The sequence below is a fragment of the Tympanuchus pallidicinctus genome, unplaced genomic scaffold (assembly GCF_026119805.1).
Source record: "Tympanuchus pallidicinctus isolate F22 unplaced genomic scaffold, pur_lepc_1.0 scaffold14, whole genome shotgun sequence".
In the NCBI taxonomy this organism is placed as follows: Eukaryota; Metazoa; Chordata; class Aves; order Galliformes; family Phasianidae; genus Tympanuchus; species Tympanuchus pallidicinctus.
The window spans coordinates 201,242-273,330 of record NW_026294659.1 but is presented as its reverse complement, the minus strand read 5'-3'; the positions used below and the strand labels follow the sequence as shown (position 1 = coordinate 273,330).

The 72,089-nt window shown below is 38.8% G+C and overlaps 1 protein-coding gene and 2 long non-coding RNA genes across 4 annotated transcripts; 2 read left to right on the top strand and 1 right to left on the bottom strand.

Annotated features, from left to right (window-relative positions):
- Nucleotides 1-15,998: 15,998 nt before the first annotated feature.
- Nucleotides 15,999-25,932, top strand: LOC128076562 (uncharacterized). Its single transcript, XR_008204444.1, has 3 exons — nucleotides 15,999-16,299; nucleotides 23,858-23,984; nucleotides 25,733-25,932. It is a non-coding gene; the product is annotated as an uncharacterized LOC128076562 (long non-coding RNA).
- LOC128076560 (uncharacterized) lies at nucleotides 21,459-29,514 on the bottom strand. Of its 2 annotated transcripts, none has more exons than XR_008204442.1 (5): nucleotides 29,462-29,514; nucleotides 29,007-29,126; nucleotides 25,255-25,325; nucleotides 24,011-24,058; nucleotides 21,459-23,383 (listed from the first exon to the last, which is right to left on the bottom strand). It is a non-coding gene; the product is annotated as an uncharacterized LOC128076560 (long non-coding RNA). The 2 variants fall into 2 exon arrangements; XR_008204441.1 differs by having other exon boundaries at nucleotides 29,366-29,502.
- Nucleotides 29,515-38,829: 9,315 nt separating this feature from the next.
- VEGFD (vascular endothelial growth factor D) lies at nucleotides 38,830-71,050 on the top strand. Its single transcript, XM_052674116.1, has 7 exons — nucleotides 38,830-39,466; nucleotides 56,797-57,007; nucleotides 62,881-63,071; nucleotides 65,207-65,355; nucleotides 66,361-66,458; nucleotides 68,858-69,053; nucleotides 70,385-71,050. The coding sequence occupies exons 1-7, from the start codon at nucleotides 39,377-39,379 to the stop codon at nucleotides 70,509-70,511; spliced, it is 1,062 nt and encodes a 353-aa protein (XP_052530076.1). The 5' UTR covers nucleotides 38,830-39,376; the 3' UTR covers nucleotides 70,512-71,050.
- The last annotated feature ends 1,039 nt before the right edge of the window (nucleotides 71,051-72,089 follow it).

Below are 72,089 nucleotides of genomic sequence, written 5' to 3'. Positions count from 1 at the left end.
CAAGAGATCCACAGCCGTCTGTACAGAGGCATGATACTTTTCTGCACTACTGGTAGCTTTCATACTCAGATGGGAGGTCGCTCTGTCAGTGGCAGCTCTTTGAATGTCACCTGAAAGAGCTGATGTTAGGTCTTCCCATAGCTGAGACACCTGACGGTTGCTTTCTTTCAGATTTATGCACGGTATCTGTGAATGGATGCCTAGGTTTAGCAAAATCCAGGCTAGGTCTTTTAAAGAAAAGGCTATGTGAAGGTTTTATAAAACAGTCTGAAGCAGCTTGTAATGTATTGGGTTTTTTCATAATGTAATGGAATGAGAGGATAAAACAACCTGTACGAAAGAACTCAGTGCGTATTTATCTGTAAAACTTTTATAGGTTTCAGTTCAATGGCTTGATACAATAACAGTTTTGTAGCCCTGCTGACTTTTACTCTCTGTGAAGTTTCAGTGGAATAAAACTAAGCATGGCAGTATTTGTTCTGCTTTTCTTTATAAAATAGCAACTCTTCTCATGTCTTAAAGGAAATAAGTAGATGTAGGCATTAGCTACTGATAATTAAGCCGTCCAAACATCAGAGGAAGAATATATTAACTTAAAGTGGCAGGAAATTTAAGGGCAGACAGGTTTTTTATGGAGGGAAGTAGACAAGGCATCTAAAGTTGTCTGAATGAAGAGTTGGAATATACTGGAGAAATGCTGCCATTAGATTACTAGGATAACACTGAAGTGTTTCAGATTATAATTCCTGTTGGAAATCATTGTTATTCGAAGTTTTAACTGGAAAATGATAACCATACATTTTTGTTTTATAATACTTTTAGGTCTTAATATGTAATTCCAGAAGTTCAAAATGAAGGACTGCAGTGTATGGAAAACAGCAGGAGGATTAGATGTAAATCACCAGGTTCTCTGTAAAATAACAAATGTACTCCAGAAGCTGCACTTCATTTGACACATTGCTTAGTACAAACATCATAAACCACAAAAATCTAACTTTAGAAAGATATAAATGTTAGCAGAGCTCCTGTAATTGAGTTATACATCCAAGTAGCTTGTTATATATCTAGGATAAATGTTAGAAGTAATGCAATTTGAAGCTCTTTGATGAAAAAGGAAGAGCTTTTAACTTCATACATGAGTTGAGTTAGAATATTAATGTGGGTATAATTCTGGAGATTGATTAGCTGTCCTTACAATTTGATTTTCAGCAATCTTTTTATGCAAATCTTGGAATGAAGTCATAGGTTTATAAAATACTGTCTCACTGTAGCATGTAAAGGAATCCATGGCTGCAAAGTAATAGAGATATTTTTGTCAAAGTGGTGCTAATTTGTGCAGAAATCCTGAAAAAAAAAAAAAAAAAAGAAAAAGAAAAAAAAAAAAGGCTTTTTAACATTTTGAAAACCTTTTTTTTCTTCATCTCCATAGATATAAAAAGTGAACCAAATTCACTCACAGCATAAGTGAGCATATCAATAATATCAATATTTTTTGTAATGTTTGGCTGTGAATTTCATCTTGTGATACTGAGATTCATCCCCAACTTTCATTTTGTTTCCTTATTCCCGCTGTCCATCTCCTGGGATTTTAATCCGTCATTCTGCTTTCTGTCTGTAGAGCCAGAAGGGAGCAAAATGATTGCCATCTTATTTTCTCTCTTACAGACAATTTCAACTTGTATTCTTAAAATAAAATAAAATAAAATAAAACAAAATAAAATATAAAGAAGTTTTCTGTAGTTATGATGGGCCTGGATGAGTGCAACGTGACTGTGTAGACAGAATGAAGAAACAAAGGAGATGGTCTAGGAAGAGGCATATAGGGATAGACAGTACAGAAGAGACCAGCTAGGAGCTGGTGGCTAACACATCCACCTGTCTTGTGCAGGGAACTTTAATACTATGAATGGTTGGATCCTCCTTCATATAGAGAGAAAGAAGATGCTATTTGCTGCCTCCTTTCCATAATAAGTCTTGAAGGTTTGCTTACATACTGAATTTAGGAGGCGTCTTTGCTGGGTGAGGGAACAGATGTAGTAGACAATCTTTAAAAATACCTATATATTTATAAAGCAACATGTTTATGGAGGCCTGAGTTATCATTTCTAAATGCTTAAAAAAGGGAGCTGTATTTGGACCTTCATGGAGAATAGGGTGATAGACACTTCTGGGTAGTGACTGTCTCAGTCAGTCCCTGTGTGGGAGATATTTATGATTTAATTGGCTGTTTATTCTAGATACCCACACATTGGTTTCTATTTGACTTCTAGCCCTCTCTCATGTAATTAGCTTGGCTGAAGCTCTGCTCAAACTGCAATTCTTTTTGGCGATGCTAAGCAACAGCATCATGGTAAGCAAAAGCAGGTAGGGAAGCATTTTAGCCTACACCCTGCTGGCAGCTGACAGTAGTTGAGACACAGAGGTGCTGAGCCAGTGGAAGATATTCCTTCTGGCCTCAGCAGTTACATGCAGCCAGCCAGGCAGTTCAGCAGCTGCTTCACTCAGATTTAATTTGCAGTTCTTTGAAAACCTCAAAGCAAGCATTATGGGCTTACAGAAATAGCCGGGTCTGCACAAGACATCTGCAGGATTCCTGGCAATGCTTTCTTTCATGTGTTGTTGTTGTAGAAAAAATTGTTTGCACTGTGGTGTTTTCTTCTGATTTCCTCATTTATGGTAGTCTTAGTGAAATGTGTTTATTTGCATTAACCACTGCAGCAAAACTTGTGGTGTATAGCTTTAAGTCTAAGTTTATTTCTTCTGGTCTTTTTGCTGCTTTAGAAAAAGAAGAAACAAACAAGCAAAAAAATTGTAGGAGGCAGGAAAAGTAGAAAGATTCAATAAAAAGAAAAATGAGGCAAGGAGAGGAATAAATAAAACAAAGAAAAAGATGTGTAAGTTTCACAGCAGGTGTGGAAGCCACACATCAGTTGTTTGCTGGAGTGTATTCTCTTATTAGAGTGTGTATTTTTATTTTTAGTGTAAAGATTTTAGGTTTGTATTTACTTCAAATGTAGCTAGCATTTGTTGCATTATTCTGTATCCCCTGTTCTTCGTGATAAAATATCCAGGAAATAGAAGTTTTGTGATTCATAATGATTTCTTGATCATGTAAGTAAATCGAAGCCAGGCTATTTACAGCTAAGACAATCTTCACAGACAGGAGTACTTCATATCTAGGAATCTCTTTCTACCTGCTTGTGTGAACTGGGGAAGACTGCATCCCAGAATTACTGCATTATTGCTCCATCTCTTGGTTATGTTGCAACCAGCTGTTGAAGTCAGCCAAAGTGTTGTACTCTGCCTTTACAAATGTAGCACGTTTACATTCCGGATAAATTCTCAACATGCCATGCTTTACTGAGAATCTTTAGATTTGTGCTGCTTAAGTTTCCACCAGCAGTGAATGGTCGTGCTTTCGTGATCTGCTAAAGCTGATTAACATTTGAGTGGCATTTTTCCATGCAACATTTCAACATAGGAAAATCAACAGATAGAACAGATGCTAAGTGGTGGTTTACCTAATTTATCTTCAGATCAGATGAAAGCTTCTGCCATATTAGTTCATCCTTTAGATTACAATTCTGCCATTTATTTTTCCCTATCCATGCTTTCTCTAACATGATCTCTCCCGTTGAAGGAGCACAGGGTATTTAAGATGTCCTTCACACTGTATGTATTCCATCTCTGTCACTCTGTACTTTGTCTTTTAGACTTTTGCTGTGATTCTTTCTTACACTTGGAAATGTTTTGTGGGATTACTCTGCTTCTATGATCCTGGGTTTGAAAATTCTGTGGCTGACTTCTGATTTTTCTTTCATGCCATCTGTCAGATTTCTTTCCTGGATGAGATGGACAGGTCTTCAAGCAGAGGTTTCTTTCTTAGAGAAACTAGACTACAGCCTGCAAATCTAAATCAATTTGAGAAAACTAAAGAAAACAGTAAGGCCTAACATCATGAAATGAAACCAAAACAATGTCAAAGCCCTGCAAGAACAACGGAGTCCCATCCATCACTTAGGAGAGAAGCTGAGAGCGAAGTAAAGCCTTCAGAACACTGGAACAGCTGGTAAGTACACGCATGTAACTTGTGTGCTGTGGAGCTTTATCTTTAGATAAGTCCTGACATAACTCTTTTCTCAGCTTCCTTATACTTTAAGAATCAAGATTCTCTGAATTTTATAAACAAATTCTGTTGTTTGCATGTGTGCAGTAAATGTTCCCTCTTGTCACTTCTAATTAGCAAGATATATTTCTTGTAATGTTTCATTTCATTGCAATCATTCCTTCATATGATACACAATAAATCATGTTTGTGACACAGTTCTCCACTCGGAATGAAAATAAGCGTTATGTGTATATGTGTTGTTATGGGAAGAATATCATCAATGTTTCATTGTACAGGGCTTGTCTGTACAACTGTGACTTCCATGAATCTGTAGATGTCTGTCTGTGGTCTAGTTAATATCAGATTGGAGATCCTAATAATAATATTTTATTATTAAAAAGACTACCAGCACGTCTTTGAAACAACCCATACTGTTGAGGGGTCCAACCTTGCTGATAAAGGGTCCTGCTTCTGTAGCTTTCTATGGGATGGGCTTTGCAGTTTGGGGGAAGAGCAGTAGGGACGACCAAGTCAGGGTAGTAGGCTGTATGAAAAAGCTTCAATCTGCCATTGTTCCTAGAAACCTAATTTCTCCACCACGTAGTTTTGTTCCTAGAGTGTCTGTGCTTTATTTGTCTGTTGTTTATACTTTTTTATCTTTGCTTTGTTGTCACTGTTGTGGCTTAACCCACCAGATGGCTGAGCACCACTGAGTTGTTTATTCACTCCCCCATTTTCTAGTGGGATGGGGGAGAGAACTGAAAAAAAAACCCACAAAGTAGATCTTGTGGATTGAGATAAAACTATTTACTAAGATAGAGAAAAGAAAAAAGATGGACTATCCCTTTGGCCAGTTTAAGTCAGCTGTCTTAATTCTGTTCCCTCTCAGCTCCTTGGGCCCTTCACTGATAGTGTCCTTGGCTCTGTACAACACTTCATAGTGTCACAATATGTATATATAAATACATACGAATGTACATAGCAAGTGATGCACAAGCAATTTCTCACCACCCTCTGACCAATGCCCATCTAGTCCCCAGGAAATGGAAGAGAGTGAAATGACCTCATACACCTTTCAAAACAACATCTGCATGATGTCATATGGTATGGAATATCCCTTTGGCCAGTTTATAAACATCAGTGTGTTATCAGCATTTTTTGTTCTCCTAGAAACAAAACACAGCATCATACCAGATGCTCTGAAGAAAATCCCAGATAAAACTAAGACACTTAGACCTAAGCAAAAGAGGGCAGAATTATGGCCTTTTGGTCCTTTTCCATGTGTGAGACCTGATGGCACAGGCCATAAGGAGGGACTGAGGAAACTTGCTGGTAGTGTCACAGTGGTTTCTGGCCCACTGGCAAAGATGTGTAAAGAGAAATATTGTGGTCAATCTGCTATAAGGCATGCTGCCCTTAATTACTTCAGCTTGGCACATGTATTTTTTTCCCTCTGCTAGGCAAATTACTCCTACTGCCTGTGAAGACAAAATTGATCACCTCACTTTTACGCTAATGAAAATCCAGTGGTGTGTGACTTCGTATTTGATATTTTGTGGCATGGTATTCTGCTCCTTACAGAATTAGAGAATGGTTCATGTAGGAAGGCTCCACTAGAGAGGCACTGTTCAGCCAACCCACTGCTCAGAGCAGGGTCATGTTCAGCACTCTGCTTGGGCTGTGCTTGGTCAAGGCACCCAAGGGCACATTAATATCTCACAGTCAGCCTAGCATCCACTAGGATCCACACATCTGCCTCTGCAAAGCTACCTTCCTTCCTAGGGAAGATGTTCATGAGCTTCATGAGATTCCTGCCAGCACGTTGACGGTTGGACTTGATAGTCTTAGAGGTCTTTTCCAACCTTAATAATTATATGGTTCTTTGATTTTTTCCAGTCTGTCCAGGTCCCTATGAATAGCAGTGTGACCCTCTGCTGTCCAATATTTTCTCGCATTTCTTTATGTGGCTTCCCTTTCCTTAGAAAGTATAAAGGTATTCTGTAGACAGTCTGAAGATTCATATTAGTAAAAATAGAAAAGAAAAGAAAAAAAAACCCAGCACATATTTTTCCAAATGTCTAGTCAAATAAGATCTTGTTTTGGAACAATTTATATGAAGTACTAGTTTAGTATGAAGTGGTAAAATTCAAGTGGCAGAAAAATAATACTCCATAACTTCTCCCACATGTAATTTCCTATCCTACTAATTCTTTTATAGCAAAGTGTGCCTTGCTTTCAAAGAAAGAAAAGAAAATGAAAACTGTTTTGTGTTTAACATTCTGTTTCAATACTATTGAAACTGAGAAATAATTCAATCTTTTCCTGTCTTTGTAGCAACTGAACATGTATGAGAAGAGCTGCTTCTTTTCACTCATAATTTTGGTGTTGTAATGTAAATTTTTATTAGGATTTGATTGCAAACAGGTGGAAGAAGTGGTCAGTTTTTTTCAGATGCCATGTTTAGGTAAGAGTGCCTTTGTGATCTATAGGAATGTGGTTTGTCAGAGAAAATTGAGCTTTTGTCTGTGCTGTGAACCAACAGGATGTTTTCATCAGAGAAGATTAGAAAGGAAAAACAAGCAGCACAGCAAGCGAGACAGGTTCCCAGCATCCACACAAGGATCTGGGGAGACCACTACCCTGTTCTCAGCTTCAGCTTTACCTCTACATCCACCTCCTCCTTCCAGCCTAACAGCCCTCTCTGTAGCAAATTAAGAGCCCGTAAGTGTCTCTGTTAGAAGTGCATGACTATTTGGCTGTCCTCAATGCAGAGTGGGTTCAGCCACCTTTCCAGTCAAGGAATGGCTTTAGAGGAAAGAGCCTGCAGGGTAACAATGATAAATGATGTCTCCAGGCTGTGCCTTTTTTTAGTCAGAAAGTATTTTTGTACTTTCAGTTTTATACATTTCCTGTGAAGCATGTAGGGATCTGTAGAAATTAGCTGAACATCTGGGGACTGAAGGAAATCAGTGGAAAAAGAAGCACCACCCTCTGCTTTATGCATGTTCTTCAGGGAGAATAAACTAATCATCCAGATGCTTTTTTTCACTGCCTTTTCAGAAATGTAGGCAGCAAAACTAAATTAAAAGCAAGCTTTAGATCTGACATGTAGTTTTAGGAAGCTCATGGCGAGCTGGATGGATTCCATTGTAAACAATGCAGTGTCAAAGGAAGTAAACTATGCACATATAAGTAACATGGCCATGTAACCATCTCTTCTAGCAAGTTTCTGCTTACAAGTGAATGATACAGAGGGCAAGGTCTATACAGTAGTATCCAGGATAGATGAAACAGGTCTGGAGCAGAGTAGCCTCTCTGTGCAGCACGGTGCTGTGCTGAGACTCAGGTAAGCTGCTTTTCACCAGTCTTACTTGCTGGTATTCATGACTTTGTCCATACAGTATCTGGTCCCTCGTTTGCTTGCTTCCTTGCAGTGGGGACAGAATTCATTTGTTGCTGACTGTGTAAGTGTGCCCAGAGTGTCTGAGCAGCAGTACAACACGTACAGGAGAACCATTTCCTAACTGAGGAAGTAGAAGATAATGGATTCCATCTGGAATTGAGGAAAGATAGATGAAGAGAATAAAAAACATCAACAGTTTCAAGCATGTTTATTTTTATTTTTTTTTTTATGTTTTGGCTGTTTTAATCTGTTTCTGATAGACGGATATGAAAAAGAATGCTGGAGACTGCAGATCAGAAGGAATCCAAGCCTTGCAAGCTGTAGCATGGCACAGGAAATCTTTCCAAGCTGTCCATGAGGCATAATAAGAAGATACACAAAATAAAAACAAAACAAAACTAAGAAATCCCAATCTTAATACAAAGCAAGCAAAGCAATATAAAACAAGTAAATTAAAACCCACAGGCTTTTGGGTTTTATTTCCAAAATGGGTTGTTTTGGAATAGCTTTAAAGAAGTGCTAGGAATCCCATCAGAGGCATTCATCTTATGAATGAGATGTCTCCTGGGCTGTCCCTCACAAATTTATGTATTTTTTTCTTTTATTTCTTTGTTCTGTAGTCTTCTTTCTATTTGCTAGTGGAAGCTGTCCCAACAGCACACCTTTATCTTGAAGTTCAGTTGTTACATACCAACTGAACAACATGTAAGTACAATCACTAAAAACAGAAACTCAGAATTATAAAGCATTGCTTCAGAGCACAGAGCTCATGTTATTCAACAGCCTCCACCTGTAGCAAGGCTGGCCTAATCTGAGAAAATTATTCTTAAGACTGATGTGCATCATTCTACAACTATAAAAACAATGAAGCTAGAAATTCCCCCAGGTGCAGAATTGCTAGATACAGAAGTACTTGTGATATAATTTCCAGACAAAATTTGTTTTACCAGGACTAGATTTTTTTCTTTTTTCTTTTTTTTTTTTTTTTTTCAGTTCCAGACAGAATATTTACCTGACTGGAACATATTCAGAAATACTAGGGATAACAAAAATAGTCTGGTATCTGCTTCAAATTTGGACACGTTTGCACCTAGTAGTATAACAAAAATGATCTTGTAAGATTAGTCCATCAAAATAGCAGAATAAGGTCTTTGGACTGGTGCTCTTTAACATCCTTAAGTCTGTAACTTGCATGTATGCAAGCTGTATGAAATGCTGTAATTGATTTTTTTTTTTTTTTTTCCAAAAATGATTCTTTTGGAAATAAGTAAGCTAAATTAGGGAACTATTTTATGTCTTCTGTTCTGCTGGTAGGTAATTGGAGTGGAGTCATTTATCCACAGACGATTCAATCAGAGAAATATTTAAAACATTCAGAAAGGATTGAGATTTTTAGAATAGACAGTCGCCAAAGAAATGCTGCCAAACCACATCTATATTTTTTCTGCAAAACAAGCATTGCTGTTGATGGCATCATACTTAATGACACATATTTAATTACACCCTTTCTGAAGCAGCAGTTTCAGTGGAAGAGGTATTGAATAGACTGGGCAGGTAAATGATACAAGCAGTTGGTGATATCCAAAGCAGGGCAAATGCGTAGCACATTTTTTGCTGACATAATGTGTGAAAGTATTTTTAAGTTCTAAAGCTATGTAAGAAAAGCTGAAGAGACCATTGTATGAGGGCTGCTCCGAAAGTAATGCCTCCTATTTTATTATGGTGGCCCATGATGTTAGAGATGGATGTTCATGGCATGGCAGTAGACATCGAGTCTTACCACCAGTATAAATGCTTTGGTAAACCTTGGTGTCTCGACTGTTTGAACTGCATAATCATTGTACCAAATAATCAGTAAGTCCAGCAGACTGCTGTTGTTACCTTGTAGAAGGATGTGAATCAAAGGGCTGGTAGTATTAAAGCTCATAAATGGTAGCCTTCAAATGTAGTTTACAAAATATAACCTATTGATTTTCATAATGACATCTCTCTTTAAAAGAACAGTAACAAGTTGTCAGACTTAAAATTCTTAGCAGTTAAATGAATTTTACAGAGATGCAGAGAGTATGTAAAGGACATTAAAGTAGTTGAGACAGTAGAAAAATGATAGCTAAAAAGGCAAATTACAGGATCTAGGTCTATTGCTACATTCAGAGTGCTGGACAGAGAGATGATTGCTTTTGACAAAAGAGAAATTCCAGCTGTTGGGCATGTCCCTGATTGAGAGCAGCATCTTGGGACACAAAAACCCACTGTGTTTAAACTGTAATTTAACTTATGGTGATTTTTAAGGTTTTTTTTTGTTTTTTTGGTTTTTTTGTTTGTTTGTTTTGTTTTGTTTTGTTTTTTGTAAAGGGAATAGCTCAGGTGCAGTTTTGGTTGTTGTTTAATACCAGTGGCATGTCCCAGTTATCACACTACATGTCTTATTCCATTTCAACAAAAAGGAGTTAGTGAAAGATAAAATGAATTTTGAATTTTATTTTATTTTATTTAACTTTTTCATATACAGAGACTTAATAAACCATGTACGGAACTATTCAAAGAGGGCAAACTTTTGTTTTCCAAAACAGAATAGAGGCACTTGAACAGATTCAGGAGCAATTGCTTTTCTGATGTTAAGAGACAAGAAGGGGACACTCAAGTGCAAATGAAAAGTTTGTAGTTCGATGAAAGCTGATGCTTTCTCTACCAAAAATATAGTTAGTCTTTGGAACTCATTGCCACTGGCAGTTGTTGTTGCTGGGAATATAATAAGATTCATAAGTCATATGACAGAATTACAAAGTTAATAAGAATATTCAGGGTTGTAGTGCTATTGGTTTAAAATGCCGTGGTTCAGAATGCTATTAAAATGCATTATTCTGTGTATCAGACAGTCTCTGTTATAAAGCAGAAAGACAATTCCTCTGTCTGATGTGGGATTTCTCACTCTTCCTCTGCAGTAGATAAAGCTTGTTGCTGCTTGTAAAAAAAAAAAAAAAAAAGATACTGTTCAGTTGGATAGATGCTGGACTGATTTATTTAATAATTGTTTTTCCCTGTGTCGCAATACCTTGTATAATTACCACATGTGTCTATTTAAAATGATTCTCAAAACAGTTCAAGGCAAAAGCTTCAAGTCCTTTTCCTTTAGTGGACACGTATGTAATGTCTAGCATGTCATGTTCCTGTTAGCATGCTGATCTTTGCCATATGCTGACAGGAAAAGAAAAAGCAGAGCTTATCCCAAATTCAAAGCCTAGAGCAGTGCAAAATCAAGATGTCTGCCTGAATTTTCTTCCGCCTCTTATTTTTTCCTCACAAATTCCCGAGGAGTGTTTGACTGTATGCATTTGGTTATCTCATAGATCTCCAACTGCCTTTTTGAAGCAGTTTCTTAGTAATAATAATAAAGATGAGAACAATTTAATGTGGAGCATAAAAGGCTTTAATAATTAACTTGATCTCTCAGACCGCAGATTTCAGATAGTAGATTCAGGTGCTAACTTACTCTTGAAGCTGTTCTTAGCATTTTTGTGGCTTTAAAATCCTATGAATTGCAGTGTATGCATTCATGCGGTTGAAACAGGCTTCCCTTCTGTTGACTCTAATAACCCATCTCTGTCTCCACATCAGCTGTGTCTGTGGGCAGTTAATTGCATCCTCTGTAGCTGTGAACCATTACAGCCTGTGTCCTGTATCTCTCAGAAGAGCAAAGGCCTGTAAGGCTGTGATAGACCTGCCAGTATCTGCACAGCCACCCTCCCGTTTCAGGAGACCAGAGATGGAAAATTAGGCTGACGAGCCCAGGCAGTGTGGGATATACTGCAACATGTTTTCATGTCTTCTGTGCTATGGAATCTCTAATGTTGCACGATTCCCATCTTTGTGCATGATTCCATCTTCTTAGAGGCTACAGATTCCAAGTTGGCCTTTTCCAAAGCTGTGCCTCCAGTTTCTTAATGGCCCATCAATTAACAACTAGACACTTCTGGTCTTTGGCATTGCTTTTGTTATCCCATCCCTATCACCTTTTTTTTTTTTTTTTTTTTTTGGAACTTAAATAACAGCATTTCCAAAAGGAATTTAGCAGCAGGTCTTCAGGAAGATTTTTTAAAAGTTAATAAATGTTATGATTTGCATACAAACATTTCTCCAGAAGTGTGTTGAAAGTTACTTAAAGAAAACAAAGCAAAGCAACACAGATTGTATGATCTCCATAGTGTGGTTTCACCAAGCTCTCATCCTTTGCTTTTGATCAGAGGCAAATCGCATGAATCTTATATCCTCCTACTTTCCCTGATCCTAAATGTGTACTTTAAATAAAACCAGATTTACATTAATCCCTAAAGCCTCCATTATCTGTCTCCCATGGCCTCTTTACTTAGCCATTTATCACTGTCCTAAGTTTGTGTTCATGTCGTTTTTCAGACTCTGTGACATTTTTAATGCTCACCAGTTCACATTAATTTCGCAAGTGAGATTTTGTAAGATAGAGGATGAAGGATTTTCTATAACTCAAGGGTGGTATTAGCTGCATTCTTTTCATCCATGCATCCTGCACTTCTGACAGAAAGCAGTCAAGAAGAAACAATGTGCATAGTGCTGGAGGATAGACGGTGCAGCCAAGTTCAAGATGTACAGAATCAGGAACTCAGAGTAATACAGTGGAAACGCTATTCATAGCTGATGCTTCCACTTAATGCATCCACAACTGTTTTTCTTCTGCCATTGGTATAAATTTGCTGTCTGTGTGAGCAAATATACCAAAATATCTGGGAGAATCTGAGGTGATTTATGGTTCCTCATGCCAGATGTAGCATGTATATGTTCACATAAAGAAGAAGAATGTTTCAAGGATCACAGATGGGTGTTTTCTAGGATAGTTATGGGCTTGATGCTATATGAAAGGTTTTTGGAAATTTTCACTCCATTTTAAAGGTCTCAGTTGTCAGTCAAGCTGAATTAGATCTGTCAACCTCAGGAAGCAGCTTGGATGCAGATGTCTGCTTTTGATCAAGTGAAGCTGGTTTCTGGTGCCATTAGAGAGGAGAGGTTTAGTTGCCTTTTTTTACCCTATGATATGACAGAACAGGCTGAGAGAACAGGCAGGCTCTCAGTTCTTAGGACCAAGACCTAGTTTTCCACAGATCACTTTCCACAATTGTATTTCTGCTGATGCTGTTATTGAAGCTACTTCAAAGTACTGTCCAAACCAATTCATCCTGTCACATTTCACATGAGAGATGAACTACAGCCAAATGTATCTTCCTGTGCTAAGGAGCAGTGCCTGGCCTGGGGGGGCATGTGCCATCCTCCTTCACATCTAAGTGTCAGATAAGGCTGGAGCCTATTTTCCACACACTTTCAGAGGCACTGGCATGGAACTGGAGCTGCAGTTGCCCCTACAATGAATATAGTTAAAAATATTTCCCATGAGGATTACACATAAGCTTAAGAGCTCCCATTCTTTACGTTAATTTGGAGGATGCTACTAAAAATGTGTTTGAGGACAGCATCATCATGAAGAAGAAGATTGCTGCCTTCTTCACCTCCTTCCCTTCTGAAAACAGTAGGTCTTGTAGGCTTAGCAGAACATGAAAACTACCTGATTTTTCCTTTAAAGCCAAACTTCTGATACCATTTTTTTTCCACTTATGGTTTTCTGACTATCTGCCAATTTTAGTGAGGACCACAGAGAAGTGTTCTAGAGCTTATATAAACTTAAGCAAGTCGAGAGTCCACTATTTGTTTCCAACTTAAGGCAGCCACTACTTTCAGCTCAAGTGTCATGGGAGTGCCAGAAAGTAATTGTTTCTTTGACTTTATAAAACGCACATGGCTTTTTGCATTTTTCATACTTGATAAGGCCATTGCAATTTGTTCTGCCAATTCAGTAGGAGTACTGAATTAATGTTTATTAACTTGTCATCAATAGTTAATAACTCCCTAAAATTGAGCATTGCATTGCCACTGATGTAAACCCTTTCCCAGCACCATTGCTGCATGACAAAAGGTAGTTATAGACAGTTCCTTCATATTCACCTTGTTTATTTACTTTGCAGAGATACACAACTTTGTGGCTTCATTCTCTTTATTAAGAATAACCTCTATGGAGGGAGGGAGGGAGGGGAAGATGAATGCATACTGAAATAACATGTTTACCACTAACGTTAATTAAGTGACTACCACTTTTCTGTGAGTTCTCTTACATGCGACAGTTAAACACAAAGCTTCTCATTGCACTGCAGCTGTGATGCTTCCCTTGCCTATGGGGAAAACATATAATGTATGGGAAGAGCTGAGGCCTCTTAATGTTTTTGTTCAAGCTAGCACTCCCAGATTTGATGGTGGCTAAATGATAATGGTAACTTTTCTGCTGCAACTGAGAGTTTTGACTACCCATAATGTTCTATTATATGAACTACTTGAAACATTTTATGACCAAGGTGATAGATTGTTGGCAGTTATTCTCTATTATTTTTAAATGGATTTCTGCAGAGAAACCTCAGAGAGATTTTGCTATTTGTAAGACAAGTATTATATAAAAAGAGTTTCCTGCTCTTTAAAGATTTCTGTAAAGAATTCTTTAAAAACATTCAATATTTTAGAATATTTAAAAAATATGTTATTCAGAAGCTGTGCAACAAAGGTAACATGAATTTGTTTGCATCACATTTGCCATAGCTATTATTTATAGCCCTTTATTTCTTGTCAAGATAGGGATAAGGTACATTTTGTCTTAGCAGATGAAAGCCCCTATGTGCAGATTCAGTATGTTGAACCCTTGGTGACTGTCTTCTGTACTCTTTATTAGGTTGCTTTAACATAGGTGAAGAGCATTTTGGCTGCCTACCTCTCTAGGCAGACATGATCTATCCAACTTCATCTATTTCTTTATATAATACATTAGAGAATAAGACCATGCTTTTGCACCAAGTTCTTATATAGATGACTCTCTGCTGTCTTGTTTCCTGGATATTGATGAGCAGGGTACAATAGAAAGTAGGAGCCTTCACTAATATCTTAATTCATGTGTTTGTTGAATAAAAGTTTTAGTGGTTGGCAGCTGTAGCTACAAATATAGCTACGTTTTCAATATGGATTTTATGGTCTCCCCTGTTACACAATCTATAGCTAGATTTAAAAAAAAAATCCTCAGGCTCAGATCTTGTCATACTGCTCAGATTTTGTGTGTCCTTGCTCTTTCTCTAAGATCAGATGCTTGTTCTCAGTGGATGTCTTTGGACCAACACAAGGAATACAGCAGCTGCCCAGCCTACAAGCAGAGCATGAATTGTGGTATGGCCTTGATCATCTTTGGCAAATGGCCATTGGAGGGTGGTTACTTATACCAGGTTTGTTTGTTTGATGATCTTGCTTAAAGATCAAATAAATGAACATTTGGGCAGGATACATTTTTTATTAGTTTCATTCATCCTGTAGGTAAAGGAAGGCTCTGATCAAAGCGTAGCCTTATTGCAGATACCTAAGTGCAAGGGTAGTTTCATTGGTCGAGGATTCGGTCTCTAGCATGCAGGAGAGCTGAATAATTTAAGAGACTGACCTAAAGGAAAGATAACACACAGGAAGGGGTTACCAATGCTGTGAAGTTTAATAGATCTGAATTAAAAGCAGTTCATTTTTGAAACAGGAAGTTTATGACTTTGGAAGTGTAGACATTTACTGCCTTCTGGCAGGAATGTAGTAAGTCCATGTGATGGGTTTGAGTGTGTTTTTTTTTCCTCCTTCCTAACAAGAAAATAAAAGATTACCTTTTTTTTTTTCCTTTTTTTTTTAAACCACTTTTTTATCTATAACAGACCAGTAGTGGGGAAAGATGCTTGAAAAGTATCACAAGACAGGGGGAAAATAAGGAACGCTCCACACATCACGAACTCTTTGTAGAAAAAAAGCCCAATCTCCCAGTTTGTTCTCCACAGTGCTCTCTTCAGCACCACTCTTTTATTGCAATAGCACTGCAGATTGTTGCTTTGTAAAATATCTTCACATGGGTTTCCTTATATGAATACTCAGTCACACAGCAAAAATATACACAAGACCATGTTTATGTTACTGTCAATAAAATTAACTGTGAAAATATCATTGTCAGGTTTTCCCCTATTAGTATTCCGAAGTATATGTACCTGAAAAACATTGGAGTGAAATTATGGCCATACTGAAGACAGTAGATATTTTGCCATCACCAGATGAAGAAAGAGAATATTCTCTATGTGCTGTCTGCCTGAGGCAGATATAGCTTGATTACATTATGTCTGAATTGTTCAAAGTTGGAACTAAGTCATGGTTCCTCATTATAAAAATAAAGTTTCTGGCATTTCTCCTGCCTGTGCACAGAGGAGCATTTTCTACTTCTTTGGCATTAATCTCTGTAAGACATCTGCACCCCATAATTGGCAGGGACTCTTGTTTGCTAAAAACGGGATGAGGTAATCAAGCTTTGAGTAAACCAGCTGATTGCTCACCAGAGCAGGCCTAGCGGGGAATATAAAGAACAAATACTTAGAAATCATTAGAACAAGTAACTAGATGAAAAATTGGAAAGTATTTCTGGGAGGGATAAGTTGTTGCTATATACTACAATAAGAAGCCTGTTTTGAGCTTCTGATATATGAAATTACTCTCATGTTAGCACATCAATGCAGAGTGCACGGATTAAAAGGAGTCCTGCCCTCTCCAACTGTGGCATTTTGCCCTCTGCATATCATCCAGGGTCTTCTCTCACGCACCTAGGAGCAGCCCTCTGTGTACAGAAGAGGCAGTCTGGATCTTTCATCACAGATGGGTAAGTGTCAGCTGGGGGCTGAACTGTGTCAGTAGAACACTGATCTGTGATAGCATGCTGTGCTGTGCTGTGGGTTTATCACGTCTGTGGAGATAGGCAGCATGACAGAAGTGATATTAAGGTGTTTGGATTATATTTCCTGGCTACTCAGTCTGTTGCCAGCTTTAGTTGTTTGTGTGCACCGTGAATAGCCCTCCCCATTCATTGCTGGATCAATTTAATAGCCCACAATAGCTGTGTATTGAATTGCTAATTTTTTTCATGTTGACATTACTAAGAATTCCTTCTTCTGTCCTTTATAAATCATCTGTTTTCAGACACTGCTAGAATGATTCCTTCTGGGACCTGGATTTCTCTGTGCTTTTCTGCTTTTCAGAAAGCATCACAGAATCTCGGGCAGTTTTTGCGTTATTCATTTCACCGCTATAAACAACAACAAAAAAATAAACTGCCTTATTTTAAATTGCATCTCCCTGCTATGAAGACCTCAGCAAACATGTTAAAGATATAATCTACTGTAGTAATGTAAAGCAGAAAATAAAAAGGAAGAAAGTAATAAGAAAATCCTCCCTTTCAAGAGAACAACTTTGTCGTGGTGTGAACAAGACCTCTCCACAAATTTAACACATCTGCAGCATGTGATGGAAACTAGTTTTGGCATATTCAGGACACAAAGCTCAGGAAAATGAAATATGTAGTGTGTGAGAGCTTGTCAAGAAGGCCTTGCTGGAACCAAGGACTAAAGAGAGCCTGAGTGTTCTAGTAACTTTAGCTCCTATAGTGTTATGTAGCAGATTTCTCATAGTGAGTAAGCTTTGGTTCAGCTTCAGACTTGTGTGTTACAATGGGATACCCTTGAGGGTATCTGATGTTTAATTTTGCAGAAAATCTTCTGAGCTCTTCACTAGCTTTATCTTCTGTAAATAACATTAACAGATTTTTTTCCCCTGTTTTACCTGTAACTTCACAAGCAGTTCACTTTTCGCTTCATAGATGTTACGATGTTTGTTAGCATGTATGTTTTTAAGGAGAATCAGATAAATATTTTCAAAGATAGAGTAACGATCTATCTACAACTTTGGAGACTTTATGATAAATCAAGCTCAGATTAATTATGGATTGGCCAGTTAGTCTTACTACAGAATTTTTTCATCAACAGTAATTGAAGTATTTATATGTATATACGGCACATGATAAAAGAAAACAACAGTAGTTCTCTGTGTCTAAAGATTGTTTGAAAGAAATATTTTAGTCTCTCTTTGAATGTGTTAATATGTGTGTGTACCCAAAGACCATATGATTGCTCTTTCTGTGCTTTGGAATTTTTGTCTTAGTCCTGTTAATGTTGATTGAGTAACCTAATCTCAGTAGTCGCATACTTTTTGAACATCTTAGCAGGGAAACCATGAGATGATTTGACATGGAGACTAACCTTTCACCCCTTGGGGTGGTCTAGCCTGGACATAAGAGAAGGAATGTAAGTGGATTAGTATGTGGAAGCTTGCAATGATGACTGTCTCTTCAGTGATTTCCATAATCATCACATTCTTCTGGTTCTAGGAGCAATATAGTTCTGCATAAGTGAAACACATCTGTTTGTGTTGTTTTTGTACCCACACTCTGTTCTATCGTTTTGTGAAAGTAAGGCTTTGTACTGCACTCAGACGCTTAGTGCATAATAACATCATGTGAATATGACTAATGAAAAGCAGTATCCAAATGGTGTTTAAAGCACCAATGGCCAATGAGTTGGCTATTTCCTGGCAGTTAACAGCCATCCGGAGGGGGTCTTAATCCATCTGGTCGTTAACTGTCAGGAAATGATTGACTTGGATGTTATTAATGATCTTAATAAAAAACCAGTTTTTTTCCTTTTCAGCCTCCTTGCTATCATGCCACTGGCTTGCAGTACTTAAATACTGTTCCACAGTACATTTTTTTGTATTTATTGTGAAATTTTGTAGCTGTTGTTTTCTGCGCTTCACAAAATCAGACAACTGTGATCTCTACCTGAAAAAGTCTAATATCCAAGGTTACAATTTTGTGTATGTATGTATCAACATAGGAAGAAAACTATGAAATTCCGTTAAAGGAGGTTCTGTGTTGAATCTCTGTTGAAGGAAGTTCTATGTTCAAAGAGAGGTTTTGATCTTTCAGCTACAACTGATAGTCTGTGAAACAGGCAGAAATGATATATGTTGAAAAAAGCAGAGAGCAGTAAGCAGAAGGAGAATGATAAAGAAGGAAAAAATGGTTCACTTCCTGTGTCAGAAAAGTGGGGAAAAAAAACACAGATAAAATGGTGAGTTACCTTGTCTTTTCCCTTCCTTTCTTTCTTTTTCCACTTTATGTTTTAATATGTTCTTGTGCAACGTTTTATAATTCATTCTTGTTCAATATGAAAAATATTGAGGAGAATCTGCATTTCTAAATTTCACCACAAAAACTCGCATTGCCAGATTGTCTGCAGCAATAATTTGAGGTTGTTGTCTGGATCTGAGTGAGGCCTGAGTGAATTAGAAGAGTGGATTTGCTCAATACAGTGCTTTTACAGAAGCAGCAGTGGAGAAAATTTTACTTCATTTCTATTAAAAAATCTCTTTGCACAGTTTATGTGTTCATGCAATTACGAATGACTTATTCTAATACGGTATCTGGATATAAGTGATTTGCTTTCTTGATTCTGCCTGTAAATGTGTTACTAGAAGAAAAACATTTGAGAGGAAGACTAATACATTTTTTCACAGTGTTAAAAGATCTGGTGCTTCATAAATTTGTTGCAAATTATAATTTGGTCAGGAAATCAGACGCAATACATTGTAGAAGTTAAATGTGGAGCAAGTTTGAAGAAAAACATTAAATAAAGATGTCTTTAAATGTGATTGTAAAATAGTTATTTTATATTTGAAGCCACATGTTGAATCCCATTCCATTTATCCTCTCTTCTTTATTTCACTTTTAAAATTTTATTTTGGCTCTGTTTGGCAATAAAAGGGACATTTTGAAAAAGGTCGGTGATTTGCAGAAGAGGAATTTAGTGTGTACAAACTTTTGCGTCTCATATTTGTGCGAGGAACTCCAGTGTTCCCCTGTTGGCACAGCTGTGATTACAATAGGCTGCTGAGCTTATGTGTGGCAGTGTCTTTCTTCTTATAATCAAGAACACATTTGCAAATGAAACCCAGGAGATGAAGGAAAGAATGTTAGGGGAGATACAGTTAAAGACTTCTGAATGGAAGCTCTTTGAAAGGCATACAACATAGTTAATTCTTTATTTCAGAAAGAAAATTTATAAGTCCAGTTGAGTTCTGATGAGTGCATTTTCTGTATTGAGGCTGTGATTTAGTCACTATGTAAGACTGATTGCTGAGGGCCAATCTTATTTAATGGTTTCTGAGGAGTTTGGCAGCTCGCTTATTATCTGCTTGGACCAAGGGTCTCTGCGAATTTCTCCGTTCCCTAGAAGGTTCTTTAGCTTGGAATGATGCTCCAAGACCATGACAGAGCAAAGAGAATTATTATCCTGTCAGTCTTCCCCATCCCAAAATAAATGGGGTGGGAAATCTGTATGAGCCTCGGAGAAGGAAACCTGGCTTTGCATGAACAAGAACCTGTAAGAGTACAGCTTTCATTTTTGCTATTTTCTCTATAGATGTTTTTGCTCTTGAGAATTACCTGCCTTTCTTTGATCCATATGTAGAATTAAATCTTTGGGAATATAATAAAATGTGTTAACCAGCAAGCAGTTCAGAGCTTAATAGGCTGTATGTGCATAACCCAAGTAGGCATTTTCTATTTTAAGTATGGATTATAAATGTATATTAATTTTAATGATTGTCACATGCAGTGGAAAACAGACTAATAATGTCACAAAATCTACCAATTCTTTGTAAGGGAAAAAAAATGAGGCATGTCAGACAACTTCTGACATTTTCTCAAACTCAGTATTTTTTTTTGTAATCTCAAATGCTTACCTCTGCAAGATTAGGAGCTGTTCTATATCATGACTTTAACGAGGACAGACACTTGCTTAGATTCAATAACCAAATTCTCTATAAATACCCCCAGTCCAAATGGCTTCAGGTCTCCAGAGGTCTGTGAGGGGCACAGTCAGGCACTCCCCTTTCCCATGTTTTCCAGGTTGGCAGGCACACATCTACATTCAAAATAGGAGACACAAGTGCAACTGGAGAGCACAGGGTTTGGGTTTCCAAGGCACGTGCTGAGTGATATGTCTTTGGAGTTGGGCATTGCATTTGTAGGGTGGGACAGGGCCATCCCCAGCAACTGACCACAACAAACTGAACCTGGGGAGAAAAGCCTGCTTGCTTGGAGTAGGTTGACTATTTTGGTGGTCTCCTGCTTGGGTGGAGAAAGGCATAAGCAAGCTTCCAAGGCTCAGCTGCTATCTAGGGAAGACATGCAGCTTGGGTAAAAAAAAAAGAAAGGCCCTGATTGAGCATGGGCTTCAATCAGGCATGGATATCCAGAAAAATTTCTTCTCAGAAAGAGTGGTGAGGCAGTGGCACAGTCTGCCCAGGGAGGTGATGGAGTCACCATCCCTGGAGGTGTTCAAGCAACGTGGAGATGTGGCACAGAGAGACATGGTCACTGGGCATGGTGGGGATGGGCTGGAGTTGGACTAGATAATCTTAAATCCAACCTTAATGATTCTGTGATTCTGTGATTTTGATGCCTTGGTGTAACTGTATGAACTGGAGCAGGTAGTCCAGGGAGGTGATCATCAGAGATACTCAAAATCTTGGACTCAAATAAGTTTTCTTCTCTCAGCATGTATGAATAAAGAATGTACTGTTGCACAGGTCTACAAGAAGTTATCTATAAGAAGTGCTTTGCTGTTTTGGTTTTGTAATTTCTGTAAAATTATCTTGGTAGTATTTGGATAAAATATTTTATTAAAACGTCAACTAAAAGCAACTACAATATGTTAAAGTGCATAACTTAGTTCCAGAACTTCTCACTGTTTATCTAGAGGGTCCTCGATGTTCTGTCCAGACAGTGCAGGGTCTCTGTTTAAAGTCTTTTGCGAATGACCAGTTTAGCCCATTACTGTGGAGCTCTATATGTTCTGTTTATGGATGGTCAACCTGTTAAACATAAGTTTAAACATAAACATAAGCTGAAAGCATTCTGCAGAGACCAGGAAAGTTCACTTCTATGATCATGTGAGATTTGAATAGGCTCAGAAGAAGGGGAAGCAGTGCTCCTTCTTCACCATTGTCAAGGCATTTGTGGCCTGCATATGAGCCTTGTACAAATGTGGTGATGCTTTCTGTGGCCCATGAGGAATCCAATGAGGAAAATACATTGTTGGATAGCATAGGGATGAAATAATAACTACTTAGTAAACACTTAACAATAATGACTTCACTTCAAAAGTTGCATTAGCTTTGAATTGCTTCTAGAGGAATTCATGACTCTTGAAGAAGAAATGTGATTCTCTATTAAGGTCAGTTAAACTTGTCACATGAATTTTTGCTTTTGCTTTTGCTTTGTTTGTTAAATTCAGTTGGCCTGCAGAAAAGGACATGAATTCTGCAGCAACGCTACCAGGAATAATCCCTAAATTGTTCACTTTGTAAAGAAGAATGCTCCAATAAAATTGCAGGTTGATCAAATCCAGTAGCAGAATTTCACAGAGGTGGTGGAAAATGTCCATCAGCATTTAAACCTTGGCCAGTTTCTGCTGACCTCTTAACTCTGTTCATTACAGCTGAATAGCTTAATAACAGGGTAGTCCCTCACAGGAACAAGCTGGGCTTCTTGTATTCCATGGTAGAGAGATGAATTTAGGAACACCTCAGGGCTGTTACACAATACATCAGGAAGTTCCGAAGAAGCTTCATTGGTTTTGTTTGTTTGTTTGTTTGTTTGTTTGTTTTGTTTTGTTTTGGGTTTTTTTCTGAGGAAGACACATGTATATTTTGGAAAACAAAGCCTTCTAACTTAAATGTACTTAAAATACTTAAAATGTCTTTTTATTTGGCAGGGAGGTGGAAGGGTGGGAAGGAAATGAAAATCTTTTCTTATGTACATCTGGAATTGCCTCTTAACTAGATATACTTCCAAATAAGAGTAAGCCAAGTAAACACCCAGTGGAAAAAATATTTTACAGCTTTGCTATTCCTAGTGGATATTTTCATTGGTTTTATTTATTCAAGTTCTAGTCATATCACTGGCATGGAAGAGATTTCATAAATACTACTGCTGTCTGCAAAGAATTTTCTTTGTGTAAAACTGTGTGAGGTAACTTGTTGAATATCATCATTTGCCAAGGTGTATCAGGCCAAGGGTGGTGACTCTTCTAATTTGCTTGTAATCTGCAAACTCAAGTTTAATATATCCTGTGATGTGTAACAGGGCCTAAAATTATAATTCTTCAAAGTTTCCCTTAATTTTCTTCACAATGTGACATTAACAAATCATGTCCCCATAAATGATGTTAGTTTCTCCCCTGTTTCAAATCCCCTGTTTACTTCTGAAGAGTTCAAAGGTACATAAATACTTTGAGAGTACAGAGAAGAATGATATTTTGCAGCTGTTAAGCAGAAAAGAGAGACAACTGCTGTCTACGAGTTTCTTCCTTTGTGAGGGATATTACATGTTTCTGCTTAGTGTACCCATGTGAAGGAAATGGACACCTTTAAAACATGCAGAGTGAGGACATGTTTTAAATATTAACCTCAAACTTTTCTACCTCAGCCAGGATTCCCATCTGTTCTTTTTTTTCCTTCTGTTTGATGCCTTTGCTTCCTGTTTTACAATGAACTTTTCTTTTTCTTCATTCCCACATTTTGTTTATGCAGCTGCCATTGCAGTTACTATTACCACAACCATAATGCTATTAATGTAGAAATCTTCTTCAACTACTATTCTGTTTCTGTAGGATATTAATTTGGAGGAGCAAAGGAAAACACAGTGGCTTTCAACAGTGGTCCTACAATTTTTTTTACAAGCTAGTCAATTTGTATCACAATAACATTAATCGCTATGTGTATTTTAGTAGGTATGTTACATTTAAATGACTTCAAGCTCTTCAGCATTCTTCCAAACTGCCTTTTCTCTGGAAAACAAACAAACAAACAAAGACATTTCTCTGTAGGTACTGTATGTAGTGAAGTAGCTAGCCTGTACCTCTACATGTATTTCATCTCTGATGTCAATAGATTTCTGTGCCTCTTACCTCCCCTTTTTGTCACTAATGTATTTGTGTATTTCAACAATAACATGGAACATTATAACAAATATTCCATAATTGAACAGTGTATATCTATAAAACTCTTTAAAATACACTTAATGCAAAAATGACTCAGCTTGTCATTGAAAAAATGAGTTATGAACTTGAAAAAATGAGTTATATACTAGTCAGGTTCTACAAATATCATTCGTAGAACCTGACTAGTATATAACTCATTTTTTCAAGTTCAGTTAAGTGGCATTCACAAAATTAACTTAATGTCTTACCTGTTCAGTATAGAATGTTAAAAATAGCTTCCACATATGTAAGCAATATTTTTCTTTCCTCGTTCTTCCTTAGTGACATAGAACCACAGAATCTTTAGGGTTGGAAAAGACTACTATGATCATCTAGTCCAACCACCAACACAACGCATCCTCTTGGTGGAAGCCAAAAAAAAACAAGCAAAAGTGAAATTGTCAACCATGTAAGTGGAGTGGCATATCTGCATACCTTACATATCTGCTGCAACAGTATGAAGACAGATGTTTGAGCCAGTATCTGCAAGAAGGAATTAAACACAGAGAGTTCAAACAATACTATTATTTTCATGATATTTCAGATACGCTGATGTATTGTTCCTTCTTTATTTGGCTTCTGTGGATTCGTTAAATACCAGACTGCAATTGGAGGATTAATTACAGGTGCTAGAAATAATCAGAGATATTCATGTACTAACCTACTACAGACTTTGGAACACAAACACTGTAGGTTTGCAGTGTGTACTCACTCCATTCTGAAGTACTCAATAATGTAATAGTATTTGCATTCCATCAACATCAGAGAATTCACACTAGAGTGAATGGGAACAAGAAATATAGGGTGTCACAGCCCCACTAGATACGACTTTTCAGGGAACTAGTTGTTTCAATTTTATTCATTTAAAATAGGTACATCTAAGAGTTAAGCATCTGGTCAGGGCTTGTGCTGTCACTGAAAACAGATGTTTTTGCACAGTGTGAAGTAGCTGAAGCAAGCCTGTGGGTTTGGAAGCAGTACATCCCACATGGCTTGGAAAGAAGCTGGGGCCACATCCTGCAGTCTTCATGCATCTGATAGCTCCTCTCCTGGGAGCAAGTCTCTACATACTGTGCACAGTCAAAGGTTGCCCTTAGCATTAGCAGAATCTCAGCACCACATAATTCTTCCACATTTGAAACATGTTTTTCCCTGCTAGTTGCATAAAAGAGAATTCACTGTTATCCACTGGAGTGGTTTTGATTTGCATAATAAATCAATCTTATTTGCAGTACAAGATGAAGTTGTTAGCTGCATTTACACTGGTGAGGAAAAAGATGGTATCAAGTTTACAACCATGTAACACCACCAGTGAACTTTTTTTGCCTTTATTGGCACAGTTCACAAATTACATATGAGTACAATAATAAAGGTGGGAAGTGAATCACCTCAAACTATGCATTATATTGTATTATATGCATCAGACAGGTGTGTATGAATAGTTCTCTAGTTGAGTGGTCAGGTCTGTATTCAATTGCTGTAATCAGTGTGCCAGATCTTAGCTAGTAGAATAGACTGGAGGTGGTCATGGCATATAAAGTAATAGTCAACCAGTGAGCAAATATGTTGAATTTAGCAAAGGGTCAGAATAATTTGGCTGTTATTGCATGACCTTCTGGTTAAAGGTGAGTTAGGAGGTGGATCCCTTAGCAAATCCCTTAAATCACAAATATACTTACTTGTGTTCTTCTTGCATAATAGAGTTTCCATGCACATTAGCACACAGAATTGTAGTTTCTAAGCCAGCTCTCTGTAAAAGCACAAATACAATAAATGAAGGTATTGTAGTTGCCATAAAGTAAGTTAATTTTGACCTGCTGCTTTTGAGGTAAATTCGATGTCATTATAACTTTGAACTTAATACCAAGTAGATAGACCTCAATTGATTAAATAATTGTCCTGTGTTGCTTCTTCCTCTGCCAATTACTTTTCACATTAAGACACTTTAAAAAAAACAAAAATCTGTGCAGTGAGATATCCTTAGGGACACCTAAAGAGGTTTGATTTAGTTGGTTCTTTCTTTTTGAGATTCTTTTGCACATACCAGTTAAAACTATTTTTATTTTATTTGCAAAATGTTTTCTAAAGAAACTGCATCTCAGTGGTTCTTTGTATTGTAGCTCTTAGCACGTCAATTTTTCTTTTCATTTTTCTTAGGTGCAGTATTTTCAGTGTCTTCACTGCACTGATCATGGATGTAGTGTACTGAAGGGGAGAAGCATTTTGCATCTGATTTACCACAGCCACTCTTCAGTGAACAGTGTCCTGCAAAATTCACTTCCAGCATTTGGAGAGGTTTAAAAATATATATATTTTTGAACCAAAAAGCACTGAAAGGGCTTCCATAATTTTTTGAAAAATGTAAGACTTTCCTATATCTTTATAACCAAAATGTCATAGTGCTCAGTTAAATGATATAGAACTGTAAACAACAAAATAAAGATATTAGTAGAACTGAAGGAGGCTGATTTATTTTGATTGCTTAAAGTGGGAGAAATGCAAAATCATTAACCAATGCCACGTAAAGTTAATATGTCAAGTCTTTCTATTTTCATAATCAATGGGGCTGTTGATTCGCTATCATCTGATAGGGAAGATGTAAGATGTTTCTTTAACCTAAAGTAGCTTTCTAAGAGTAAATCCTCTGGGAGGATGCTGTACTCTTCTCTGAGATAATACCATCTTTGGAAGTTTGAACTATCTTAACACTTTTAGGACATGATAGAGAGCTGTGTCAGCCAACAGTACTGAGCCAAAGCCAACAGTCTGTAGTTTGGCTTGAGGAGATTGACTAGCATCCAAAATCAATTTATAAGGTAAGAACAGAACTTGGTTTGATGTTGATGTAGATAGATGTTGATAAAGGAGGTGTCCTGTGTGAGGGGTTTAGGGTCTGCAGCATGACTTAGGAATTAGACTTTATTTGGTTCATGGGAGTACATTATTTTGAAAGGGTCATGGTGGCTCCAAACTCTTTTTTTTTTTTTCTGGGTTTTAGTCTGTGGAAGCTGGAGAGAAAGATGAAAGAAAATTTCTGAGTTATACCTTTCATTAAAATATGATTAACTGAAAGCAAAAAGAATAAATAGAAAGGGAAAATAGGGATGTGAAAGGCATAGAATGCAAGAGACATTTTAAGAACTTCGAAACTCAAGCTCTTCACCTCCCTTGCCCAATGTCAGATGTGATCACCAGGAAATCAAGTGATTCCTTGCACGCAAAACATGGAGGGAACGTGATAAATGTGGTCATCGTAACTTGGTGGGATTCCTGTCAGCTGATTTAATGCAGATTTACTCCTGATGCAGAAGTGGCCCACAGAAAGGAAAAGTGGTGTTGGTTAGCTTGTTAGTAGCTAGTGAATGTATGCTTATGATAATCGTGTGAATCTGACACACCAAAAATCTCTCCCGTGCAAAGTTACAATTTTGATAGCAACATTAATTTGGCTGCACTGAAGACTAAAGCACAGTTCAGGGTGCAGAAAACACACCACGCTTAACAATTTGATTAATAATTGAAAAGGAAGTCCTCTAAAGCCTTCTAACATTAGAAAGCATGCACCAGTTGTAGAGTTTTGTCATGTAACAGATCTGCATGTAAGATTCAGCATAATATCTCCAGTGAGACTACTATACACCTCAAATAGCAAACCACAGCTTCTATTAAACGTAATTGCTTCTCCCACCAGTACAGCAGTGTAGTTCAATACAGAAAAGCTGTTTTCTCACTTTTAAGTAATCCCACCACAGCCTGCATGGGTAAGATGTGACTAGGAAACAAGCAGAGTTAATAATGGAGGAGGATTCTAAGGATGAAAAAAGCACTATGTTTTTCCAAAGAAAGAGACTGAATCAAATAGGAAGTAAACTGATCTACAGGGAAATACTTTGCTAGAGGTCAGTGCTTCATGATAGTTCTCAGAAGAGGCAGAGCTGGGTGAGAAACCTTGGAAAACAAGGGTGCATTGAGTTACGTTTATTCAAACTTAGACAAGATACCTTCCTTATGATATTTTAATGCATTTCACAAAGGAAGGTATCATTATACGTGGGAAAAATGTGATCCTAAAAGAGAAAACTGAATAAGCTCTGGCACTAATACAATAGAATCACTGTGAGAAAAGCAATAAAGTGTGTAGAACTGTGGCAATTATATTTTACGGTCAGGAAAAGAAACTGCCAAATATCTACTATGAGAAGAAACTATGAGCATAGCTTTAAACATTTCTGTTCTGAGGAGATTTACGTGTGATTTTGGTATTAAAAAAAAAAAAAAAAGCAAACAAATAAGAAAGCAACAAAGAAACAAAACAACAACAACAAACACAACCTGATATCAGAACTGAGTTAAAAAGTTATTGAAAGTTACTTAAGAAACAGACAACATGTCTAAAATCATAAAGGACCCACAGAAAATTTTGGAAGACTTAATTTCACCTTGGGGAAAGAAGGGTATAGGGTTGAAATATTTCAGTTTTGATGAAGCAAAAAGCCCAGATGGGATACTTTATGGATTCTTTAAGAAGTGACAAGTGATCTGTTGGGTGATATGGCAAAATAACTTAAAATGTTTTTCAGGAAACAGACTTTTTTTCAGACAGTATAAGAAAAGAAGAAAGATGCATCTGGAAAATACTCCCATTCTACTCCATGGCTATGTACCTGAAGGAGATACTTGCAGGAGGAGAGGCAGCATTTGAGCTGGTATCACAAGAGTTAGAGTCAGTGGAGGGAACCCAGCTCTCTATAGCACAGTCATAGAATCGTAGAATGGCTTGAGTTGGATGGGACCTCAAAGATCATTTAGTTCCAACTTCCTGCTGGTCAAATAAATAGCATACTGAGACTTTCTCTCTATTGACTGGAAAGGGAGTTCAGAGTGAAAAGATTGGATAAAAACCTTGTACTTGTTTAGAAAAGTCCAAAGTTAGATCAAATGAATCCAATCAGAGGTACCAATAATTCCCTTGGATGCGGCGTGACTGGGCTCAGTGTAAGGAGCTCAAGAGGCTAAGCTGGATTTCACAGGTAAACAAACACAAATGTGCACAAAAGTGAGAAGAAATAGCACCAACAGAGCTGCAGCAATCACACAATGTACCCTTAGCACTGCCTTCAAGGGAGGTGTAGTACCATCCTGGGAAAACCGGTCAGCAGAAAAATTACCCTGCTCATTCAAGTGAGTTATAAGGCAGCATTAAGAGTTTCTTCAGCCTATTACACCACACGTTTGTCTGTGACGTTGGGAATGAGAAAAAGGTCACCTCTGCAAATCTGCTCTTACTCTTCATCACTTGCATGGCAGCTGCACCCAAGGGCAGATAGTAACCAGAGGCCACCCGTGCCTGGGCATCTCATTGTCCAAGTCTGTGAAACAAGGCAGCCCAGTGCCAACTGCCCTATAAGATTTCAAAACTCTGTACACTAACCTTGGTTCTTATATCTCACTGTACTCTGGTGCTCACATCAAAACAGGCAGCAGGTGTGTTGGTAATTCTCAATGTTGAGCTCTCCCCAAAGCTTCTGTTCAGCTTTTCAAACACAGTGTTCTAGGAAAAGACAAGACAACAAGATTTGTAATTATGTAAGATGCTGCTCTTAATAAAAACAACAGCCTGTGGTTGAGCAGAACAATGTGTTGATGGATAGACAGCTCACTGCTTTCATTTCCTCCTCAGTCTCTGAGCACCATTGATGCTGCTGAGTTTTAAACAAAAACACGTACAGAAAAGGGTTATCAAGAGATTATTTAAACACTCCATGTAATCGATCAGATCTCTTTTACCACCTGCTGGAGCCGATTTTGGACCCACCACGCTACCCTCTTTCATCTCAGCAGTGTCCCTGCACACATGCTGTTGCAGGACCACCGCAGGAGAGCAACCTGATGGAGAAAAGCCAGAAGGCCCCAACAAGCAGCTTCCCAGCCAAACAGCCTTGGTGGCATGTTAGCATCCCGCTGTGTAGCTATTTGACAACAATCAGTTGCTTACAGGTGGTGATTTCAGCTGTGAATTGTGACTAACCATGTAGTTTCCTCAGCCTGTGTTGGAGGAAGGTGTTGCTGATGCTGATTGCAGCAGCTGGGTTGGGATGGAGAATTCTAACTCTTTGAGAGGTGAGAAGGGGAGTTATCCTGTGTTCCTCTTGGAGCTGCAGTTTTCCTCTGCAGAAATACTACCAGAGTGCAATGTGTCAGTGTGGAGTCACAGCGAGGATATCTGTGGTCACGTTTCTTACTCATATGTGCATGAAGAGGAGCAGCAGTTTCTAGTTAGCAAATGGATGACCAGGATGATTCAAACACAGGGACACAGCTTTTCCCTATTTGTGTATTTAATCCTAAATCCCTTGCTAAGAAATGAGCAATCTATAATTCTGCTCAGTACTTCCAACCAAGAGGCAGCAATCAGAGCTTCAGTACATACACTGTAATTAAATTGGTCTGGTCTGTATGCCCCAAAATGCTGGGAATTGCTGCTTAATCCTTAGTTCTGGGAGAAAGGAAGCAGACCCACTGGGAAGTGGAAGCAGTAACCAGTATATGTGACACTGTATGAAAACATTACAATTTAAAATGAAAGGCAGCCTTTCCAGGTAGCTTTCACTGTGCTTTTGCAAATGTAATCTGATCACATATTTAGAACAGCTATTTTCAGTTGAGACCCCTATGAACTGTACTGTTAGTTAACATACTTGGCACAGTTTAGCAATGGAAAATATTTCTTATCTGATTTGGCTGTATTTGTAAGTGAAAAACATGTAAAATGTATTTTGTCTTTCAAAACCTCTTTGCTTTACAGTTATCGCATTCATAAAAGATCAGAAAAATAGCCTGTGAACATCAATGCAACTGTCTCTGTAATTCTTTTGTAAACATTTTATGCGTAAATAGCAATGTATTTTACATGTGTAATCTAGCCTTGTATAACTAGAGTGTGGTGTTTTTTTTTTTGTTTTTTTTTGTTTTTTTTCAGTAGTATAAACAATCTTAAATGTTTCGGGATGTACTCAAAGCTCTGCCATTCAGCCATGAAGGCAGAGATGGACACATCAGCAACAGGCTGTAGAAGACAGATTTATATGTAATATTGGTGTTTCCATACAACTCTTAGAAGAATAAAGAAAGGAAAATCAATCCCATATAAAAGCATAAGCTTTATATATATATATATATATATATATTTACAAACTGGTTCTAGAGATGTTTAGACCAGAATTGTTTGGAATTATCTGAGAAAATAAATCGCCAAGGAGGTTCTTCATAAGAGGGCACTTCTAATATATCTAAATTGCAGATTGTCACATAAAATCATATATGTCACTTTGGAAAAGGGTACTGAAATGGTATTGAGTGATTCCAGAGGACACTGTGAGATCATTCTGTGCTGACAACATGTCTTGAGAATAAAGGTCTTACCTGAATAGGATCGTCCAATTCCTAAAGCCTCTTCTCCTTTGCACCGTGCCTTTTTAAATATGTATTAGAGTATTTTAGCCATTTATTACCCATAGTCCCTTCAACAGCAGAATATTTTGTGAAAGAAAAGATTCTTTAACATTCTTTTTCAGTGTTGGAGAAAAGGCCGGCTGCACAGAGCTGGCTTGAAAACAGAGGAAAAATGGCCTTTTTCCATTACTGAATCATTTTGGGTTGACTTTGAAAAACGATTTATCTGAATACACTTGAGAATAAAATCTTGTCAGTATTTTAAATTGATTATGAATTATGCGTATTTCTGAGCAAAATCATTTTCAGAAGTGTTTGGAAAAAAATACTTTCAGAATTTACAACTCAGTTCTTATCATTTTTTTTTCACATTTAACTGTCTGTTTTATTCAAAGGTCCAAAAAACTGTTAAACAAAAACCAGAACTTCATTACTTCATCTTGATGGATGGTAACTGTTCAGTCTGAGAACTAGATACCTCTGCCCTAATAACTGCAGTCTGAAGAATGTTTCTTGATAAAACTAAGAGATTTGTTGACATTGTTGTCATAAGCCATAACTGTGGTTCATCACCCTCCTTATATTTTTCTGCAGTCCTTAGTAAGTATACTTATAAATTCATTCTTTACTTATTACTATTACATATTGCTCAGTGTTTTCTTAATTTTCATGACATATGTAAATCCCTCAACCTCTGCATTAATTTTGAAGTCAGCAATGGAAAGGGAACCTTTGTGTTTACATTAGCATGAACAATTTCACTCAGAATGATCATTTCTTTTAAATCTGTTCTGCAAACCTGAAAACTTAAGTAGCCCAAGATAAAATGGCATGCTTTATGGAGCATAATTTTCTCTACTGCATTCAAAGACTAACCTAGCAGTTTATAAGAACTAAAGAATATCTTGTTATTTCATTTGTGAAATCCTACTTTGCAACACCGTGACAGGAAGGTGATCCTTCAGGTCCTGGGGCTGAAAACAGCAGGCACAGAGTGAAAGAAAGCTGTGGCACTCTTTGTGCCTCTTCAGGATTCCTCCTGCCCTTTGAGATGATTTTGTGGCACCTGGTTTTCTGAATCCTGATATCAGTGATGGGCAAAAAGAGATGAATAGATTATTTCATACAGATCATTGACCAGATGATGACGGATCCAAAGTGTTAGATGGTGGTTCAGTTGGCAGATGGAGCTGGAGTAGAGCTATCAATCTAGGTATAAAAACTCTTCACAAAAGCCAGTTGGGTTGGCCATCTCATATTTTTTCAATAGAAATTGGAGGGTGAGGTCAGAAACCTATGTTTGTCAAATACATTATTGAGAGCAATTGGTTGTAATAAAGACAGGAAGCATGTTGTTTTTTTGGTTTTTGTTTTCTTTTTTTTTTATGGAGAAAGGCAGAAGTGTTTTTATGTATTAAGGGTGGAAAAAATCATCCTATTAGATTCAGAGACTAACTTCGTAATGTATGCACTTAACACTACACATTCACTTCTCTAAACATCCTCAAAAGATAGAACATTAATTCTCCCCAACTGACATCTGTTAGCTGATTTATCCTTTCATTGGCCTAATGTTTACGAATATCAGGGAGTGAACAAAAAATAAATAAAAAACACGCCATCTCCAAACCTAAAGTTTCACCAGATGGGTTTCATTTTCAGATTACCAAGTTGTGACAGTCAAATGTCCTGAAATTGATATGAATCCTGAGATTAACTTACAGGGTTCTGCTGCCATTATAAACCCCTATGTGCATGTTCTCAGGGTGTTCACTGCAAAGTCAATTATGATGATCCTTGTACTTGTTCTCAGACCATCTGTTATATATGCATATATATTACTCCAAAGATGTTGATTCAGAGTATTATAGAGTAAGATGGGAAAACACTTGTAGAAAATAAATGTATAAAGACTTCTGTTGCCACTCTCTTTCTGTCATACCTCCCACAAACTAGTTTCAGTTTGTACCAAATTTTTCTCCCTCTGAACTTCTGTGCTTCTACTTCTCTGCATGTACTCTCTCATCTATTAGCTGCTTTTATTAGTGAAAATGTCTGTGTTGGGAGATGGAGTCTCACAACCCAGCCGGTATTAAGCAGTCTAGATGCTCACTACGCTTTGCAGTTACAACTCCCTTGCCTATTGCATCAGATTGCAGGTTGAACTATTGACTTTGAATTCATCCTTTTGGTATCTACCTCCTTCACTGGCCTTGTGAGTTTTTTTCAGACGGACACCTATCTAATTTGAGCAGTTCAGGATCCTCTGGTGCACTTAAACAGTGAACATTTCACAGGCGATTTGGAGACATGGCCCTTATTTTAACAGGTGTGAAATACGGCATTTGCTCCCTGGTCAGAGCTCTCTCTCTTCTTCCCTCTCCCTGCTTTTCCTTCTTCTTTTCTTTCTCCTCCTTAACCTTGAAAATGCTTTTATCTTCCCGTTTAATCTGCCTCACTTCTTTGTAGAGAAAAAACGACAACTTATAAAAGTCACAAGTGAAATAAAGGGTTGTGAATCCCATTACATGTCTTTGTAATTAAAGTTTGATTATTGTTCCAGTGCTGCCCTCATAAAAGGCTGTGTAAATACAGATGGATGGGAAGACAAGCCAATACAGAGCTCTCATTGTTATATCAGTTGCAGGAATACAGAGATAACTTCTTCTCTCCAGGTTAGGGGCAATGTAGGCTAGATTCCTCAGAACCCAGAGTTAAACACAGACACTAAGGAAGCATTGAAACGAAGGAAACACCAATTTCTTCATACTTAGGCTAGCTAACGCTTTTGCTCATCACAGTTTTCCACACAATGGTTTTCCATCCTTCCAGGCTCTGAGAGTAACAAACATGAACTAGACAAAGGTGATGGGGCAGCTGTACTCTTTGTGAGACTGGGACAGAGCCTCTCAAAGACAGAGCAATATAAAGGTGTGTCCATCACTGAACCCAACATGTCTGTGGTTTTTTATCTGCCTGTTGTTGACAGCTCTCCTGCCGCTGCTTGCATTTAGCAGCAGCATTCCTTCTCCAAGCTGGCTTCAGCATAGCATGGTGGGGAGGTGAACCTGTGGATGTTGTGGCTCACTTTTGTTGAAGCTGAGAGCCTCTGCCCTTCAGCCATGGGTGTGTTTGTGGCTTGGGCAGGCATTCCCCTGCAATCTTTAATGCAATCTTTAATGTAGCTAGATTGGTTACTGACATCAGTTCATCCACCTCAGCCTGAAGCACAGTGGAGGCCCACAGTGGACACCCAGGCATCTGGCCCACTGGTTTTTCAGCCTCACGAGATGCAGCATCAAGCTCTTGGTGTGCAGGGCTGGTCCTGGGGCAGGCTGGTGGGCGCTGCCCCACATCCACACCAGCACAGCTTGCCACACACCTGGCTGTCAGATTTTGTGTGTTTTTCTCCATTAGTTTTGTCAATCCAGCTTGTCATTTACTGTGAACTTCCAATCATTCTGCTAATTCGGCAGAAATTTGTTGTTCCAGTAGCTGTTACAGTAAACTTTGATTTATTCAAAAATATTTTTAATAACTACTTAATAAGTAATGAGTACTGAGTGACCTAAAATTGCTGTACCTTGAATCTGTTAAGATTCTGGTTGGTAATATTTCATATAACTGATCCAATTTTTCTTTTTCTACTTCCAAAAAACAAAAAATTCCTCTGTGAGTGGATTATTTAGAGATACTGTACAGATCTACTCATAGAATCATCTTATAAACACCTGACAATGTTCACTGGGAACTACATTAGTTCCCTGAGCACTACTCCATGCTGAGGCTTGAAACGGTGCAGAGTTTTCAAGTACAAAGTATCCGATGGAATAACACTGAAATAAAGGCACTGAATTTTCTTTATTGTACTTGAATTTTAACTTTTCAGTCTGAGACTGATCAACCTAATGGAGTTTATTTAGGACATATGCTCACAAACCGTCCGTCATTTGAGCAGTCCTTCTGATTTATGACTTACTCTTGTATTAAAAGGTCTGTATCTTCCTTTTATGCTTTGCTTCATTTCTTCCAGTGAAGACATTTTTTGGGTGTTTCTGTATTAGTGTTGCCTTGTAAATAGAGATGCAGGTCTGAACCTATCTGTGGGTATATGTTATTTTCAGATAATCAAAGGAATTTATCAGATGAAAGAATTTCAGCTTGAAGAACATGGGTTGTCCAATGTTGTCAAGAAATTCTTCCATTCCTTGGGTGTGTATGTATGCAGAAATGTAGAAGTCAAATATAGTGCTATTTTTTGTGTGTTCCATTCATCAGTATTGGTCTCTTTTCTGTTTATTTACCGTGAAGCCTTAGAATAGAAATTGCAATGCAAATTGGTAAGCAGTCCTAGTCCTTGACCTACAAATTCTATCTTACAAAATAGAGGTAAGTATAAGCAAAATATGATTGTTCTGCTCTTAGGGATATCTACCAATTTCAGGTTTGTTTGTCTGTAATCTTCTATCACAAAAATGGTTTATAAGAACCAATGAATCCGAGTTTCTATGAAGTGTGAGGCTGTTACTTTGGAATAGAGACTTATAAGCTTACCATAATATTTTTTAAATTACCTGTAATGTTTGTAAGAAGAGACTTAAACTTGTTTTCACTTGTATTGCTCATCCATTTGAGTCTTCCATGCTGATCAATGGAAAAGACTAAGAAATTTTTTTAAAGTTCTTCCTGCAAAGAGCTGACCCACAGCTTTTTATCCACAAGTGGCGAAGTATGAAGTTTTATTTCACTTAACAGAATTTAGCATCACTGGTGTCAATGGAACTACACATTCAGCTACCAAAGTGGAATCATGTTAACAGTCATGTGAATATTATTGCAGTGCTTCTTTATACAGTGCTAGGTTAAAAATAAATAAACACAATCAGAGACTGCACAGAACAGAGCAGGTGGTTTTACAATAGCAAATGGAGGTAAAAGAAACTAGAATGTTGTCAGTATTGTGTTTGGATATTAAAAGAAAACATAAGGCATAGCCCCTGAAGGTGTTTGATTGCTCAGCAAATTTGTTCACTGCTGTTGCAGGCAATCTGTAGGCACAATCTCAAAATAATTCAGAGTTTTTAGCTTCATTGTAAAACACTTAAATCATTATCAGTGCAGTAGTAGGAAGAAAAAAAATATTAGAAAGTTGTGTGGGCTTGAGATGGTGCTGGAAGGAGATGGGAGATGGAGGGGAGATGGGAGATGGAGCCCCTGTTCAAATCCTGAATTGTATGGGAGACAATGGGAAATAGCAAAAGGGATGGGAAAGGAAGCTGTTCCCAAAAGGCCATCATCAGAGACTTGCTTTGTTGTCTTATCAGCTGACTCCTCTTGTTTTGTCAGTGCTTTTGCTAACAGCTTTGAGCTAGATTTGAAGTCCACTGCAGTTTAGAAAAGTTCTTTTTTCCTCTCCTCTTTTAGACTTTGCATCTAAGCCTTAAGGGAGAGATTAAGTATTTTTTATCTTCTGCCTGCAGCATCTAACTTGCTCTTGTAAATGGGTTTGACTGAGTGCCAGAAGTTCTGTTCAGCATTCATGTCAAAAAGCCCACTGGAGCCAGTGCTGGACAGCCATCTCTTATAAACACTTTGCTTCCAGAAAGACATAAGTTTAGTCTTTCCAAACTATTTGAAATTCAGAGTTTAATTTGGTAAACAGCAGTGATGAACTAAAGCATAAACAAAACATTATTGAGGTGTTTCCCTCCAGTGTTTCCAAAACAAACAGTGTTGATTTTCTTGCGCTAGATTGCTAAGAGTCCCTGAGGTAAGTTTTGGAGGTACCACAGGGGTTGGAAAAGGCACTGCAGCTCTCAGCAGGAGGCTGAGAGTGTGAGAGTCCTTGTGTTCGCATTTCTTTTCAACCTGATTTAGAGTAGAGAGCTGAGCTATGCTCTTGTCCTTAGACGTGTGCCCTCATCATTGCTTTGCAGAGTGCATCACCAGAAGAGCTTTTCTCTCTATATCCACACAGGCAGTTTTGCTTCATGAAAACAGTTTAAATGCCCTCATGGATGCAGGACGAGTTCCATAGCTGGTATTCAAAACACTCTGTGCTGTGCATGGGTCATCCCTTCCATCTGCCCACTTAGGCAGAGGATTGGTGATGCCCGTGTGAGAAGCAGCATCTTGGCCGCTGCCTGGAGGAAAGGTCCTGCCTTGTTCCAGGACCCCATGGTGTCTGAGGAAAAGGTGGGATTTTGCACTGACCTTCCCAAGGGAACCAAGAGGTTCATCCCTGAACCGTGCTGGAGATTAGTTGTACAATACTCAGTGACCAGGCTTCGGGGCATGAAGTGCATATTGATTCCTGCATGTCTTGGGAATCTGAGTCTGTGTGCAATTAATGATTCCCATAAAATGAGAGATGCTGATGGACAGGTATCCCCTCTATTTAATTGCAGATCAATAGAGAGCTATTATCATGCATTTCTGAGGATGTAGTGCTATTATTTCGCTTGGTTAGTTCTGCTAAAGTAGTGCACCTGAAGCTAAGAAGCATCACTTTAGTTCCACAGAGTTTCAGTTCCTGCAAGCAGTTGGCTACCAGCATCAGAAAGGAAATGCAGAAACTAAAAGAGCTCAAAGTGACTGTACATAAGCATGAAAAAATATGTTCATTTAAAATGGTAAGTTAAATAGTTGATGTATTTCAATGAGCACTTACTCAGAATGTCCCTGTTGGTGTGGGGCCAGTGAGAGAGTATGAACACAGCCAGCAGTGTGTATGTGGGCAAGGCAGGAGGGGAGAAGCAGGTACGCAGAGCAAGGGAACTCACCCAGCTCAGCTTAGAAGGGGAAACTCCTGCTGTCCTTATACGAACCATGGCAGAGGGATGAACCAGATGAACCACGGATGGGGAAAGCCACCAGCTAGAACAGGGGGAACTGATTGCTTTAAAAAAAGTAAATTGCAAAAAGCAAGGCTAAAAATAATGCAGTTACATACATGTTTTTAAAAACATAATAGCTCAGTTAACTGGCAACAGCTGGAAGAAATGAATTCAAATAGTTTTCTCTCCAATCTCCATTTGTAAAGAATACTTAGGAAGAAATTATGCAAGCTAGTTGTTACATAGACGTGGCTTATGTTTAAGAGAGCCACTGCTTGGAAGTCAGAGGTAGGAAACCAGTGCTCTAAAATCTTAGTTAAAGGATTGTTTTATGGTAACGACTGTAGGATCTAATTCACAAACCTTAAGCCATGAGAGAGTGGCGAAAGGTCTCGTGGATGTAAAATATTACACAAGAGTATAACAATATGGATTTAACATACATAATTATCAGAACCTTTGTCTATGTTATAAATAGAAATTTTAGGTCTCCGTCTTGGTACTAAACAGGGAAAATATACAGAGGAAATGTATGCAGATCTTTATTATATCTTGGGACAGAAACAACACTTTGTGCTGCTGCAAGAAAAATAGATGGATTCCTTTTATGTCTGTGATTTCACGAGCTTTCATTAAAGAAATCAAATTCTATTTGTTACTAAAGATCATTTTTAACTTTTCTTTTTAAAATCTATCCAGAAAACACTATCCCACATAAGAACACACAAAAGAAAAAAGTCATTCTCTCTCTTTTCTGTTTTCTCCCCTTCTTTTCTACAAGAAGTAACTTAAAATATGTGTGCTGTGTAAGAACGTGAGCTGAAGTTTCATGTTTCAGGTAATCTTCTTTAAAATAATGAGAGTCTAGATTGCATCAGTTAGTTTTAAAACTGCTATGCTATTGGTAGGGACAAAATGGGATTAGAGCCAAAATTTGGCTGTGTTGCTGCCAAAGTCTGTATCAGATTTAAGACACATGCTTCTGCAAGCTTCCACGAAGGTTGTGAAAAAAAGTTTTAATACAGAGTTGGATTACAGCTCTCTAGCTCAAAACACTGGCCATTACGCTACCATCTGAAGAGGCTGCTGTAGCACGGAGCGCAGAACAGAGCAGACTGCTTAAATCTTCTGGACCACAGATGGATTTTGAATACCTCTTTGTGCCCTGATGGAAGATATAGTAACTTCATTAACTGGAACCCGTACCTGATCACTTGTGAGAGTGTAGCTGCGTGCATACAGATACCAATCTATTTAAAGTCTTATCATGATTTTCTTTCGAATGTATCTAAAATCTACTCTAAGAAATTACAGTCTCTAGGTGAATTGTTCAAAATAATTGCTTAGAAGAGTGAAGAGCAAGATATTTACTCTCGCATGTTGGAATCCTTTGCGAATTTATAACAGAAATTTGGAAGCTTTTCTTGTCTGTTGTGGTGAAATGCATTTCAAAAGAGACGCCTCCAGCTGTATGACAACAACTGCGTAGTAACCTGCGGAATTAAACATCAGAATGTACAAACCGTGGGTGACTGTGAATATTTTCATGATTTCATTTCTGCATTTGCTGCAAGGATCTGACTATGAGAATGGATCTGTAAAGGTAGGCGATCTTTATTTATTGCTAATGTTAATAATCCACATTGCCAGAATTACACAAACCTCATGGGCAGGGTGGTAGGTTTCTAGCTGTTTTGATGAGGGGCTTGTTTGTGTTTATTTTGTTTTGTTCTGGTGATTGTTGGTGATTAAACAGAAGTTTAATAACCCTAGAGTTAAGAGAATCTATAAAGAATTTAAATACGTATTCACTGCTTAGTATTTCATCTCTTTGTATTAGTTATTCTTATTTGTTACGTATTTTGTTCTTTAATTGAACTCCTTCTATCACTCATGCAAGATAAAAACAAAATACAAACCAAAAAGCAAATCAGAGTACTTAGAATACTTTCCAAATGCAATTATTTTTCTTTCAGCTATTAAGAATTTCAGGAATAAGTATCCAGGTGTTGAAAATCTTCCTCTACAAACACTTGTTCACCAGTTGCTCACTTGTTTGCCAGAAATGTTCTTCTTTTGTTTTATAGTAAGTGATGTTGTCCAAGACTTTACAATAAGTTACAACTAGTAATAGTAGGACACAGTGCCTGGAAAATAATCTTTCTTCGGAACATAATACATGCAAGAAAACTTAAGCTGAAGTCTCACCTTGGTAGTAGGATTTTTCAGATCTGATTTTCTGAGACAATGTGAGAAAAGCCAGGACAATCGTGTAGAAAAACAAGAACAAAAACTGGAACAGGATTCTGCGTGTGTAGTGTGTCCAAAAATAATTAATTCAGTGTGTGGTCCAGAACAAATTATTTGTTTTTTACTGACAAAGCAAATCAAGCTAATATTCTGTTTTCACTTCAAAAAACCTTCTGCTTGCAAGAGATGACCACACACCAGCCTGTGAACTGCACTGCATATTGACCTGTGGTTCTGAAAAGAAAGGCTCAGTTGTGTGCTTAATTGCAGACTTCTGTTGCCGGCACAAGCACTTAGCAGTGGTGAGTGATGGGCTTTCAGGGAGACTAATGGCTCACCCCTTTGCCTGATCACTATTCACAAGCTTTTAATTTACAACCTTAACAATCGAGTCTTTGGAATCAGTAAGACCATTGTAATCATTCTTACATACATTGCCTTCATTCTTCTATATGTTTCACTGCCTGACAAGTCACTGTTAAGTTTCCAAGACTACCAGAAGATACGGTATAGATCATGCTTTAAAGAGCTGTGTTTTACATATGTTGGCTGCTGATTACCAAAAGGAAAAGATGTTTTTTTTTTTTTTTACGTTGCTTGTTCTGGCTCTTTCTGTATAGACAAGGATTTTGGGCTAAGCCACTGATTATTTTTGTTTTAATGTTTTAAATTGTGTATTAGATTTATGGGCTGCTTTGGCATTTATGTTGTGGGCTTTTGTGTGTGTGCATATGTGGAAAGTCCCTGCAGAAAGTCCTTCATGTTACAGTGTTTAGTGGTACAGAGGATTATGCGTATTCTTACCAATTGCACCTAAGATTTTACTTGTAAAGTGAGAAATAATGTTATAGTCACTTATAACATCTTCTAAAAGTTCTTTCAGATCAACAGCAATACTGCCTGGATAGGAACCCTGAGGTCAGGCTGTAGGTAATGCACAATTAATGGGACACAGGAAGGGTTGCAGAATGGCAGCCTCTTCCCTTTACCCATTGTTACAGCAACTGAACTCAGCCCAGGTCACTTCAAGTTTTAAATCTGTTGATGGTCTGAACCATCAGCTGGTGTCAGTGTGGTATCATGTGACAGAGTTCCAGTGACTAAGTATTTAAATACTATATTTACCCGCTCCACAATGATCCTAAGTAATATTATGAAAGTTATCCTTACAAGTTGCTCATGCATCTCTGCTGCACTTCACTTTTCCTAACCCCATCCTCTTCTGTGTGCTGGATTCTCTTTCATTTCCCATCTGCACACTCAGCCCAGTAATTCCCTGCCTGCCAGTCCCAGTTCTTTCTGTCCCCATTTTCGTCCTGTCCCTGTCCCAGCACCACTGGCTCCCCAGCCCATGTTTTCGTGCCTCTCATGCTTTGAATAGGTTCCCCCACCATGATCCTTTTTGCACTACCTGTGCATCATCTTCCTCCCCATTCACTCACCCTGGCATAGGATACCCTGTTCCTCTCTCTGACTTTCAGGAGTGGCCTCAATTTCTCAGCAGTAATCTCAGTGCCCTACTGAATCCCTCTGTTTTCAGTCCCCTCCTCCCTCCCAAGCCTTTAGTTTTGTCTCTGTCTGTTCACCATTCACAAGCTTACCTTTCTCCTTACTCCAGTTACTACTTCAGGTCTTCCCGAACACTCCCATACTCTTTGGCTAGGTCTTACATGCCTCTGCCAGTGTTCATCTTCTTTCCCTTCCACACTCAGCCCTGACACCCTCCTTTTCCATGTTAAATGGAAGAGCTTGAAGGAGAGGAAAGATGTACTCAGGCTCAGCTCCAGGCTGCAGTGTGGTCAGCACCAGTCACATCTGCAGAGATTTTAACCGCTAAATCCTGTAAAGTCACTGCTGAGCATCTGTGAGCTGCTGCTTACATTTGGGTGGCAGAAATATCAGGAGGCATATCTGTGCCAACAAATGTTCCTCCGCTGTCCAAACTTCACATTGTGGTCAGCCACAAGATAATGCTAGACATTTACAGAGATAAGATTGACAGAAAAGGCTTTTGCATGGATAAAGAAGGAGGTTCATCCTCAACCATAGTCAAACTATTTTGACTAAGACAACACACCATACAGTCATAGAATCAGAGAATGGTTTGGGTTGGAAAGGGCCATAAGGAACAGCTAGTTCCAACCCCCCTGCCATGGGCAGGGACATGTTCCACTGAATCAAAAGTTGTTAAAATCATTTAGAAGCAGATGTCTGGCATGAAAAGTTTCAGTCTGAACATTGAACATCTGGCAATGTTATAAACAACTGGAAACAATCTCAAGATGGGAAGCGGTAGGCAACCTCAGTCTGGGGCAGGTATCTGACACGCCTCCTCAACTGAACTTGTGTCAAGATTGGCAGTAATCCCTCTATTTCACACTCCAGTTATTGGATTCAGAGTGCCAGTCTGACATACTAAATCCTCAGTGAACAATTAGATTTCCACATGGTTTTTCTGAAGACTGAGCATTAATGTTGTTCGTAAGGAAATGCTTAAAAAATTCCTTGTCAAAGTGTTGCTCTGACAGTCTCTTACATTTTCGAATACCTCTGCTAGAGAACCACAAACTTTACTGTCTCCCCCTACTCCCTCATCACTTTTCCTGTGACAGACATAAGCTAGTTTTTCCAGAATTTTAAAATTAGATACAGAGGTATGTCCTATATTCATCAAAGCTGAAGTGACTTTTGCCAGTAAAAGCCAGCCATCTGTCAGAGCTGCTTCTGTCTTCCCACATTAAAACTGCCTGTCTAATGAGGATCCAGGTCCTGATCTCTGAGGGTCTGAATCTCAAGGCTCCCTAACCTGTTCTGCCCCTAATTCTACGTACTCAGGGGAAGACAAGAGAAAGTAATGCCCATCTTGTAATATACTCAGAGCTTTCCTTTTTCTTTTGCAGGTCTTCTCACTATTAAAAACTTTCTTTCGTTTTACTAGAGAGAGTCCCATCATTAGTAGGCCTGAAGAATATCAGAAGACTTATGGATTAGATAAGCTGAGACCTGGAGGTGAACACGGCAGTTCTCTGCTACATGCCTATCTTTTTCCCAGCTTAACTCTTTTTTTAACCTCTACACCAAATATTTATAGAATCATAGAATGTCCCAAACTGGGAGGGACTCACAGAGATGATCATCAAGTCCAACCCCTGGCTCCACACAGCACCACCCACAATCAAACCCAATGTCTGAGAGCGCTGTCCAGACGCCCTTTGAACTCCAGCACTCAGGGCCGTGCCCACAGCCCTGGGCAGCCTGCTCCATGCCCACCATCCTCCAGTGAAAAACCTTTCCCTGACCCCTAGCTTGACCCTCACCTGACTCTGCTCCATGCCGTTCTCTCAAAACATATTGATACAGGCTTGAATGGACATTTTTGCTCCAGCAGGCCTTAGATTCAACAACCTCATATTGACACTGTCAGCGGGACAGAAGTAAAAGCCAGATGCCAAACACAGCTGTCTTCTGGCCTGCTTTGCTGAAGGTGGGAGTGAAAGAGCACTTAGCCATGATTCTCAGCACCTAAGTGACAATTGCCTTGCCCTTGGGTAGGCGTGGAGATGCTGGTGAGCCATGGCACCATGAACTGAAACAGTTACAATGCTCTTTGCCTTTCTCTCTCCCTAAAGTCAGCTACAGTCTCTCTCTGCAACCAGAAGAGAACTCTACAAAGAAACCCGAGCAGCTCTTTGGAGAGCTGACAGTAAGCTTCCATCTATCTGATTCTCACTGATGCTGTTTTTCAGATAGTCACATCTTCATAGCACTCTGGTAACTGCTTGCAAATGTTGCTGATTTTTTAGAAAAGAGATAACCTAATAGATTTTCTGTTTCATAGATTCTTTTCCTGAAAGGCAGCTCTTGGAAGTACAGCGAACTGCTTAATAACTAGGGAAAAAGTGCTGAAGGCTGTTGGAAACAATTTCTCTCCTCAAACTAGACTTTTCTTTCTTACATCCAGCTTCCTTTCAAAGTTACCAGACTCTTTGGGGTAAAGATGATGAAACTGTGGTTTTCAGAACTGTTTTATTATCTCAGTTTTGTCTTTGTTGCTTTTGATTCTCTATGATTACAATCTCTGGTATGATGTCCAACGAACCAAAAACATGTAGAAATGTACGTGCAGCACTCCCGCAGAAATGTTTGGCTGTGCTTTTATGTCAGGAGTGGGAAGCTATCATGGAGGTTGTGAAGCAAGCCATTTTGTTCTGAGCTATCTGCTGCTTTCAGTCTACAGTGAGGGATAAGCGAACAATCTTGCAGTGTTGCCATGCCACACAGCATCCATTCTTGGCTCTTATCAGTTTGGAAAGGAAACTACCACAACACTGCTGCTTTGTCAAAATCTGTTCACACTCAGGAAAAACAGCAAGAAAATCACTCTCAGCTCAGGTCTTGCAGTCTGGCCCACCTCAGCTGGGATTGTAATTCCTGAGTACATAGCAGGGTGCTGAAAAGTGCATCATGCTGTTAAGATTGATCAGATGAGAATGAGAAATTCATTCCTCTGTTCAGCTTTTTGAAATGAAGACAGAGCTAATTAAAATTTGACATCAATATGGATCTTTTCTGGAGCTCTGTAGTACCCAGGGAGGCAGGTTAGGAGGGCAGTGGAGCAGCTTTGACTTAATTTGTGATCACAAGGCAACCAAAACAGGCAATCAGCTCAGGCTTGGCAAGTGTTACTGGTCTGAGGGTGGGTTGTTGCAGCCTGCTTGCACTTTCTCCCCCAGAGAGATTTGTTTGTTTTTAGCCACTGATGTGGTGGTTTTGATGCAGCACTCAGAGGAGGAAAATAGAGCTAGGAGAGGAACAGTGTGCCTGAAAATGAAAAAAAAGTGGTGTAGACTCAGCTTGTGAGACCTCTGCTGTGCTGGCTGCAAGTTTTGCTCTGATCATTGCTGTCCACACTGCAGATTTGAGAAAGGTTTGCAGGTATTTTTTCTCCTGTGTGTCTACTTGGGAGAAAGAGATACAGTTGTTGCAGGTGATAACTCATTTCTATTCATTAAAAGTACTGTGCAGTAGTTTTTATAATTATCATTAGATGATTGGGATCTGTGTTTCATTTAGACCTTTCTCACAGGGAAAGTGCAATTACAAAACTGGCCACTACTGTTTCCTGGGCTTCACTTTGAGATGTAATCCCAAAGTTACTACATTGCCTGTGGGAAAAAGTGACTCAAGATATTTTGCTGCAAGGAGGAAATCCTTATCCCTCCCACTATTCGCCAGTCTCTTGTGTAACTTTCCGCCTGCTCCTTACCTCCCCAGTACATTTTGCAAATCTTCATCAGTCATATTGAGACTTGAGGGGAATGGAAACAAAACTCTTTGTGCCTCTATGACAGCTGCAGAGACTCCATTTGCTCATGGGAAGACCAAGCAGAATTTGTTCTTTTCTTTGATGTTTTTGTGAAAGAGGTACATGTGGGCGTCTGTATCAAGGACCGGCAGAACAACTGAGTACAGTATTTCATTTTGCTCAAATTAAGAAAGCAGCCTAAAGGATATCTGTGTATTGTTTTCTATCTTCCCCAAGTATGACCTAAATGATGTGACCATTCAGCCAGTGGGAGAATACCATTTAGGGTCCTTACTGTTTTTTCAGAATGGCACTTAGAAAAACTGGGTAACTATGTGAACACGTGAGATACGGCAATCCAGTGAGGGCACTACACGAATTTAGATAGCAGTGATTGTTCTGCTTGTTAGTGGGTCAGGATGGTTTTGTCAAATCCATGTTTTTAGATCAAAAATATGCTGTGTTAGTTTTGAGAACTCATCGTTGCTGAATACAAAGTAGTCACCATGTAGTGGGCGAAGGAATCATGTCATATATGATATGATATGGTGTTAAATTGCAAAGAAGTTGCATCATGTTGCTGTACCAACCTGGTCTAGTGAGCAGCCTGGTCTAATGGGAGGTGTCCCTGCCTATTGCTGGGCATTGGAACTAGATGATCTTAGAGGTCCCTTCCAACCCAAACCATTCTATGATTCTATGATTCTATGATTCTATGATTCTATCATATGTTGCATTGCATGTAGAGAGTATGCCATACAATCAGGCAAAACTTTTCACTTCAATTGGCAATGTGACTCAGAAACCATGTCAGGATATTTTCCTGAACTGCTAGGGAAATATTACATAATAAAAACTACAATTCCAGGAAAATGTGTGCATGTGATTGAGGTAACATAAGTTCACTCAGCATTGGCAGTGGATCTGCTTTGAGAAGTGACATTTGGAAATCCGGCAGTTCAATTGGCTAATTACACTTCCAAAACATTTGTCAAGTGTTTTGGGGCAAAAACAGAACCTATGGAAGCAGTAACTGAAAGAGCCTTCATCACATTAAAGAATATTTTAAAATATTGAAAGAACATACAATCATCTGATTTTATTCAATTCTCCATTACTGAGACATTCCAAAATCTTTGTCCAAACCTCAGAGATTGCCAAAGACTGGACAGATACCAAAAGAAAGTGACTATGCTCTGGATATGTTCTTTGTAAAAGCATATAATATACTATTTTTAACATGTGCATTCTGTCAGATTGTTAGCACACAGCATTGTGTAGGATGAAGAAAGTGCTGCATATTGTCTCTAGTTGCATTCTGTGCTGAGCATCATGTCTGCCTGAACGCGTTGCTGCTGTGCGAGATGATACAACCAAATACAGAAGGAGAGCTTGAGAAAACATACTGTTGGATTCTCATAGCTGTCAGTAGTATTTGGGACATACAAGCAAATTATTGCCATGGGCATTTTATGACAATCTGTATCTGTCCTTTTATTGACCACACAAATGTACTTCCCATGCTTATCACAGGAGAGGCCTAAAGGCAAATTCTCTGCATAAATGACTAGGCTTGAAAATAAACTCCTCACCGCATAGACCTATTCTTTTGTTCCATATATCCGATTCGGTTTGCCATCACTGCCCACAAAATGAGGCACAGGTGAATGCTGTTCCCTTCAAAAGCACACTTTAGCTGCTGTGAGAGTTTCTCATGAGAGCAAAAGATCTGTCTGTGGGGAGTGAGATTTATTTAATGAGAGTTGTAGTTGACTCTCAAAATACTTACTGGATGGAAAAAAAAAAAAAAAAAAAAAAAAGACCTCATTTTGGTGTAAAAAAAAATCACCTGGCTAAATGTGGGAGATATTTTGATAAAATTGTATCCGTTTCTGATTACTTTAGACATGTTAAAAGTAAAAGAAATAATCATGCTTTCCTTTCCAAATCATGTAACATTCTGCCGTTTCCACTTCTTCTCTTTGATATTTTGATTCATTCAAACCAAATGTTCAGAGAACAACTAAAATGTCTCGTCTCTGAGGATTTTGATAACGTAGCCATGCTACTAAAGTGCAAGAAGTCTGGTTTGTTTGCCGTGGCACCACAAAAGATCTATTCTAGTTGAAAAAAAAAAACTATTCAAAATATAAAACAGCTATTCTCTTGAAGACATTGGGTATCTAATATGATTTCCTTGTGCAAGCATATGATCTTCAACTGAATTAAAATCTGTCCGTATCTGAACTAATAATCTTAGAAAACAAGTAATTCAGTTTCTTGCCTTCACTGGGAACAAGACTGGAGCCTGGAAGAGAAGAGTCTGGAGAGAGCATTACCACACTGAACAGAAAAGATGGAGCGGTCTAGAAGCTGCTTCTTCTCCAGTTTTGGGTCTTGGTCAAATGATAAGCTGGCTAAGTTTTATCAAAAGAGACTCTCAATTGTCATATCTATGAACTATGAACGTCTCACATGAACGCATCCATCAGTCCCTACACCTTCATATAATATCAGATGAAACTATTCATTTTGTCACATCACATTCCTCCCCAAACCATATTTAATGTACCTGTCAGTCCTTTATGTGCCCTGGCCATTTACTGCTGCTCTTTTTACGGGGCGCTGTGTCATTTCTATTTCAGCAGCATTGGCACACATGACAAGTGGCTCTATCAACATATTCACTCTTCTCTCAGAGAAGGCAAGGGAAATACTTTTTAACTCCAGAGGCAGATGGCAGAGAGGTATCTCCTAAGCTTTGGGTGGAGAAAGCAAAAGCTTTGTTTCCTGTGCCTGCTCTGCAAACATTGAGTTCCAGTAGAGACTGATGAGGGTGGAGAGATAACCTTCAGGCTTTCCACCCAGAGTACAATTTACTGCTCCTCTTGCAGCCAGAATATACATCTCAGTTGCATTTATATTTTATTTGTTGTATGGAGTCCTTCTCTGATGGGTAAAATGCTATGGCAGTGGATGCATCTGAAAAGCTGAAAGAATTAGTGGACAAATTGAAGCCTCAATTTTCTGAGAGGACTGTGGAGAAGATTAAATGTTGCTCTGGTACTTTCTCAATAAAACAACTTCTTTGACTATCATATAACTACATCTGATGCAGCCCTAGGGTTTCTCAACAGTAATTCAGTCCCTACTGATTTTATATTTGGGCAAAGACATATGAGACCATTTCCAGCATCTTAAAAATTATATTCAGGCCAATTGCATATTTTTGCGATCTACTCAACTGATACAGCTGTACTCTTTCATTACAATTTTAATTGTAATGAAATTGAGTCAAGGATGAGACAAGATAGATCAAAAATTCATACATGATAGCAAATCAAAATTCTGATTTTAGTGGAGCGGTAGAAACTTAGTTTATATTTTTTCTCCTCAGATATGAAATCAAACAGATGATAAAATAAGTGCAAGCTAGTGTCAGACACAGTAGAGTCCTCCTGCTATATATTTTAAAGCTGATGAAGTTCCTTGTTTATAAGATTGCAAGTTACTCCTGAAAGTCCAATGCTTTCAAGGTGCAGAAGACTCTCACAATTTTATTATTCACTCTCCATACCCAAAGGACATGAGATGCCATATTAAAGGCAATATGTTATTGTAAAACTTGATGCTGGTTGGATTCCTGCTATCTCAAAATCAAGGCCTATCACTCTAAGCAATATTTTCTGTGTTCTCTTGGTACTCCCTTTGGATGAATGCCATCTTCTGTTTTCTCTTGTCTTCTAGCTTGGTTGTAGATGCCAGATTAGGGATTGTCTAATTATTTTCTTTTTGTACCTGATCCCTTACTCCTGGAAGCCGTAATACTAATAATACTAATGATGCAAATCACCAAAAAGAGTTCCCCTTACTGCAGAGATTCCATGGAAACTTATCATCTTCACCAAGCAAATAGCCGTACAGTACCTTCAAACATCACGTGTTGACTCCACAGTGGCAGGAGCTGGCCTGTTTTCTTGCAAAGAGAGATCAAAACTTTTCCACAAAAATCCTCTTGCAATCTAGAGAGTCCCTGGCCACATCACAGATGATACTACGAGCTACAGCATGACTGAGGAATTACCCCCATGGCTTTGAGGTAGGGAATTAAATGCATTCCTCCACCCAGGCAACTGTCAGTCCTTGTCTAAAGCCATTTCCAGGTCTTTCAAGTTTTCTTGTAGTTTCAGGTCCTGGTTGTTTATATTTGTGTCCTTAAGAAAAAGTGACCACTGTGCCTCAGCAGCAACTGTGCTTTGGGTAAGAGAGGGGATTTCATATCATATGACTGCAGAGCTAGTGATTGACTCCTAGAGAGAGAATGGAGAGAAAGAGGCAGTTTGAACACACTGTAGAATGAAATGAATGTTCAGTCAAAGCACTTATTTTTCTCACTTCACTATAGTAAGAACCTCAAGTAACAAGTTCATGTATTCAGTCAGGTGAATGACACCTGTAAGGTCAGATTTTTTGAGTTATAGTAGATTGGCTGGGTTGGCCAGGAGCAGTAGGAAATATATCTCTGCAAGATGAGCCTGTAATATTGATGAGATCATACACTGTCGTGAAAACACTTTGTAGAATGCACCAGAGGGAAAAAAAAAAAAAAAAAAAAAAAAAGGTTATTTTATGGTATAGCATGCATAACAGCAAAGTTTCTTTGTATTTTTACGTGGTGATGAATCATAAACCTTGTATTTAAAAAAACTTGATTGGGTCTAGTTCTGAGAATAGCCTAAAGGCAGCATTGTAATGGGGAACATTAGTTCTCAAAAAATACTTCTGTGTTTGTCTTCTACATGACTTCTTTTGACATGACTGTGGCTGCTACTGCTGCATCAAGCACACCACACCCACATACACTTTGAAATGTTCTCACTTGCAGCCAGTACTCTTCATCAATGTCCAAGTGCCCTCAGTTTGTGATGAAACCTCCTGACCAAACTGGCTAATTTTGAAAGACTTAGTTCAAACTTAGCTTAACAGTGTTTGGCCATGTTTGTAATAAAATAGCATTAAGAGAACCACGACTCGTTGCTATGAAGCTAAAATCTGCTTTCTTTGGCAAAACGAAGCTGTTACCTTCTTTTTATTGTTTAACTGCTGAGAAGGTGGATCATAAAACAGTGCAAGGTTATTGAGAGGTTCCTCAATCATTTGTCCTGGCTCCAGATGCAGTGATAATGTTGAAGCTTTCCACTGCTATTTGTGCAGTGCTTGACACAACAGCATCTGAGACCATAAATCAGAAAAAAACATTCCTTTTCAGAGGAGCTGTTGCACGCAAGTATAACTTTGAGCAGAGGTTTATGTTCCACTGTGGATGAGAAGTGCTGAGATGGGGGTTTAAAGAAAGTAGTTTTGATATCGTGTAAGCAAATGGGTTGTCCTTGGGTTTATTCATGGATTTTGATAATCTTTATTTACGTCTGTTCACACATACAAAATATTATTTACCATTCATCTGTTTCCTTAAATAAAAATATTGACAGATACTGGGCTTGAAAATAATGAATTTTGGGTCCTAAGCATGTGTTTGGGTATAGGTCCTCAAGAAATTTAGGATCTTAGTGGGCCTTTCTTTTACTATTGCATTCCACACATCTTTTTTTCTTAGTACAAAATACCTCCAGGAAATCTTGAATGGGCCAAACATATCATTAATGCAAAGGTTATCTGTGACATGCTGGAAAGGGTGGAACATGTGAAAATGTATTACTTGTATTCTGCTGGCTCACTCAGATATCAGTTTAAAAAGAGTAGGGTGCATTTTCTTAGGCAAGAAACCTAAGATCTTGCCAAAAGTGGAGAAAAGCAAGCTGCTGATTTGTGCCATCTGATAGGAGACTTTAAATGCTAATTATCAAGAAAAGGCACCGTTTGAGCAGTGCAGACTATGAAATTCTGCATATGTACAAGATACCAAAAAAACCCCCAAATGTTTGACAACAATCAACATCAACAACAAATGTTGATGTCATAAATCACAGGGTTAATGAACTCGGCATCTAATTTAAGCTGGCTTCCAAAGTGGTAAAGGCCACTGAATGCATCAGTGCCCTTTTGTTTCTTTCCAACACTAACTACTTTTAGGGTTTTTCTGGCATCTGAGATTGCTAGGAAGAAGATAGATAGTCCATTATAGTTTCTTTTGGAAGAGCAGAGGTTGTAATTATCCAAAAATCACAATGCTAACCCAAGTTATCATTTCCTGATGTCAATGACATTGCTCATTGCCCAAATACAGGAAAACAGATATTCCTTTATGAGTTGAACAAAGTTTGGGAATATATGGGAGGTTACTGTTATGAAAGCCAGAAAACTTCATTTGAGTACAAATCAGACCTTTAGGTCTGGGTATGAGATTGATTCTGATGCTTTGAAAATCTAGTACTTTCACTTTAATTTGATGTACCTTATTGACAAGCTCTAGAGATAAGAATGAAATACTCAAACCTACTACTTTTACTTTAATTCAGTATTTCTTATAGATGCGCTTGAAGCAAAAATTTATTATAGGCAATGACATTGTGTACATAGGCCACTCTGAAAGAAATGCTTCCTATTTATTTCCATGGGAACTACAATAGATACAAAGAGCACAATAACACCATTTGATAGAGCAAATTCTCAGCTACAAGCACTAGTTTTCAACACAGTCACCACCATTAGCTCTGTATTTTTGCCAGTCATCAGAAAGAGTCAGCATGCCGAGCTCATAAAAATCTACATCAGTGGATTTTCTGTTTCATAGTTGCTATGACGGCATCTTTGTTAGGAAAATGTTGCCCACACAGATTATCTTTCATCAACCTGAACAGATGGAAGTCAGAAGTTGTCAAATTTGGACTATACGATGAACGTGGTAGAACAGTCCAGCCAATATTGGCAGTGAGTTCCACGATATTCAAAATGGTTTGGGACTAGCACTATCATGCTGCAAGACAAAGGTTTTCCTCTTTGAAGATTTCCAGTGATATGGCTTTAAAGATATATTTTTTTCTTCTTGGGCTCACGTAATATACATTGTCTTGGCCTTTTATCAATGTCTCTTTCTCTCCTTTCTGTCTCCCAAGCCTGAACGGAAATTTTTACATTTTTAGGGCCAGACGTTACCATTTTTTTAACTATATAAGCAATGCCAAGTGCAGTGAAGTTCTTTTCAGCCATCACAACCAATAACCATAGTGATGGCTTATCTCATCTAACTAACAAGATCTGTGACCTAAGAGAAGGGGGGTGAGGGCATGGCAGAGAGAGAAGTGGATGTCCCATTACACCAAAAGGTTGAACAACTCAGTGTGAGTTTGGCCTCATTAAACTTGCACCTGACTCATTTCTTAAGGCTACAGAGGAAGAAAGTAAAAATAAACAATATCAAAGGACAGTGGGATCCAAGCAGTACAAGATGATAAGAGCAGAGTGGCAAAAGTTAGAGCCGGGAAATAAATGAGGAGGGCAGAGTTGAGGCAGATGCCACCATGACAGGGAGAGGAATCTGGAAGGAAGAGCTATAATTATCAAAGAAAGCATAAAAAAGGAGTTAGGGGTCTCTGAAAAGTTTGAAATATCATATGCAGGTGGATGCAGTCACGAGAAACAGACAAAGTGGCTCTGTTCCTCTTGCTATTTCTCAGGATCTGGAACTTTCATAAATGTCAGTGGACTTTTCGCATGCTGCCCATTCAAGATCATTGTGAGAGAGGATAAAGTTCTTAACCATCATACTTGGGGTAGACATAGCAAGCTGTTAAAGAAGAACCTTCTTTCAATTTCATATTTTAAAACATTTATTCGTCTATGTGCAAAGCCACACTCTTCAAAGTATGGTTTTTTTTCTTCGTTTGTTTTCACACAGCCAAAGTATGTTTGTCTATAACTAAACAAGGATTGATTTCAAACTGTTGTACATGAAAGAAGTGTTCACATCTGTGTGGTATTAACAATCATACCGTACGCCATCTATCGTATTATCTGAGGCCATAAAATGTTCTATGTTTTCCTTTTCCTTTTGATGCTGACCTTTTAATAACAGGCTGACTATAAATGTTTGCTTGGGAAATATTTTGTGACCACACATTATTCATTGCCACTGTGCCATGACAAGAGAATGTTCCATCTGAGGCTATAGTGCCATGTCCTGCTGGTGTTGGATTTCTACCTCTGTAGTCAAAGTATATAAGAATGAGAGACTTCTGAAACAATGAAAACTGTCCACACTCTAGAAAGAGGATAAAGGAATATACTAGGTGAATGCATTGTAATGGTCTCAGTGAAGTAAAAAAAAAAAATGTAAGACAGTATTTATTGCACCTGTTTTGGCACCTAGGTAGGTTGGAACAAAATAAGATATTTCTCTTAAACATTTTATATCCCTGATAATATCGGTGGTACTTGTTTGACCAGAGATCCACAACAGATAACTCTTGTGGCCTGGCCAGTTAAAGCTCAGTTTCAAATGAATCATGCTTTACAAGTATTTCTATTGCTCTGTATTAGCTGCAGAGGGAGCTGAGAACAACTAGGCCACAGACTCAGTAGATGTCCACGCTATAAACATTTACAATTCCTTGAGATTCAGTGCTCTCTTAATATCTGTCTTTGTCTTCCATTCACTGTCATGCCTATTGTCTTCAGTGCTCAGAGCAAGAGACAGCACTTTATCACAGTACTGCTGTTGTTGTGGTACAGGACATCAGCAAATTCTGTATTGGGTTGCTGTGAAAGTTATAAAATCAGCAGAAAATTCTGTTCCCTCCAGTAAGAAGTCAGATATAAGAAGAAGGAACAAAGCTGTTGTGGCATTGTACTGAGAGGCAATTGACTATACCATTAACTCCAGAGCTTGGGTGCTTGTTAAGAAAATAAAAGGGTAAAGGCAGCTGATCCAATTTGGGGTTGAATAGCCTTGAAAACTGAACAAGGTTTGAGTTGACAGAGAAATGATAACTTAGTTCTATGGATTCTGTGTGAGTTTTGGATGTACACGGCATAGTTAATTAGGATTAATCTCTAATGACTACCAAGAAAATCCTATAATGCGTACTGTTCTTTCCATTTCCCTTGACTTCTCCAATTTCCAATAACAGAAAAGGAAGGAACAAAACTGCATACACAGGTAGGCTTTGTCAACATTACTATAATACATCAATATCAGGAGTACTGTTTTGTAATTACCACAGTTCAAAACCTACCAGATATGAATTTTGGGTACAAAATAGAATTCTATTAATAAAACTTATTCCCTTTTCCATACAATAACTTTGTTTAGTAGGCATAAAGTCAGTGAATTTACACATCAGTGAAATTCTGTAGCTTTAAAAATATAAAAACACTTAAAGTAATAAAAATTATTGAGTTAGATAAGCCCGGAAATCTTTCTGTACCATGTAGCATGTGTATCTATGATCTTACGTTTAAAATTACTAGTAATCATTAATAAAAAATACATGGTATTTAAATAAAATAAATGGAAAAGCAAGTTGAAACTACTGACTTCCACAAGGAATGGACAGATGTGTCTTTTCATTTACAGGATACCACCATCCATTTTACTGGTTCTCTGTAATTTTGTTCAAGTTAAAAAGTTTTAGATGCTGATCCAGGTTGAAAATCTTTTTGCTGTAGACAAAAAAATCTTGTAAATGCTTAGTTGAGTTCAATTTTAATATCTTTGATCGCAGTGCCTCATCACAGTGGGTCCTGTACCCATCTTTTGTAGAGTCAAAGAGACAGCAGGTGGATGGGAAAGAATATAAGCTGTGGTTCTTAGAACAAATAACTCAACACATGATCCTCAAGTTGAATTTCAGCCTTCCTAGATCAGCAAAATTCTGGGTATCTTGTTTCTAAAACTGTCTTGCAATTCAGTTGCTGGTGCTAATTATTCACATTCCCTCTGACACTGTCCATATGTATAGAGATGGGCTTTCCAGCTTTCATCTCATATAACTGTATGAGAAATCATACACCTATGAAAAACAGCCATATTGTAATGAAACATAGCAACTTGCCAGAGCACAATACATTGTTCCATATGGGCATAAGAGAAGAGCGAATAATTTATTCTGAGTTAACTGCTTAGGGATTTTTAGGTCAGTGGAAGGTAATTATGCAAAAATGAACTTGGGCAGTATATACAAGTTGACATCTGTATGATTGCAAAATAAATGCCACAGATGTTTTAATAACGAATAACAGATGTGATTAGTGCCTAGGTTTTAAATCTCATTTAAAAATTTTCCTCTTGTAGGTAGCTCTTCCCCTCACCTTTTCTCCAGCCTTATGAAGAACACTAACTGGCTACAGGTTGGGGCTGCAAGCTCCTCATCACCAACTCTATCTTTCAGCTTTGCCTATAAGACGTGGTGCATTATTTATGAGAGCTGGCAGAGCAGACCTTAATTTGCAAGTCAAAAAGTACAGTCAATTGCATGATCAGAGAGCACAACTGAGAGCACCAGCCCAGTGCAACACAGTCGTGCACAATGATAATCTTTTGCTTGGGTTGGAGGCAATAGTTTCCAGCAGACTCAGTGAGTCAGTAGAAATAAATATGCAGTGGCTTGGTAAAGGCGTAAACACAGATGCTGGAAGGCAGCAGCCAAATAAACAAGTACTGCTGTGGAGTGCTGTGCATTAAATTTATGTTAAAAAGGTAATGCTTAACGACTTAAACTAGGCCTCTGTAAGGAGCCCTCTACCATGGGAGTGAAGAATGGTCTCATACACCAAGAAGACAGAAAATGCAATGACTGAGGTAACAGTGCTGCACAGCCAAACGTGGAGACTGGAACTGAGGCCACCTTGACTGCCCTGCACATGAGCCAAATGGTAGGGTGGGAAATGGAATACGTGCTCTGCACTTTGCAGTATGCTGAATGTTGTGTTTGCTCACCAGGTGGACAGGCCCTTGTACTTAGGGCAGCTTTTGGCTCTATCACCTGTCTTGCAGTGATGTTTCCTGATAGACACCAGTTTTGACACCTGAGGTGACTTGCTGCAAAGCTGAGTGGGTTGTCCACGCCAGCTGAAGTCACTAAGATTGGAAAGGAGATCCAGTCCTGGTGTGACATGCCAGCACAGGCACAGAAATGACTTGATGGGTGCCAGGTTTCCTAGGGAGCAGGGACACAGAGAGTATGGCCTGCATTTGTCAATCAGCTCCAATGATTGGGACAGAAAAGACTGGGGAGTGAGTATCTCAAGCTGTACGGGAACAAATCTCTCAAGTCAATCTGACTTCAGGTACCATCAGAAACACGCAGCTGTTGTCCCAGCTACTCTTAGCTGCTCTCATCAATGTGCTGCCTCTTGTGCAAGAGCATCCAGAAGCTCTGTTAAGGTTCTGGCTTTTTCATTTCCTCCTTTCCTTCCAGAGGACATCTCTGTCAGCACTGGAGCGATCAGAGCAGCAGATCAGGAGGGCATCCAGCCTGGAAGAGCTCCTTCGAATAACTCATGCTGAGGACTGGAAGCTGTGGAAATGCAGGCTAAAACTCAAAAGCCTGGCCAATTTAGACTCCCGCTCTGCATCACATCGCTCCACCAGATTTGCTGCTGCTTTCTATGATATCGATACACTGAAAGGTAGGTGCAGTATTGCATCTGAGTCTAGCTGCAGCTTCAGGACTGCTGTTTCTTACTTAGTTATGGGTTAAGTACCAGAGGTTTCCTAGAAGACACCTGCACTGGAAGCAGCACAGTATTCATGGAAAAATGACATTGTATGAAAAAATGTGAGGCAACAGCCTGAGTACATCTCCCTTTTCATAGCCAAATCATGCTTATTGTACTGTATACTGTCCAAAGGAAAGTTCTATTATGTATGGATATGTCAGTCCAAAGACAGACAGGAAATAAACATGCAAAGAGTGGTCTGGAATGATGGGCTGAGGGGCTTGCCAGCAGTATTGTGCCAGATCCAGGAATTTAATTGCAGGCAGAAACAAACAAGCTTTACAACAGGCATTGAAATTCCATTTTTTATGAGGTGCACTCTGATCTAAGACACTGCATCAGCACTAGTGTCTGGGTGGGAACTGCAGGAAGGAGCTATTGTCCTAATACTCTTGCTCTGTTTGAGAAAATATCTTTTGGAAGAAGAAGTAGACTTTGAAACTGCCAGTCAGCACCTAAGTACAGAGAATCACAATTTTTCCTTCTCTTGAAGCAAAAATGAATACTGTTCCCTCTAAGTGAGAGACATGAGGGCCATTATATGATGTACTGATGTAAAATAAAGGATCGTTTGCTATGCTTCCATCAAGGAGGTGAATATCCTGCAGCAAAGCTGCACTGTAGCCTAGCCAAGTACTGACGAAGCTATTTTTTTGTTCAGATTTGAATCTAAAGTGATATGACCATATCACGTTCCTTTGGGGAAATCAGATATTGCTGATTCTGTTCCAACATCACTATTACAATAACCACAGCTACATTTGCACACCATGAGTGTCGCTTTCATATTTATTACTTCTACATTTCAGTTAATTTATGACAAAGCAAAGGCTTTAATTTGCTACTCCAGACATGGCACAGAAATACAGAGATGAGTGCCAGTCTGAAAATGGCTTTCATATGACAGGCCTGGCTTTAAACTTCTCATAGAACATTTGCACTGAAAAAAAAAAAAAAAAGATACACACATACACAAAAAGAAACAAAACCAGAAAAAAGCCCCACAACAGAACAAAACAACATCCAATACACAATGGAAGAACAATTAAGAGGATTTTAATTAATGACTGTTTAGGTAATGTCAAATGCTTGTAGGCATACAGATATAACTCTTTTATAACAACGTGGCATAGCTGTTAGGTCACTTCCTATTTTTTTTAACTATCTAACTTTAGACACAGAGATGTCACACTATTGGGTCATCTTCTCCGTTCCTCCATCCAAAGAGGAATTATCCCAGGACAGAAACGTCTTTGTTTTAATATCTTAATACACTCAAGGTACTACAGCTCCTTTAGAAAAAAAAAAAAAAAAAAACCACCACAAACCTATAAACATATATTTCTTTCCCACACTCTTTCCAGTCAGTAAGCACTGACCCTTTTGCCAAGGGCATCTGTTTCGTTTTAGTAAAGTGTTATGATGAGAAGTCTGGGTCTAGGCCTTTCATTGCTTCACTCTTAAACCATCTCCCACAGTACCCCAGACTCCAACCGGGTGAGGGAGGTCAAGGACAACAAGAAAGACTTCCTTAAGCACGTCAGTAGCAAAAAGAAGACTAGGGAAATGTGGACCTGCTGCTGAATGAGGTAGGAGCCCTGGTAATGAAGGATACTGAGAAGGCCAAGATACAGAACACCTTCTTTGTTTTGGTCTTTACTGCTAAGGAATCTCAGACCCAGGAGATTAGAGAGAATCTAAGGAAAGGAAGACTTCCTCTTGGTCGAGGAGGATCTGCTCAAAGGTCATTTAGGCAACCTCAATACACACAAATCCATGGGCCTCAATGGAATGCACTCATGAGTGCTGAGGGAGCTGGCAGAAGTGATTGCCAAGCTGCTCTCTATCATCTTTGAAAGGTCATAGAGAATGGGGGAGAACTGGAGGAAAGCCAGTATCACTGCAGTCTTCAAAAAGGGCAAGAAGGAGGAGCAGAGAAACTGCAGGACAGCCGGATTACCTCTGTCCCTGGGAAGGTGATGGCAAAACTTATTCTGGATGTCATCTCCAAGCAAGCAGAAAAAACAGGAGATTATTAGGAGTAGTTAGCATCGGTTCACCAACAGGAAATCAATCAGGTAGCCTATGATGTCATGACTGGTTGGGTAGATGAGCAGAGAGCAGTGGATGTTGTCTACCTTGACTTCAGCAAGGCTTTTGACACTGCCTCCCATAACATCCTGGTAGGTAACCTTAGAAAGTGTGTGGGATAGATGAGTGGACAGTCAGGTGGACTGAGAACTGGCTGACTCGCAGAGCTCATTGGGTTATGATCAGAAACAGTCTAGTTGGAGGCCCACAGCTAGTAGTGTTCCCCAGGGATTGGTACTGGGTCCAGTCTTGCTCAACATCTTCATCAGTGGCCTGGATGAAGGGTTAGAGTGCGCTCTCAGCAAATTTGCTGATTATACGAAGCTGGGAAGTAGTGGCTGACATATGACGTATCAGAATGCTGTGCTGCCATTCAGCAAGACCTGGACTGGCTGGAGAGTTGAGCAGAGTGGAACCTTATGAAATTGAACATTGAAAGTCCTCCCTATACATGGGGAGGAATAACCACACACATCAGTACAGGTTAGGGGCTGACATGCTAGAAAGGAGCTCTGCAGAGATGGACCTGGGTGTCCCATTAGACACAAGGTGACCATGAGCCAGCAGTGTGCTCTCATGGCCAAGAAAGTCAATGATAACCTGGAGTGCATTAAAAAGAGCATTGCCAGCAGGTTGAGGGAGGTGATCCTCCCCCTCCACTCTGCCCCGGTGAGGCCACATCTGGAGTACTATGTCCAGTTCTGGGCTCCTCAGTTCAAGAAAGGGAAATTCTGGAGAGAGCCCAGAAGGGGGCCACAGAAAAAGCTGAGGGGGGATCCTGTCAATGCTTATAAATATATGAAGGGTGGGAGTCAAATGGATGGGGCCGTGCTTTTTTTAGTGGTGCCCAGTGACACGGGGCACAAACTGAAACATAGGAAGTTTCGTAAGAGCATGAGGAAAAAACTTTACTTCGGGGGTGACAGTGCTGGAACAGGCTACTCAGAGAGAGGAGATGGACTAGTTGATCTCCAGAGTTCCCTTCCAACCTCCACAATTCTGTGGTTCTGTGATTCTGTGAATTCAGGACTTTGTTCCTCCTTTCTAGAGCTTCAGTGATGAACTCGGTGAAAGCTCACCTCACCCCATGCCACCACAGTCTCCCCAGAGCAGCTCAGCTCACCTGCAACAGCAGCGCTTTCAGGCTTTGAGTGCATCTCATTGCATCTAAATTTTGCAGCAGAAAAGATCAGAGTGATCACAGTGTTTCACAACAAAATGTGACATCCAGTTTTTTGATCAGACCTTTTTTAGAACATCCCTTCTGTTACAAAAGTGGTTAATAAAGGGAGGATATGTACAGATGGAAAGGTCACTGCTTACACTCACTGAAGTGACATCTGAAGCGATTACATGCATGTACTGTAATAAGTTTGGCAAACACTTTATTTTCTATTTTAAGGTTTAAGATTAGATTGCTGTTTTGATTGACTCAATTACTCCAGAGAATTCTATTGATTTTAGTGATCCTGCTCTTACTTCATGCTGTAGGAAGTAAAATCAGAATCCAGATCCCAAACTCTTTTTTCTTGTACTTTTTGTATGACTGGAAAGTGGCATGAATCGACCCAGAGGAAAGGCTTTGCAGGAATAAACAATTTAAACGTACAGAGTCAGTTGAGGAAAAAAAATAAAAGTAATAAAAGGAAAGTCAGCCAGGAAAGGGAGAAATAAAGGCTCATCTGAAGAAAAGTACAGCATTTAGATTAAAAGTCTTTCAGAATTTTGGTTTTTTTTTAAAACTTCTCTGTAAATGCACACACTGGTGGCGTAATAGCAGGAAGATGGACTGCAATAGAAGTGAAAGCAATTTTCTTGATAGAAGTTGTTCCTTGTCCTTCACAAACCTGATGAAAGGAGGCACACAGGAAAAAAACAATTCCTTAATTTGAAGACGGACTTAAAGCATAAGCACTGTTGACTACCAACTTATTCCATAACAGGAATCTGGAAAACAAAAGTGCAAAAAAAAGCACGGCCCCTTCTAAGAAGCACTGAGATGGTACTGCGTTTTCTCTCACTGCTTCAGCCATTGAATGCATTAGTCCTTCTCACAGTCAGTATTTGATAGATGTGTATGAAATAAATTACTAGCCTACACCAATTCAGTATTTGAAAGACGCCACAGTGTTTTGAATAGATAAAACACACTTGAATTCGTATTCCTGTTATTCCAACTTGAATACCCTGAGGGTATTTAGTTGTGAGAGTGTTTGTCTTGGATTTTGCTCATCAGCTCAGAGACAGTGCTGGCTGGCTGTCATCCAGTGGGAGCACTAATACTCTCTGAACAGAATCTGTTAATCATTAATGTGCTTTTCCAGTCAGGCCTGGGCTCTGCATGCCTACTGTGGGGTAGGGCAGTGAGATGCTGGGTTTGCAACTTTAGACGGTCCTGCAGGACAGGAGAAGCAGGTGGGAACTGCCTGCAGGATCTGAGAATGTGCTGGTGGGTGGGCACTGGGATCTCATCCTCTGCCAGCAGGGATCACAGAATCACAGGATGGCTTAGATTGGAAGGGACCTTAAAGCCCAATCAGTTTCAATTTTCAGCCATGAGCAAGGCTGTCACTCACCAGATCAGACTGCCTAGGGCCCCATCCAAGGCATCCAAGGATGCATCCATAGCTTTTCTGGACAGCCAGTGCCAGTGCCTCACCATGCTCTAAGAATTTCTTCCTAACATTTAACCTAAATCTCCATCTTCAAGTTTAAGACTATTCCCCCTTGTCTTTCTCTGTAAGATTGTGTAAAAAGTTGGTCTCCCTCCTGTTTATAAGCTTCCCTCAAGTACTGGAAGGCTGCAGTGAGGTCTCCCCAGGACTTCCTCTTTTCCAAGATAGACAAGACCAACTCCTTCAGCCTATCTCCACAGGAGAGGTGCTCCAGCCGTCTGGACCCATTCCAACAGTTCCCCATCTTTCTTGTGTTGGTCAGATGTGGATGCATGTACTCCAGAGGGGGCCTTACAATGGCAGAGTAGATGGAGGCCATTACCTCCCTGTCCTTGCTGGTTAACTCTCTTTCGATGCCACTCAGGAAGTTGGTCATTTCAGCTTTTTGTCCACCAGAACCCACAAGAACCACCCCTTCTCCACAGGGCTGCTCTCAAACAGTTCTTCACCCATTCTGTACATATACATGGGATTGCTGCAACCCAAATGTAGCACCTTGCACTTGGTCTTGCTGAACCTTATTATGGGCCCAGTTCTCACGTTTGCCCAGGTCCCTTAGGATGACATCCCTTCCTTCTATTGTATCAACTGCACTGCTCAGCTTGGTGTCACCAGCAAACTTGCTGTGAGTACATTCAATCCCACTGTCTATGTTGTTTATAAAGATGTTAAAGAGCACTGGTTCCAAGACTGACCCCTGGGTGATACCACTTGTGATTAGCCTCCACCAGGACATAGATTCATTGACTACCAATCAGCCCTACTTATCCCATAGACACTAAGGGACATTTTGGTCACCTCTGTTGAAAAGTGAAGGCAGATAAATGTAGCAACCTCTTTGCCAGGGCAGCTGGTGTAAGTTACTGGGATAATTTTGTACTCTACCTCTCTCTGGTCCTTACATTGATCCAAGTAAGTGCAGATGGCCTGTCAGCACTTCATTTTAATTATGTAATACCTCACCAGTCAGAGGCTTACTTTGCCACAATTGCTCACTAAAAATGGTGCTCTTTCTAGTCATAGATGAAGAATGGCAGAAGACTCAGTGTGTGCCAAGGGAAACCTGTGTGGAAGTTGCCAAAGAGCTGGGTACGACAACCAACAAGTTCTTCAAGCCACCCTGTGTGAATGTGTTCAGATGTGGAGGCTGTTGCAATGAGGAGAGTCTGAGTTGCATGAACACAAGTACAACTTATGTGTCAAAAACGGTAAATGAAGCTATTTGCTCTCTTTCTGGCCTGGCTCTCAAAAAATGGAGGGAAAAAAGGATGTTTGGTTTCTGAAATCCTGTTATGAAAGATCTGTCTGCACTACCATAACAAACAGGAGAATTAATTTTTTATCCACGTGGAGTGAATGCAGGCATGTGCAATAACATTTCACACTCATGCTGCATTACTAAAAATGTCTGTGTATGCAGAGAGATGGAAAATCAGGCAGTGAGAAAGTGATTGTAGGCTCATGTGATTTTAAGGGGTTTAATCCTTATTTAACATATTGTTGCTTGGATCTGGGACCCTTGAGAACATTGGCTTGTGAAAATCCAAAGGATTAGGAGAGTTTGGGAAATGTTGTTGTGTGGGGCCATGAGTCTGAGAGCTGTATTTTTAAAACTGACATCAATTCCACAAGGCTGGCTGATAGTTTTGAATTTGCAAGCCGAAAAAAAGAGGCATTTTCAGAAGAAGAGGCCAGATGCTCTCCATATGAATGCCTTGGGATCTGAATATCACAAATCACAATGGAAAAGAAAGGCTTAAATTAGTAGCAATAAATGTCTGAGTTTTAATGACCACTGTCAAAATGTGAGCATAAAGAGTATCCAGAGAGTATCTTTCAGTAGACTGCCTTTAGCATCTACGTACAGAGATATCTTGCTCCAATGGGTGACTTAGCACAGTTCTAAGTTCTACATCTGAAACTATATGAAGACCAGGGGACTGGTCTTCTCAGATTTATCTTCATCTTGGGCATCCCCACTTCTAAAACCTTTTGTACTTGAAATAATATATTAAATTCTAGTTATCAAAAAGGGTTTTCTTTAAATCAGAGCCAAGATTGAGGCAGCTGTTTTAAAAGGATTTAAGTCCTTATGGGGAAATATTTGAAAGCAGGAGGCCTGATTCACTTACATATTGTTACAGCTTTTTTTGGAATGTAATTTCTTTGTGTCTGGTTGCACTGGAATATAGTTAGATTAAAATAAATCAGGGCCTATCCTGCTTGTGTCAATGTTCATTAACTGTTTTAATTCCATACCCGAAAGAGAAGGCACTTATGGCTGCGCACAAAAGTCATCTGATCAGCTCAGAGACCTAGGTTAAAAAGTATTCATTTACTTACTTGGTTTTTGAACAGCAGTTCCTAAGTTTGTTGAAAAGCTGCAATTCTGCATTTCTTTAGTGCTCTTGAAATAACCATTCCCTCAAAAGTTCTCACCTTAATTCCATTCCTGCATACACTACCGTCAGCTCAGAATTACTTCTCTAAAATCAGCAGAATTACTCCTGTATAAGTGAGAGTATTTTTTCCTTGTGCAAAATATCCACTGAAGAATATTCCCAAAGTTAGACACTGTGACACTTAAATTTAAAAATCGAAAGCGTAAGATCTAGGAATATTTCCCAGATGCTGAATATGGATGCAGCACTAAGGTGGTATGCAGAGAAGTACCTGTGCTTTATTTTCCACTTGAAGGAAGTTGGTCTGCCAGGGCAGAGGGGCTGTGTATAATTTGAATACCTCCTGTACATTGCTGCGCAAAGAACCAGGACTTTCTCTTAGAGATCACGTTAATTTGCATGCACTGAAGATAGGCTTCTTGTTTCTTTAGGCTCTCCAATAAAGAGAACCCAATTAAAGTGTCCTTTATTTACTCCTGTTTCTTCCTCCTCTGAGGAGGCCAGGGGGATCAAGTTAGGGATCTAAAGATGCAATGTGTGAGTACTCTAGGACAGTTAATATCTCCATAAGTTGTTAAGATTCAGCTGATGATACAATTGAGAATAAAGTTTGCAATGTCCGTATATTTTTCATCTTGCTCTAGCAATACACAAGAGGCATTTTAGTGTCCATATGAAGAATTTGGGACAATGTTGGGTATATAGCACCAGTATGAACATTCTGGCAAGCTTCTACTTTGGTGGACATAGTCCATCCCTCACTTCAGAACATTCACTGGCCACCTGCTTATTTATACCTGTGTATAAATAGTTACTATTGATAAAAAAAGAGCAATGGTGAGGCAAACGGTGGAAAAGGATAAAACGTTTTTATGGAAGACTTCACATATTAAAATAGAAACTGAAAAAAATAAAATAAAATGGTTATTTCACCCACCTAGCTCTTTGAGATCTCGGTTCCTTTGACAAGTGTTCCAGAGCCTGTGCCAATCAAAATTGCCAATCACACCGGTTGTAAGTGTTTGTCAAACACCCAGCGTCACCAGTACACCATCATACGAAGATCTGTCCAGTACCCAGAAGAAGATGGGTAAGTTAACACATTTACAATTTGCTACCTATGCTGTCTGAAGTAAGAAAATTGCTTTGCTCTGATTTGGTCATTGTAAAGGTGCCTGCACTTTCTGTTATCCTAAATGGTTTTCCAATTATCTTGATTATCACTCAGGATTATAAAACTCTGACTGGATGTTGTAAATAATACTGAATGGAAACAGGAATCCAGAAAGCAGCAGACTAGTACAGCAGGATCTGCAGTCATTAGGACATGGAGGTGTTTGAAAGGGGACTCAAAGATCAAATATTATCACTGTACTCCACTGGAGCTACTTGGATAGATATGCATAGATTTTCCGACTTGACACAAGAAACTGTGTTCACACATTAACCAGCCAGGGCATACAAAGAGTGCTGAGGTCAACATAAAGAACTCCACTCTACTTCACAGCACCTTGGGTCAGAAGTGACGCAAAGCATGGCTTTGCAATTATCCTCCAGTCTTGGTTTGCATCTGCCAGGTTCAGAGCTTGGCCAAAAGTGATTTCACATCTTACTCCAAAGTATGGTAAAAACACTACTGTAATCCTGATGGGAATTCTCTAAATTAACTCAACAAACACTCTAGAAACACATCTAAAGGGTTATTTAATATTAACTGTATCTGTCTAGACTTATATGTAAGCATACAGATAGATGGCATGAATACTAAGACTAAGAGTACCCTGGGTGGAGCAGAGATGGAAAAAAAAGTTTAAAAAAAAAAAAAATGGAGCTGCAAAATTGTTGCCATTTCCTTCTTCGACATGTAGTCCGAAATATATGCTCTATCTACTACTCCTATTGTAAAATAGAGAGAGATCCAGCCCCATCATCCATTGTCAAGGTTTTCTGTTCGCAGCAATAATGCACACAGATGCCACAGCTTCACACAGTGGCAGAACATCAGTAGGTTCATTCCACCAAATGACTATGCTGCTGCTCTTCATATTTACTTTTTAAATTTCCATCTTTCTTTTTTTTTTTTTCCCCCTTCTAGTTGTCCCTTTACGAACAAACTTTGCCACAATGGATGGGTCTGGGATAGTGACAAATGTGAATGTGTTGCAGATGTACAGCACTCAAACAGACGGGAAGGTAAAACTAAATTAACAACGAAGCACTTCTGCTTATTATCTGCAGGATGTTTGTGTTGCATATGGGCTTTGTTCCACTTCTTGTTGTAAGAACAGTTTTGATTCTACATCCTTAGACAGATCTTGCTTACAATGTAGAAACTCACCTGAAAATAAACATTGGTACGTTTATCCCCATCTCATATTTTTTCCTTGGAGATTTTACTTCACCTCTAGAAACAAGTCAATAAGAAACAGGAATGTACTAAAAACATGAAGTGGCCATTCTTGAATTTTTTTTTTTTCCAATCTTATATTAACCTTAAATTGTATAACATACATTATGAAAAAACCTTTTAACTGTAGAAATCCATTTATCCTTGGAATATATTGTGAGGAAAGTCTTGAATTTTCATTATGGGACATTCTTGAGAACAGATATATCAGGAATAAGATGGGTAAAAGCAATTCCTCCTATTAGCTGTAGTCATTGCAAAAGGTTATATGACCTTTGAAATGATTTGATTATCTTTTATGGTTATATTAAAATGTTTAGGATGCTTTCAAACTGATATACCATACATGTTCAGGAGTATGCAAGTGTACCCTTCTGGTCTGTAGAAGGAAATGGAAGAGGGTAAAATTAATACAAGTGTTCAGTACTTCTTTTCTCTCTCTGCTTTTCCTGGAAAACTTTACTGTCAAATAAATTTGCAGGAAATATTCTGTGAGGGAACTGTGTAAGTATAAAGACACCTATTGGCAGTAAGTTTTACAAAAAAAAGTTAAAATTTCCCCATGGCCTGAATAAAATTAAAAATAAACAAATAATACAAACAAACAAAAAAAACCAACACATGATTTTCTTAGGAAATTGTGCTGGTCAAAGTAAACCATGACAGCAGTAGAGCAGATGGACACAGAAGGAAACTTTGCCCATCTGATTTAAACTGCACTCAGCAAACCAAATAATAAACCAAGGCAACTGTAAAAAGAAGCTGGCAAGCAAGCTAAGCTAGAATCTAATAATTTCATGAAGTGCTCTGTTGATTAAGATGTCATAAGGCTAATAGATCAGTTTCATGTTGCTTTTTTTTCCCTGTAGGATCTGCTCTCATTCTGAATCAGCTCATTTGGCCATCAAGTAAAGTAGTTAAGCTCAAGTTAGGCTTTCCACTCAAGAAAGAATTAGTACACCATATATCAGAGTATGTCCAAAGGAAACTGAATAGCCAGATTCCTCTTTCCTCTTAGCCTTTTGTAAGGTCAGCTTGGAGATTAGAGTCTGTGGCTTGTTAAATTATAGCTTTTGTTGACATAAACTCAATATTTCCTCAGATAAAATATCATTCTGTGAAGCACAATGGGTTTGGCTGTGGCTAGAATAAAATAACTTAAAATCTGCCTTTGATGTTGAAATGAAGCAAGGCTGAAACACTCGTACATGCCAAGCTTTATCACCCCAAGGAAGTGGTTTGTTTTCCAAGAATTTGTGGCAGATTCCTTTCCTTCTTCTTTCTTTTAAAGTTTTTGAATATTAGTTTTCCATCATTAAGCAAATAATAATGAAGGTTTCTTTCAAGTAGTGTACAGGCCCGTTCTGGTCAGTAAGATCAGAGCTCAGGTTGCAGAGGTCATGGACACAGGTTACATTCCACATTCCATAGGTTAAATCCAATAGTTAATTGTAAAATTACAGGAAATTATCTTCCCACTGACACATTATAAGCCCTGACCTTTAACCATTGATGTGCTGCCAGCATTTTAATGTGGCTTTCAGAAAATATATTCCCTTTTTTTCTAGGATTAACCTCATATTATAGTCCAGATGCGTATTTTGAAGGAAGACAGATGAAGTATTAGACAGTGTGTTTGCTTGGCTGGGGTTTGTTTCTGAAACAGAGTATTTTCTCCTTCCTTTAACTGACAAGTGTGCATATGTTGCTTATTGAAGTACTAGACTGGATTACATCTTACTAGACATAGTATTACTTCTGCAAAAATTCTGCAACAAAGTGTGGGAATAGTGAAGTACGTTGAACAGTGAGTATGCTAGTTTGTGTGGATAGGCAGCTTTGCGAGAGGTATATGCTAAATCCTGGGAGTTTCTTTTTGAAATCTGCTCTCTTGTAAGCATGCCTGTGTCCCAAAACCTAACATTTGGCACTTCTAATATGCATCCCCAAAATAAAGTACTTTTATGCAGGGTTCAACCCATAAGAAATAGCAGTATTAGTGAAACAATCAGCCCACTCCTGTCCTGAAAAAGCTGAAAAGTTCTTCTCTGCAATGTAAGTTACAACAGAAGACCAAAATAAATTAGAGAGTACATGAGCCCTTTTGGCTGCAGCAAAAGAGCCAGCCTCTTCCAGAATTTAACCATGTAAAGCTTATTGCTGAAAGTTGTGCTTGCTATTGCAGGGCTCCCTCCTCTTGCTGAGCTGGCTATGTGTGGACAATACATGGAATTTGATGAAGAAAATTGTGAATGCATCTGCAGGCAGAAGTGTCCCACAGACTTCTTTCAAAGTAAAGAGAACTGCAGCTGCTATCTGTGTAGAGAGAACCAGGAAAGCTGTGCTCAGAAACACAAGATATTTCATGCCGAAACCTGTAGGTAAGTGCTCCTTGCCACTCAGTGGCTATACTGCAAGGTCTGAATTAGCCTGTGTAGATGCTGGAGGTGCAAGTGCTGAATTAGATAGGATTGCCATCCAGTACAGAATCACTTGCTGCAATTATGGATGTAATAATAATAATAATAGATAGGAGATAGAAGGAGTATAAGATATTTAATGTTTTGAGAAATATGAACAAGGATGCTATTCAACTATGTGTATTCATTATTTTTCTCCTAATTTTAAGGGAATGACTGCTAAAACTGTGCTACACTTGAAATTACTATGTTACCAAGACAATTTACAGTGAGATACCGAGTCTTGCATTTCTAGGGTGTCCAAACCCACTCTCTGTTCTCTGTGATAACCCAATGCAGTCTCACATACTTCTAGGGGCAAAGGTACCCTAGATTAACACCCACATCATGTAGCTCATTATTCACCATGTTTGTCCTCAAATGATTTACTAGAGCTAATGAAATTTTGTACATATACAAAGCCATTCAACTGATAGCATGGGGAAGCAGGAAAATCGTTCTGGGACTGTTACATTCAATGCATTGCCCTAATCCTTTTGAGTAACTAGTTTTGAGGATTCTTTGGCAAAACATAAGTAGAAAATATAAAGTACTCTTTTTTCATGCAGTAGTTTTTTTTTGTTTGTTTGTTTTCATAGAGCCCTTGTCATGTGTACAGATCCAAGAGCATGCAAGTATGCAGTCTGAAAGCTTATAAATAGAAACTCGAGAGTTGAGTTTCACTGGTTATTAAAGCAGAACTGCAGTTTGCTGAGTGGTCACCCATACAGTCCATTGTCACAGACCTCTTAGATTCATTAATGGAGAGGAAACTGTGGAAGGATGAACATCTGCATCTTTAGATTGAGCTCTGAAAATAAAGACAGGCATAAAATAGTTGTCAACAACTGTAACATAGTTAAAAGAATCAGTAGAGTTGAAACATCATCAAAGACTCAGTCATTTATGAGTTTTGGATGCAGGAGGATATCAATGCTATTATTTGTTTACATTGTTTAGGTTCTAGAAATGACTGTAATCTGTACACAGTAACTCTATGCCAGATTTGCATGCTTGTTAGTTCTGGAGAACAAAAGCTGAAGCATCAGTGAGCAAAAGTACTTCATAAAACTTGAGGACAGCAGTATCCAGCAACAAAGTCTTTTCTCCCTGTATCACATGGTGTCAGCATTGTCCCAGGTGTGAGAACACTGCTGTGTCCAATGATGAAAAAGTTGAGGAATGTAACAGTGAAGAATATCATATTAAAATCCTTCTCTCTTTTTTGCTTTTTTTTCTCCTTTATCAAATAGCTGTGAGGACAAATGTCCATCCCAACCCAGAACATGCCCAACTGCAAAGCCAACATGTCCCAGGCATTGTCGATGTCCAAAGGAGAAGAGAAATTCTCATGGGTCTCAAAGCAAAGAAAATCCTTGACTCAGCTTCTCCAGTTCTCCAGAAATCCACTGCTTTGCAAAGTAGCTGTCAATGACTTTCAAACAGTAGTAAAAACGAGCATCTTCCACATTAACAGCAGAAGAATGAATCCAGTCTGCATTTATTTATTAGAGTAATCACTAACTGCAGGTCAATCCTCTGGGGCATTGATAACTGTCCTCTAAGAGGTAAAAACAACTGATGAAATTCTGTCTATGTGGAAGTAAGAGCAGAAAGAGCCACTTCAATGTCATGCTACGGAAGATGAAGCTGGTGTATTGGTAACAGTCACAGTCAACAGCCAGACTTTCAGAAATTGAGACTAGATAATCTTAGCCTCTGAATCTTTAGCTAATGCAACTGTAGGGTAAAACTTTCTTCAGAAATTCAGTGTGCAGGATTTGGTTTCTAATTGGGTCAGCACTGAGTTATTTGATCTACTGTCCAGCTTTAATTATCATTTTGAATTTATTGTACAACTACTGTCAGATGTGCCATATTTAATTGTATATAAGAAAATAAATACATCAGTTATTCAAGTGCTTTTGTGTTTTCTTTTTTTTTTTTTTTTTTAAATCTCTGAAATCTCTGTTATTTTAAAACTCTGCCAAACAAAAAGAAGTTAAGCAAAAAACAAAAGCCACCTCATGTACAGCCTTTCTATGTTTGTCCCTCTGGGACTGGCTCCTGCCCAAACGCTGGTAGACACAAGGTCACTAAGTCCAATAATTTCAGTAAAGAAGAATCATTTTTCCCATGTCTGCCTGACAGGCGTGTGTGATTTATTTATTTGTTCCTGTTGTAGCATGTTAGCCTCCCTAAGGGGATAGCAGCCACACTAGTACTAACTGTTCAGCAATTTTCTGAAGGAAAAGATGGGTGGTTTTTTTTTGGCCTACAATGGTATGAAAATATGTCCTTTGCACTGAAATTCTTTTCACCAGCGTGAGGCTTGAATAACAGTGTTTTGACTAAAACAAGTATAAGGGCAGTATTATTTTCTGGACCAATGAAATCTGGTTTCAGACAAAATATTGTAAGCAGCAGTCCTGAACTGCAAGTGGTGGTGTTGATGACGGAATCGTTTCTTTCCCTTTGCTGAATTCTCCAATTCTTTACTGCAGTTTGAACAGAGGGAACAGAGGAAATTAAACAACTGCAACAGAGATGGAAATGTTGACGCAACATGTGGAAAGGAAAATGGCTTTTGATGTCTTGTTTTAATTTATATAGGGAAAAATAGATTTCTTCAAAATAAAATTAGAGCCCAGCCATGTAAGGTGGACTGAGCTGTTGGAGAAAGCACTACAATGTAATAGATCTTCTCTCTGAGTAAAGCACTTAAAGTGGGACACTGGATGACTGCTTCAAGTGCCCTCCAAATAATCTTGTGATCTAGGTCTGTACAAATACACTGGCAGACTGGTTTTGTTAACCATGCTGGGAAGTGGCCTGGGGCCGTCTCACCAAACAATGTGTTCTGACATATGACTGCACAAAGTGAAGCCCTGCAGCAGGGCCATCTCCTTCTCTACAGTAGACTCTTCACTGAGGAGATTCCTCCATAGCTTAGGCCAT

What these genes read in the sequence shown, in the direction of transcription:
- VEGFD (XM_052674116.1), top strand. Translation starts at nt 39,377, where the DNA reads ATGTACAAACCGTGGGTGACTGTGAATATTTTCATGATTTCATTTCTG. An exon ending in ATGAGAATGGATCTGTAAAG is followed by an intron (nt 39,467 to 56,796) that starts GTAGGCGATCTT and finishes CTTTCCTTCCAG; the next exon opens with AGGACATCTCTGTCAGCACT. An exon ending in CAGTACCCAGAAGAAGATGG is followed by an intron (nt 65,356 to 66,360) that starts GTAAGTTAACAC and finishes TCCCCCTTCTAG; the next exon opens with TTGTCCCTTTACGAACAAAC.